Here is a 55,149-nt window from a genome sequence, read left to right as displayed (position 1 = left end):
GTAAATAAATCCGTAGATTATGCTAACTTTACGTGTAATGTTCAACCAAGCTTATCCATTCTATTGAATTATAAAAAATAAAAGGTGAGAATAAAATAAAGGAAAATTATTACAAATAATTAAAAGAAATTAAAACTATTTATAAAATAAATAAAATTTTTAAATAAGATAAAAGAGTTTGATGAATTTTATTATTTTATAAATTAATTTTAAAATTACAAAATATAGCAAAAATTTTAAGGAGACTATAAAGAATTTGATAAAAATATTTACTCTTCCTAAAAAAATCAACGTTTTAATAAATTTTGTTTTTTTTAGAATAACTTTTAATTATATAAATATATAAATAAAAGTGGGTCCCAGAGGGGAGAAATAGAGGGAAAGAAAAACGTGTGAATTAAAAAAGGGGTAGTGGAGGGGTGGGACCGAATTTCACTTGTCCACGTCACACATACCGTACAGTCCACATCATCGGCCACCAATGCAACAGTTAGTCCACGTGGAGGGCTGTCTTTGGGTGTCTACTTCCTCATGTTATCTCAATTGGGAGCCGTCCATTTTACCCTCGACCTTTATCTCACGAGACCTTTAAGTACTTTCACTATGGTTTTTGTTTTCATTTTTGTCACCGGCCAACGAACACGACAATCTTTGTTTTTCTACAGTAATGTATAAAAGAATTTGAATCACTTATTTCTCGATTGTGTATTTGTATTTTCGTTGAAGTATATATGTCCACTTTGATATTATTATCATATTGTGGATGTACTTTCACATTCGTTTTTGGTTGTATTTGATACAATTCAAAATTAGTATTAACGTATTTTTTTCACCTTATTTATAGGAAATAACTATGAGTATAGAGTTCAAATTATCTTATATTCTAGAGTACTAGTTTCTTTTTTTTTTTTTGAAGACTTTAGGTGAAAATAAAAAAGTTGAATGTAAAAGGTTTGGAGTTGTTTTAATCTCCATAAAATGTATGAAAAAGTTTAATACAATATTACATTTTAATAAATGATATTTTTGTTCGGAATAGACAGGTACACTTAAAAAGGGGTAGGCTAACTCAGTCAATAAAGTGTGGCGTGAGAATTTACTAACAATAAAAGGATAAAATATGTATATAAAAATTATCCCCCTTATAACCCTCTTTATAGAAAAAACTAAGGAATAAATTATTATCGTAATGTCCTAGGAATACTTCAAAATGCTATCCATATTTATCATTCTTCCCCTTTCTACCAAGAATAAAATCTAAATAAAAATTATTCTAAAAAAATATAATCAAAATATATCATCTTCTCTCCAACACATACTCGACCCAAGTCACGAAAATTCGACTAATTAACCCAAGTGAAAAATTTACTACCGTTGTACAAAATTGTAAAGGTAAAAGGAAAAATAGAAAATATGGCTTATTCTCCATTTTAATACTTTATAGCATATACCATATAGATTGCTTCATTTGATTAAGTAGTTGATATTTGTGGAAAATCAACCTTGTCAAAGGCCAATATGATGATGATGCCCACATTGATTCATAAGCCCAAGAGCATCCAAGCAAAAAAGGCCCGAGCCCAATTGGGGAGAGAGTTTTTTTTTCTTTCTTTCTTTTTAATTATTTTTATAAAGATTTGAATTATATTGCCAATTATATAGGAAGTTTTGTATAAAATCCTTTCATAATAAAAATTGTGAGAAAAGGACTGAAATTTAAAGACGTTTTTTAAAAAATAGAACAATTTTCAAACTATTTATATTTGATTTTTTTTTGTATGAAAGAGTAAATATTTCATGAAAAATAGAATAATTTTTTTTTAAAAGAATAGATACCATTTTCCTTCCTAACAATAGCAAAACAAAAAAAATTATATTATTAAGAAATATTAAACATATTCCAAAATTATACTATAAATATAGTTCCATTAATTTATGCTTTAAATAACACATTCTTTTTGTTTCATTTTTGTTTTTTAAAATATTCAAATTCGATCCATGACATTGATTAAAACAATATGGATTCGAGTGAAATGAACTTTACTTTCTGGTGAAGTTGAGTTATTTTAATATCAATTTATAAAGTTGGTGGACCAAACACTCTTTAAATGAAAAAAGAGGCTGATAAGAAAACTTTAGGTAATTTGATTCAATAACTTTTAAGATACATTTGAGATAAGTAATGAAATTAATTAGTACGAGGAGTTGTTTAGTAATAGAGCCTCCAATAAATTTAAACATACATTGGGCTAGTAGAAGAGTGAACTTAACGACACTCGTCTTTTTCCAACTCATACTTCTTAGTCATTGGGGAAAACACGCCTTTGAAGATATGTAAACTTCTAAATTGCATATGGTAAATCTGGAAATAAAAACGATTACACTAGAAGAAAGAATATAGAAATTAATTTACCTTGAAGATCAATGTCAAAAGTAACAAAAAACTGTGTTCATACTCAATTCTCGTATCACTCCATACCAAGTAAAACTCAAGATGTATAGTTAAGTTCATTTATTGCTACTTAAGTTCATTTGATGTAGTTTTACTTCAAATTGAATGACACTGTAGTTTAAAGCAAGATTGATCATAATTGAAGTTTAAGTGCAATTAATACAACCCTAAGATATTTTCTAACATAAACAAATGAATAATGTACTTCATAAACTCTGTCTTAGCTAGCTTATCGTGTCTAATTAATCTTCTTGGTCTTAGTTCACGAATAACATTAATACGAGACTGTCAAGTTTAACAAATTTCAAGTAAATGTTGAATGATATTTTGCGAAAAGATAAGAGAATAACTACTTAATGCTTTCATGCAAAATAAATTGCACATATGGTAGTGCTTGCCTAAACAACTCTAATTCTCAAGCAATTTTCATGCCAAGTATTAATAAGTACGTGTGGCACTTCTCATTTTATGTTTAAACGAGTTGCTTTGATTTTATAACAATCTAGGTATCAACGTACGTATTGACCACTTCAACTATCCAATACTAGCTTATTGTCAACTCGTTAATGATATTTGAGGTTCCACAAAATTAGTACCGTGATTACTAATATCGTTGTGACTTTAAAAGTTGAGTTGACATTGAGAGTGTCATCCACTGTGATTTGGTATGAGGAACATCTAGTTTGTCTCACCAGTTGGCATAACGATTATGATCTAGGTTAAAAATATAATATTGGAGTTAATATAAGAAGTAAAATAAAAGTTGAACGTGTTCTCGATTATAGTTTCACTAAATTGAAGTTGATTAGTAAAAGGAATAGAACGAGTCTTAAAACTCTATGCAGTATCGATATATATAACTATCAATCTAACTATATACTCAAACATCGTTAATCTCATTAAAGCAAATTCATGAAAAGAAAAAGTTAAAAGGAAAAAAGAAAAGGTAAGAAACCCTTTTATAGTATTCAAAGTATATTCAAATTAACTTTTAAAGATGGAGTAGAAGCAAAGAAGTTGTAACCATTGATGGAGAGATATTTTGAACAATGTGACCTAATTTTTTTTAAAAATCGATTCTTCAAAATGACGAAAGTACCCTTATGTAGTGCTCAAAGCTTGGACTCATCCTGGCAGTTCTTTGAAGAAACATAGAAGGTTGTTTTGGTCAATTCGGTTAAGAATTTTCTTTCGAATTAAAAAACCAAAGGAAGCGATTTCTGGAGTTTCAGTCCGATCTTCTTCTTCTTGACCGATCTTCGTCTTCAATTTCCCAAAGGTGGTGTTCGTTCAAGCACACCCCCTTGGGGATTTTTCTCTTCGTTTCCCTTTCCAATGGCGTTCGACAGCTTTTCCGACAAGAACCTCGTCTTTAGAAAACTCAAAGCCAAGTCCGATAACAAGGTATTATTCGAATTCCATTCAATTTCATCTTGATATTGTGTTTCCTCTTTCCGATCTGTGTGTTTCATGTCGAGATCTTCAATCCCCTGTTGAAATGGAACAGACCCACTTCGTTGGTTGTGGTTATTATTGTTGTTTTTGTTTTTTTTTTCAGATGTGCTTTGATTGCAATGCCAAGAATCCGACTTGGGCTTCTGTTACATATGGGATCTTCCTCTGTATTGATTGTTCTGCTGTGCATCGCAGCCTTGGTGTCCATGTTAGCTTTGTCAGGTGATTTTTCTATTTGGGTTTTTGATTTTGATGCCTGCTGGTTTTGATTTGTGGCTCTAATTTGACCTTCATTGAGTTCTTTCTTATATGTTTCTTTTCCTGATTGGGTATGTGTAGTTTTTGGAAGTGCATTGTGTTGATAGTGTCTTATTCTCACGCCTCTTCTATATGTTTAGTTATTTATGTTAAACCCCGTCCTCCTACTTGTTAGCCATGTTTTGCGCTCTAACATGCACTTATGTTTGATGGGTTCATGTAAATTCTTTTAACCTTGTATCTCAGTATGTCTGGGTCGTAGTTTGTAGATGCTTATAGATTATTTTCTAGAATCCTCAAACTAGACTCATGAAAAGTGATGTAAATTATTTGAAAATCAAGTAAACGTGCATTTGTAAATACAATAGTAGTGTAGACCTTGTTTAATGACGGGTTTTTGTTTTTTTGAGTTTTGAAAATTAAGCTTACAAATACTACTTCCAGTTATGGAGTTTCTTTCTTTTGCTATCTACTTCCATCATTTTTTTTTTCTTTAAAATCTAAGCCAAGTTTTCAAAACTTAAAAATGTAGATTTTTCTTTTTGGTAATAGTTTTTATTTTTGGAACTAGTGTTTTAAAAAATCCTCCTGGGTGTGCGCCTAGGCTGAAAGTGCAGGCCTTGTGCTTCGTCTTGAAAAGGAGAGGCTCACAAATTAAGGCACGCCTGAAGCTCAAAGGCCTGTGCCATGGGTTTTTATTTTAAATATAAATAATTAGTGTTTTTCCTTTATTAACTAAAAAAATCAAATTTACTAAGCACAAATGAAAATTTTCTTGTGTTTAAACGTCTGTTTTTACATATTTTCACTTCAACCATGCTTCTTTTTCTTAATATAGTACTTTTATATATAGTGCGTCTCACAATGCGCCTTGCGCTTAAGCTTCAGAAGACTAATGCGCTTTATTGTGCAATAACACTTTTTTGGAACTTAAACTAAGAACTCAAATGTTTCTTATAAGAGCGGAAACCATTGTAAATAAATTGTGAGGAAGAAAACATAGTTTTCATAAATAGAAAGGTAAGTTCGAATCATTATCAAAAGGTTATTGATGTTAATAACCAATTTTTACCATGCACTTGAGCTTTTAGTAGTTTCTTTTCAGTCAGAAGAATGGAAGTCTGGTGTGTCGTCTTTACAATCTTAGTCGAGAAGATTAAAAAAGTGTAATTATAAAATATCACAAAGAACTACATTTTTAGATCTGTTAGTCATTGTGATAGTGTACATGCACACATATCTGTATGTATGAGAACGAGGTTTGGCTTGCACTGCACTGATTATTTATCTATACAGGAAAGTTATGCAGTATACAATTTCTTTTTCTTCTTTTCTTTTCTTTTCTTAATGAAAGATAGAGACTTTGGATAAGTATCTTGTGCTCTCCCCAACCTGAGGCTGTGAATGATCCTCTGTCCTTCTGCCTTATGTATAACGTGATGTTTCTGTAGATCTAGTTATTTCCATTAAAATAAAAAAAACAGTGAAAGTTTTACCCAAAGGGTTCTAATAAAAGGTTTTTTCTTTTATAGTAAAGTAAAGGTTCAATGTTTTCTAGAACTATAGTGAATAGTTTATGATTAAATTAAATGAAGCAAATATCAGTGAGAAGTAGTTGTACTCAAGTGGAATTTGAAAAGACTAGTTACATCATTGCATGAACGGAGGGAATCAAAGCATTCTTTTTTGGGCATTTAAAGTAATCTTGGTGTAAATTATTAAATGACATTTTTTACTTCTATACTCACCAATGAGGTAAAATCTGTGGCCTTAGAGAAAGGACTACATATATGTACCTAACTGTTAGTTGCCTTCTGGAAAATTCTCAGGGCACTTTATCTCTTATTTCTTTGCTTGTCCTGTTGGTTTGCTTAACATGCTAGTTAGAATTTCAAATCGATCAAAGGTTATGACCTGTAATTATTTTGAGAAGTCTCTTAAGGTACAATTCCCCTTATGATGGTTAGTATTGAATGTTCTTATGTTTTTTCAATTTACGTAGGTCCACAAATTTAGATTCTTGGAGTGTGGAGCAGCTTAAAACAATGAGCTTTGGAGGGAATAACCGAGCACAGGTTTTCTTTAAGCAGCATGGATGGACGGATGGAGGCAAAATTGAGGCCAAATATACATCTAGAGCTGCTGAGTTGTATAGGCAATTACTTTCGAAAGAAGTTGCTAAAAGTATGGCAGAAGAGCCGGCATTGCCATCTTCCCCAGTTACTTCTCAGTCAGACCTAGTAACAAATGGACCTCCTGATATCAAAACTAATGAAACTGCAAAGGACCATGTCTCAGGAAAGCAAGAGGCTCCAGAAATTTCTGCTTCACCAAAAGCTTCTCAGACGGTATTCTCAAGTACTGTTAAGAAGCCCATTGGTGGGAAGAAACCAGGGAAGACTGGGGGACTTGGTGCTCGAAAGCTTACTACAAAGGTAATAATAATAATGCATTCTACCAATGTGAAGTGGCCTTATATTGCTCATGTATTAGTGTTCGAAATTTCTCTTGACCTCAATTAAATATAGATTTTGAAATACATTTTCCATGACTTTATAATTTGCATTACTCCATGCAGCCAAGTGAAAATCTATATGATCAGAAACCTGAAGAACCTACAGTTCCAGTTTCATCTTCAACAGCACCCAAAACTGCTGCAACTGGTTCATCTTTTGCATCTCGCTTTGAATATGTAGAAAATGTCCAATCATCTGATGTGAATTCTAGTGGCTCTCATGTACTTAGCCATGTAGCTCCCCCAAAGGCATCGGGCTTCTTTGCTGAATTTGGAATGGATGGTGGTTTTCCAAAGAAGGGCAGTTCCAGTTCCTCAAAAGTGCAGGTTAGACATTGTACTTCTGATTTTTCAATGATTTTGGCATGCTTCTCTGAATCAGCCTTGAAAAGAAATGTGAGGAATTGTCTAATGTAGGCTGTAAATCCGAAGCTCATTGCTTTTGTCACCCGAACGTTGATTTTATGGAATTAATCTATATTTCATTCATTACTTAATAGAGATACAAGCCTATATATAACCATAGAGAAATACACTTAAGGAAATAATATCAAATAATATCTCCAGAATAATATCTCCTAAGAATAATCTAATTATATTAATACCCTCCCTCAAATTCAAGGTTGAAATCACAAACTTGAGTTTGCTAAGAACTAAGAAAAGAAACAATATATCTAGAATAGAATAAAAAACCCGAAGAACAAACAGACAAAGAACTTCTAGGTTAAAACAAACCCACGAAAAACTTCCGGGATAGAAACATAGATCCTCGTATAGAGATCTATAACAGAACCTAGGAAGAACGAAACAAGAACTTCGGGGGGCAAAATGAAAGAGCAAAACTGAAGCAAAGTAGAATCAAAGCTGGACGAAAACAGGGTCGGAATTGGACAGAAGTGTTTTGTCGGATCAAAGTGGAACAGAACGAACTAAACTAGAGCAAGTCAGAATCAGATTAAACGGGAAATCTGGGGAGAACAGAACGGGAGCTGAACTGAATGGAGCAGAGAGGCTTAGCGGATCTGAACAAAAACAGAAACGAGGCGTCGTTGGATCTGGGCTTCGATCTAAACTTTGAAGGCAGACATGAAGGATGGGTCTGAACGAAATTAGACAGATCTGGAACAGATTGGAGGCAGACGTGAGGATATGAGGACATGGGGTTTCATGGGGTTTCATGGTTTTGTTGGGACAGCGTAAGGAGATGGAGCAACGGCAACGAAACGCAGCGGCGAGCGGAGCTTCTTGGACGACGGAAAAAACTGAAACTCTTCGGCTGGGCGTTCGGCTTCAACTGACAGAGGTTCAATCGGTTGCTTGGCTAACGGAAAAACAAGAGGTCGGACGAAGAACTATGAAGGAGATGGCCGCCGCAGACGCTAGTGAAAAACGAATGGGGTTTCTGGGGTTTGGATGGTGGCAGATTTGAACAGCAATGAGTGACAAAGGGAAGGTGCAACGACAACGGCAAATTTGCAGATCTAAGGGGCGGCTTCAGCTAATGGGAGATGATTCTGCCTCCGTTGATGAATGATCAACGGAGGCAGAGATCAAACGGGATGTGGAGGCTAGAATTCAATAAGGCGAAAACCCTAGAGCTCTGATACCATGTTGATTTTATGGAATTAATCTATATTTCATTCATTACTTAATAGAGATACAAGCCTATATATAACCATAGAGAAATACACTTAAGGAAATAATATCAAATAATATCTCCAGAATAATATCTCCAGAATAATATCTCCTAAGAATAATCTAATTATATTAATATTTGTCACCCGACCATTGTTCCATAACGATGATTATCCTTAGTCTTAGATAATTATTTGGTATGTCTTTATACATCAGTAAATAGCTTTTTGCATCTTTTGGTTTATTTAAATGTAATTGGGCGGTTTGGTGTCTGAGTATGAAGTGTTCTTGATTGAGTATACTTTTGGTACTCAAAAAATGAATTACTCTAAACAAGTATTGTAGAAATGGGTTTTCTGGGGAAGTTTCTTGCTTTGAATAAATTTTGTGAACATCCCTTTGCAATTTTACGTAGCAGTGGATGGTGTTCTTCTATGTTCTACTCTGGTGCTACTTGTAGTTTCTGTATTTTTTCTATCATTTTCTACATTTTATTCTCTTTTGTATACACGAGGGTCACAAACCTGCACATATCTGAAAAGAACCCATCAAAATTCCTATAAATAAAAATCTTATTTCTTAAGTAATGGCAAGCATAAAGAGTATTTTTGCTGGTTGCGCACATGGGTCCATCATATCAATGTCTCTACCTCTTTTGATCTCTGTTCTAACAACATGATTGATGTTAGATTGAAGAAAGTGACGAAGCAAGGAAGAAATTTTCCAATGCCAAATCTATATCATCAGCCCAATACTTTGGTGATCAGAACAGAGCTGATGCTGATGCTCAGGCCTCCCTCCAAAAATTCTCGGTTTGTACCTTTGCCTTTATCGTTAATTAAGTGGAAATTGTTGTCCATACTTTTCTAGTTATGCTATTTATACAGACCTCTTACCATTTGACTATTCAATCCTTCATGATAGAGCAGGAACTCTTTTATGTGTTATATTCTGATTTGGTCTTTGATTAGATATCACGTGTTTCTTTGGGCTTCGGTTTCGAAGAACTTTTGTAAATATTCTATAGACAAACATTTTATTTAGTTGGTCCCTCTTTCTTTAATGGGGTGGTTTTGTGGCCTGGTTTTTTTTGTGCCCTTGTATTCTTTTATTGTTTCTCAATGAAAGTTGTCGTTTTCATTTAAAAAAAGGAAGTTCTATATTCTGATTCTTTCCTTATCAAGGATTTATAGTTTACGCTATATATAATTTCCTGACATGTTAAGTATGTGTTTTGGACACATTTGGTACATGTTACGAGAAAAAACCCTCTCTAGATGAAGGTAAGTAAAAGCTCAATCAAAAAAGAACCATAAACCATAAAATGTATTAAAGAAAAAAGGGAAAAACACTGTGTTCGGTCCGTTTCTGTTTTTATGATGAGGCTTTGGGACTGCATTTTCAACTTTTGGTACTGAATGATAAGCGCTATATTAGTTAATACTTTCCACAGATTGGATGGAAACCGTTCTTTATATTGCTGATATGTCTGACTGTTTAAATTAAATCATAGTGCTTTCATTCCCCTTACTTGCCATCCTTCTATTCGCAGGGCTCAGCTTCCATCTCTAGTGCCGATCTATTTGGTAACCAGCGAGATAATCCTTCTGCCGATCTTACTGCAACTGAGTTTATTAACCGGCTTTCTATTCAGGTTCTATACTAATCCTTGTTAAACTGTGCAATTGTGCTTGGGTTCATGATTTCCTTAGCATTGTATTACATATATGTGATACATTCATTTACTTTTGTCCAGGCACAGCAGGATCTTTCTTCTCTCAAGAACATTGCAGGAGAAACAGGGAAGAAGCTAAGCTCCTTGGCATCTACATTAATTACAGATCTTCAAGACAGAATCATTTGATTATTTTCAAGTGTTCCTTTTCATTGTAGAATTTGGCTCGAACTCGATACGTTTTTTTTTATTACCAGCGGATTTTATTACTGAGGAATGTAAAGAAATTTCAGTATAAAGATTCTTTCAAAAAGCAACCCTTTTACACAGGACTTGAACATTCGCTGGTGGTTCTTTTGTTTTTCTAGCTGCTGCAGTGAACATGTGCTTTAGTTCTACTTTTTTTTTTTTTTTTTTGTAGCAAACAAAACAATACATACCGTATTTTCTCCACCAAAATTTGGCATTCCTATCTCACAAGAGCTTAGGACCTGAATTTGTATTGAGTTTTGGTTATAGTTGTGAGGTTATTGTATGTGTTTCAGTAATAATTTGAGTGCTATATTTAAAGAACTAATACATAATTCTCTTATGTTACTTCTTTTTCATTGAATTTTTGAATTTAGCCTATGCATTCTATGGTTGGTTAATTTTATATAAACACATTTATTTAGTCTATGGAGTTTAGAAAATGGTTTTAAACAAAGTTAATTTGTTGATTCATGAAGTCTGAATAATATCAAGTCTTGAAATTAGAGGTTTGATTCTTCATTATAGGCAAAATGTTAGGAGAAACAACAAAATTTTCTACTAAACCACTAAATCATCACATTTTTCAATTTAATGCCTGCAACGTTTGAAGTTAAATTTAAGTCAATGCTTAAATTAATTTAGTTTAAAAAATAGAATTATATGAGTTGAAATGTAATAAATATAAGTAAAATAGAAACCCTAATTTTGAATATTTAAAATAAAAATAAAAATCGAAAGCTGTTGGGAGTGAGTGAATTTAAACCCTAAATAGAATGAGTTTTGGAGTGAAATTAAGAAAGTGTTTAAAAAGGAATTAAAAAACGAAAATGAAACAGTCACCATTATCGTCTTCCGCGTCTCTTTCTTCTCTTTCCCTCTCATTTTTTTTTCGTTTTCCCCTTTTTTGTTCTGAAGCGGAAAGGACCAATTTTTGGGAGTTTTTGAGTTTTCCCTCCCTTTTCAAATCCATATATTAAAACCCTTTTCCGATTCTTTTTCGTTTTCCCTCTCTCTTTTCCAATTCCCCCTCTTCAATTTCATCCAAAAACCTTCTTCCCCCTTTCTTTTCTATCTGCTTCTCCAATACCCACCTCTGTTTTTCTCTTCTTTTCACTCTAATTATCTTGTTTTATTCTCTCTAATGGCTACCCATTTGGTTGATTCTCAAGAACTTGATCCATTTTTGGTTCCTCCGTTGGGAATTGAAGCCGGGTCTTGGCACTCGACTACTACCGAAGATGCCCTAACTCAACAATCTCTACTTCATTCTTCCTCTTGCCGTAACGGCAATTTTTCTTTTTCGCCTATGGATGCCTCTGCTAATCAGTCTTGGGGTTCTTCTTCGATAAACCCTACTGGGTCTTCGCCATTCTCAACTTATTCGTCTGATTCTGATGGACTCGACGCATTGCCTCCTCTGCCGGGATCGTCTTTGGAGTGGTCTACTTCAGAGGAAGCTTTCCCAGAAAATTCCGTGTCTGCTCAAGAAACCGAATCTCTATCTGCGGTGAGCTTAATTTTCAATTAGTTCTTTATACTTGGTTGCAATTGATATATTATTTTCCATTTATTTATCTTTTTGGGGTTTGGTTTTGGTTATGTTCTGAATTCGTAGGGTGCGGGACTTGCAAATTTGGGGAATACTTGTTTTATTAACGCAATCTTGCAGTGCCTCACTCATACTGCTCCATTTGTGGAGGGTCTTCGATCTGCTAATCATGATATGCCTTGTAACAGTAAGATCACTGTCACTACCAATACGTTCTCTCTGTTTCTAGGTTCTAATGACTCAGTAGTTGATGAAGAATTACGAATTTGCATCCACAGGTGAAGGTTTTTGTGTCTTTTGTGCAATTCGAGATCATATCGAGCTCTCCTTAACTTCTCTGGGTGGGATTATCTCACCAGTGAAACTTGTTGATAACTTGAACTGTATCCTTTTCTATATTTCATTTTCCACCATATTTTTTTTTCTTAAAAATTCTTTTAATTAGTGCCTTTTGTACCTTGTATGATGTGATGATAACTTGTTAGGAATTTTGTATTTGCTTCAAAGAAGCTGCATCTCGATCTGAGCAAATCTGAGATTAAGATAACCACAGTGTGTTAGGTTTTGTTTGGACTGACTTTCTAAGTGATTGTAAACATTTATTTTATACTTTTATTTAAACACTTAGAAAGTCAATCCAAACATGCTTTTAGTTGGTTTTCTTTAATGGTACTTGGATACAAATGGTCTTGCGTGTTACGGAGGTTGCAGTTGTTTTTGTACTTTGTTTTATTATTTGATCTTTTGAGAACTTTGCTGTACTGTTGTTATTCTTAAGTTAGCATTAGACTTCTCATCCTTTTTCTGGAGATACCAGCAGGAAGATGCCCATGAGTTCATGCAGTGCTTCTTGGATAAACTTGAAAGATGCATGGTTTCAGAAGGAAAGGATCGAGTTTCTTCAGAGGATGATGATCTAGTGAATAAGGTGTTTGGTGGTCGTCTCATAAGCAATGTAAGAAAATGATCTTTACTGTTTTGTTTTTAAGTATTGAGCTTCAGTGTCTTGTTTTTTACAATTTGTGTCATATTCAGCTTTGCTGCTGTAATTGTGGCCATTGTTCCGAAACCCATGAGCCTTTGGTTGACTTGAGTTTGGAGATTGAGAATGTGGACTCCCTTTCCAGTGCTCTGGAATCTTTCACCAAGGTGGAGAGAATTGGCGATCCAGAAACAAAATTTAAGTGTGAAAACTGCAAAGAGGAGGTGTGGGTGGAGAAGCAGCTTAAGCTGGAAAAAATCCCTTTGGTTACTACATTCCACTTAAAGAGATTCAAGGCTGATAGTTCTTTTGTTGAGAAAATCGAAAAGCACTTGGAGTTTCCATTAGAGTTAGATTTGAAGCCGTACACCCTGGGAGGCAAGGATGCAGAGGTAATATCTAACTTTTCTTACCTCATGGTGTAAAGTTTGTACAAGAATTGTCATCAGTATCTTGAAAATGTAGAATATTTGAGCTCTGTAATATTTTTTGTTTTTGGCTTTGCCCTACAATTGGTTTAGGTTCATTACTGAGGTTCTCTCTCTTTTCCCTTTGACGATAACAGGTGGAACTCAAATATGAATTGTATGCCATTGTGGAACACACAGGGTTTTCCTCTACTTCTGGGCACTACTTCAGCTTTGTTCGTTCCTCTCCTGATACATGGCACAGAATGGACGACTCATTGGTATAACATTTATGAAGTATTTTTCAATTTTGTTTAGTTTTTCAACTTACTGCTGGGATTTAGCAGCGTGCTAGATATATGGCGACGACTAAATTAGTGATCATATTCTCCTTCCCAGTTGTAATTTGTTTCACGTTTTCTTCTTTCCCTGCATTTGGCCCCTTGCTTTTGGTTGTATATCAGTAGAACCTTTTGGTATCTCATATCACCATTTCTGAAATTATAGTAGCAATTACTTATTTTTGAGTTACTATATTGATCTGATGTGTTGTTGCACTCGTTTTGGTCTTGAGGATAATTAATCCTCAAGAGGGTGCTGATATAACTTAACTGGAATTCTGTTATGTGCTTTTTCTATTGATGGAGCTGCTGATTCTCCATTGATTTAGTGAAGTGCGGTAAGCTTTTACTGAAGCAAAAAAACTTTCTGGTTTTGATGTTATTCAGGTTACTTCAGTCACTGAAGAGTATGTGCTGTCACGTGAGGCCTACATTTTGTTATATAAGAGGAAGGGGACTTCATGGTTCTCAAGTTTAATTCAACGATCGGATCCTTGCTTGAATTCAGATTCCTCAAATCCATCTCCCAAGTCGGTTTTGCAAAATATCGGTACTGGTTGCTCTTCATTTGCTGCTGAGTCTAAAGTCAATCACGAATCTGCAAATGCACCTGCGGATACTTTGCAACCAAGTCCTGCTCGGTTTTCCTGTGAAATGGAGAATCAAGATACTGGTGTCAGTGATTTGGAAAATGCTACTTCTGCTAACTTGAATATAGTTGAGAGTGCAACAATGAAGTCTTCTCCCATTGTAACTAAGGATCTCTGTTTGAATGATGAAGATGAAAGTATTGATGGTTTTCATCCTCTATCGCCAGTGAGATCTCCCAGCCCCGATAATGTCTTCCGTACTCCAGGTAAAATCTTGTTTTAATCTCTATATGTTTTCTGTTTAATATTTGGCTGGTTGGACTATATTTAATATTTGGAATTTTTTGTACTTTGTTTAGAACCACAATACCGAATCCCAGTTGATCATCTGAAGACAGAAAAGTGCTCAACATCTGGAAGCCCATTGAATAAGGGTGTGGAAGATTCTGAAAGAAAAGCAGCCATGAGGTACGTTAAGAAGAACATGCCAGGTTCGAGAGGGTCGAAAATGATTGCTGCTATATTGGGATCTCAGAGTGAAGGCTCCTCTTTGAACAAGAAGAAGAGACTAAGGTCATTACCATGTAAAAGGTCAAGCCCGCCTAACACTCGTCGCAAAACAAGTATAGTTCTGTGATGCGTTTCATGGCAGCCGAAACCGTAGCAAGCCAAGTTGATAGATTTTTGCTTTTTAGTTTCCCTTGCTTTTTACCCTCCCTCTCTAAAGTTGTTTAGGCTATTTTTTTAGAGGTAAATATGTGGTGATGGAAGACCTTTAAATTTATTTCTAGCTATCATAAGAGTCCAGGTTTTGTATTCGACCTCAGTCGATCAACGCTTTTTCAATCTGTATAGAGAACATTTTCAACTCTGATGCTTGACATGTTATATAATCAAATTCATATCTGATGACGATCTGTTTCAATTTGTTTTAAAGCAATTTCTTTAGTAACTTGACTGATATTTAGAGATGATAACTATGATCAATAGCATAAGGATCACATCACTTTGGAGCTTTGAGTGTAGGAAGAGTTTGATTTTGACAGAATCGATGGAAGATATTGATTGTTAGAGATGTTTGTTGGTTTGTTGAGCAGATTACAATGCATATTCTTGTAAGTATCGAACCTTGTTATTTAATATGCTCAAGACAGCTAAACAAGAATTATATAGAAAACATTATTAAGTAGTCTTCCATCAACACTGTTTTTCCTTATTTTCATTTTTTGTGCCATGGCAGGGGCTGGAAACGAAGACATGGAGGATGATACGCCAACCCCAACCCCAACTCAAACTCCAACTCCAACACCAACACCAACACCGACTTTGAGCTCAACATCAGAGGCTGCAAGTAGACATGTAGTGGTCGTCATGGATGGAATGGAAGAGTTCACAACGGACCCACTTAAGTGGGCATTGGACAACGTCATTAAGCCTGGTTGCATCGTTACTCTTGTTGGTGCAATGCCGTGGCTCAATATTCCTCGTGAGTTTTTTTACCTGTTTTTCTTAACATCGAACTGTATGATTGTTCTAGCGTTTTCTTAATATCATTACATAAATGAATTTTTGTAGTTTCATCAAAAACTTGGTTGGATATTTGGCCAATAAATTTGGAGGAGATGTCCTTTGAGGGAGTGGAAAGAGAGTATATTAGTGAAGCCAAATATGCAAAACTTGAAGCTGTGGTATCACTCTGTAGGAAATATGGGGTATATACATTTTTGGTTAATATTTTCAAAGCATATTTTATTAATGAATCAGTGTATTATTATTACCTTTTTCTTTTTTCTTTTTGTTTCTCAGGTTGTGCCACAAAAGAAAGTAGTAATGGGTCATCCACTTAGATTGCTTATTGTTGAGCAAATCTCAAGCCTTCATGCAACATGGGTTGTATTTGATAAGTAAGTTAATTTATTTTATTATATTATCATTATTGTTCTTCTTCTTCTTATTATTATAAAATACTTTTTCAAAAACACTTCAAAACATTTTGTCTCTCATGTCTCAACCATTCGTTTCTCTATTTTCTTCAACTAAAACAGTTATATAGTCTTGTCCAAAGATTCGATTCTTAAGCAATTTCTAATCTTGTCGCTATGAATTTGCTCTAAACTAGTTGATTCTCGAGCCATCTATCTATTTTCTTAAACGTTAGCTAAAGTTTTGAACTATTGTTAAAAAGTGAGAAAGTAAAAAAAGAAAAAAAGAAAAAAAGAAAAAAACAAAGATGAGTGAGTGATGATATCAAAGTTGAATAAATCTAATTTATTATTATATATATTTTTTCATTGCCATCCTTAGCTTTTGAGTAAAGATAACAAAATTGGTTTTATTAGTTCTTGAAATTTATGTTTGTTTCATTTGTCTGTAAAAAACATTTTTTTTTTAAAGAAAGTCATATTCTTAGTATATTTCACAATTTTTGAAGGCAGCAGTAAAGTCTAGTGATTTATTTGATATTGAGAAAAAAAGGAATTATTATATATTTGTATGAACTGACAAAAACAAGAACACAAATGGGCAGGCATCAAAGAGGTAATAGAGCGTTTTATGCCAAGAAAATAAAATCAAATATGGTGATGCTTAGAGAAGATGGAAGTGTTGATATGATCAATAGAGAGCCTGAATTCCCAAGTGGTTCCACTTTAGATTCAAGACAATCTTTTTATTCATAAATTAGTTAAAATTTAATCCTTTTTTCTAATTGTTTTTAAACTAATAAAAGTTTGAGTATCGAACCTTTTGTTTTTGTTTTAATTTGTACTGCACTTTTATTTGGTTCATAGGTCTTTTCAAAATATTATTTGATTCCTATATACGTTTAATGTTATTAATGGAATCTTATCTCATATCATGCTTGTTAGTGATCTACTTTGTTGTAAATTTTATCGGGTTAATAATGGTGATTGGATTGAAATAGAATCAAAATTTAAAGACATGAATGATTAAGAATTCTTAAACGTTCAGTGAATTTAATATGTATCTTATGTTAAAACAATTTTTTTTTTTTTTTTGTAAAAATAGTTATAATTAAATAGTTTAGCCAAAAAAAAATATTCTGAAATTCAACTACGCCAAACTCACTATTAAACTAAAATAATAATACTTTTATGATATTATATGATGTTTATGAATTAATTAAATCATATTATTATTATTATTTTGAGTTTAGTGGTGCGTAAGAGAAAGAGTTAAGATTGTGAGGGTATTCTATTAAGCTATGTTTTGATTGACTTAAGCGATTCTATCGTATTTTAAATCTTTATATCAAATATATACATAATAAATTACCAAAAATAAACGGTTTTAATTGATTGAAAAATATGATTGATCTACAAATATTGTTAACTAGGTATAGAGATATCGAAACTCATTTTAAACTTCATAGATATAAGTTGGTGCAATATTTTTTTAGTTCAACAATATGCAAATGTGAAATTTAAAACTCGGTAAAAATAACGATTGAATTTGTATGTTGGATGAATGAATATAGTGATCATCAATCTCATGTTTACATACATTTAGATGGAGCACAAATGAATGGAAAAGTTGTAAATCACAATTACAATTAATTGCATATTTAGAATTGAAAATCACATGACACAAAATACAAATACAGATTAGGGAAAGATGATCAAAAGGAAGGGTTTCCAAATGAAATAAGAGTCCCTAATTTCCCATTCTTCAATCACTATCATCCCTATAGTAAACTTCATTTATTAAGAACATAAAATGTAATCAATAGTACTCTTCTTTATAACCTTTCTTCTTCTTCTTAAATTATTTTCCTTTTTGTTGAGATAATAAAATAGAATCAAGGTGCATATCCACCACCCCCTCCTCCACTCCCTCCCCCACCTCCGTACCCTCCTCCTTGTGCACCTCCACCACCACCATAGCCACCGCCGGAGCCACCTCCTCCGCCACCTCCATGTCCTCCTGCTCCACTCCCTGAGCCTCCTCCTTCTCCTCCGCCACTTCCATATCCACCACCATTTCCTCCACTACCATACCCACCTCCCCAACCGCCTCCTCCGCCGCCTCCATGCCCTCCCCCTCCGCTCCCTGAGCCTCCTCCTTGTCCTCCACCACTTCCATATCCTCCTCCGCTCGCTTCTCCTGCACCATAACCACCACTACCACCTCCATTTCCACCACCGCCACCACCTCCACCACCTCCATAACCCGATCCCCCGCCTCCATAACCACCACCAGAACCACCTCCTTCTCCACTTCCATAACCACCGACCGGGCCATATCTGACACCACTTCCACCACCACCACCACCACCACTTCCTCCCCCTCCCCCACCACCACCATTGCCATAACCACGTTCTTCTCCACCTCCATATCCAGCGCCACTTCCTTCACCTCCACCATTTCCATATCCAACACCACCATTTGTAGAACCACCCCCACCACCACGTCCTCCTCCTCCACCACCGCCATATCCAACGCTAACTCCATATCCACTACCAGCTCCTTCTCCACCACCATATCCAACAGAAGTATGCCCTAACACAGGGGCATGGACATCGCCATCATAAGCAATAAGAGTTCTGGCGGCCGAAGCTAACCCTAAACCCAATAAAGCAAACAAAGCAAGGAATTGTACTCTATGATTCTCCATAGGAACTCAAAACACGAGGCCTATGCTTACAATGCATCTTCTGATCCCTTTATATAGGAATTGGTGGAGTAAGTATCAACTTCTAAGTGGGCTATAAGCACATGCAAAAAGAGAAGGAAAAAAGGCCCAACTTCCATTAGTGTGCCTCTTGCTGTTTCCCATACCTCAATGAGTGTTTTCTACCAAACAACCAACTTGAACTATTGATGCTCCATAACCCCTTTGTTTAGCTTCCATGTGATGAATTGGAAATTGAAGGTTAAAAATTACCAAGACAATATTATCTCTTTTGGTTAGGATGTGACAGATAGTAGTAAGGGTTTGTTAACTTAGTTGATATATTTCCAATTCAACATATGCTCTTTCTTATGATTATTTTAAAAAAAAAATTACCAAGACAATTTATTAAGTAAAAAAAATTAGAAGGAAATAAAAAACTTTTAACCTAATTCACTTTCAATAATTTAAATATAAGAAAACATACCTGACTTTCATATGATAATAACACAAAATTTTTAATTTAGGAAAGAGAGGACATGCTTGGTGATAATAACACCAAAAATCAAATATCATGGAGTTTATACACAATTTTCTTGTCCTGATACCACATAAATAACTGTTTTCAACCCAAAAGCTAAAGTTTATAAGTTATGACTAATATAGTTACATACCAATCTTTTAACCGATTTTTGTCACTTTTAAGTTTGAAAATGTTTAGAACACCCATACAAATAAAAAAAAAATTATCGTCCGAAGAAATAAAATAAATATATATAACAAATTTTTTCATCACTTGTTTAACTTAATGTTTTTATGTTATTTTCTTAGTTAGATATGGATTGATGGGACATTCAACAAATAGTTGAATACATAGTAGTTCATTTACCTAGCTACTACTCATCATTAAATTAATGAACTAACATTCATTCTATATCTATCTCTAGTTGATATGATTATAGTAAGAAATTAGGTCACCGACTTTATAAATAATGTTGAGAATAATTAAACTATTCCAAGTTTTTTCACATTGTGAAAAACTAACAAAAAGTTTATCATGAGAGTAGGCAGCTAGTTTGATAATATTTAGAGTTATGTATTAATTGAATTTGAACTTGATTTCAAATTACACACTCTCTTATAAATCTTTTACTTTATTTTATTGTTATCTTTGTTTTCTATTATTGAAAACCCATTCTTCTTAAAAGGGCTGTCACAGTAGAAGAGTAAATTTTGTAACTTGAAAATGGTTGAAGTTTTAGATGTGAGGTGCTTTTTTGTTATGAGTGGAAAAAGGCAGACACCAACTTGAGTTTGTGAAGTAGGATAGAGAAGTGTTTGGGGGATAACACTTTTGTGAGGATTTCAATGGGTTACTGATTTAGTGGGGATAGAACGATCTTGCTTGGGAGATGATGATGGACAAAGTGACAATCAATTTTATTGTGCTTGGTATGTTTCTAGAAGAAACCACACAATTTGCAATCTAAAAAAGCACTACGATGGTCACACAAATATAACTAGTAGACTACTGAGGAACACTCCAAGAAACCAATATGAAAACTGAGAAATAATATTACCAAGTGCGAGATACTGTAGTTTGTTTTTTTATATCTACACCAAATGAGAACACCGATCCTCACCAACAAAATTAGCATTGAAGCAACCAAATAATAATCTGAGCAATATATGCAATATTTGATCAACCCACAACGAGATAAATAAGACTACTAGTATGTTGTCAATATAGAGTTGCATTTTCGAGAAGAGCACTATCAAAAGGAGTTAAAAAGAGTTCTAGTAGTCTTTGATGACGTGATCAACAAAGGTCTCAGTAATATACTAGAATGAGCTAGGAGATCAAAAGTATATTTATAATTTACTTAGGGATGAGAATTAGTATATTTTGCTTGAGATGAATACCCCATTAGAGGGGGATGAAACTTTCAAAGGCCAAGGAAATAGTGGAGTGGTCCTAATTAGAGAATCATTTAAGGCAACATTGCATATTCGATATAGCTTAAGGATCATCATCTATACTAATCATATGATCAGCATATAGGAGGAACGATATTTCTTGAAGAGTTTAACTCATAGAAAGTGTTGTATCGTGAGAATTAGAAGTAAACTCAAGTTAGGTGAAACTAGACCTGCGTGAAACTTGTTTTAGGACCATACAAGACGTGTGTTAAAGAAGACACATTTTATAAGGGGAAAGAAAAGCTGCCACAATGGTGATTTCATATACACCCCTCTTTAGATAGAGTGCCATTGAAAAATACATTTTTAACAACCGTTGCTAAAGAAAGAGCCACTATTTGATAGCTCTAACGGTTAAAAGAGACTACGAAGAAATGCTATATAGGAGCGTGTGGAGCAAATATCTCTCCCATGATCAGTAAAATATCAAAGGTATGATACAAATAAAATGTCAATAGAGACTAAATTAGCACAAGATTTTGATAATATAACAGTAACGTTTGGAGGTAGACTCGGAGGTTCGTAGTGTTATATGTTTTAACCTAAGTTAGGTGACATATAATTGGGTAAGTTTGGAGAAAGAAGGGTTTGTGTGAACTATGAAGTAGAAAAGCAGCAGCAAAAGAGAAAGTATAATGGACATATTTATGAATTTCCCACATGCAAATCCCCAAATCTCTTTGTCTTTAGTGTTTTGAATCATAACAACGTGTGGGGTCGATCCATTATCTCATATTGCTTCCCTCTAGTGGATCTCTCCTTTTGTTCCACACTTAGCTTCAACAACCTTTACATTTCTTCTTCTTCTTCTTCTCTTCATATACTAACATATATACATTAGCAATCTGATTATACACTTTAACTGGATATATACAATTACAATACACTTCTCATATTCAAACTCAAATTAGATAAGCAATACATAATCGCAAGGGCTATAAGCTGAAATAACCTCCATCTTATACAAATTTACAGAACTGTGTAGAAATTGATCAAAAGATAGTCGAGATATATACTTCTAGTCACAAATTTATAAAAAGTCGACAAGTGAATTAAATCAAATATTATGGAGTTTGTACATAAAATTCTCTCGTCCTAACAGCATGTAAATCAGATTGACGTCGTCTTGAGTTTACTTTCTAGAATAATACTAAATTGTGAGACCTATAACACAACTAAAGTGAGGTAGAAAACATAGAAAAATCGAGATGAATATGTACACTATTGGGCTTTGTTAGAGAGCTAATCAAGGCCCAATACTAATGAACTGATGGGTTTGAAAGTGAGATGAAACAGATCGTTGTGAGATCATTACATGCAAATCAATTTAAAAAACTTTGATTTTGCATTGCGACTACCAACATTATATTACGTCTTAGAGTATTCTAAATATATATGTTATTTAATTTATCTTTATATATATATATCTCTCTCTCTCTCTCTATATATATATATATATATAAAGGTTTATGGAATGATATCTCTTTTAGTCTTTGCATTATATAAACACAATCAATCTAAGAGGTTGTGGTTGATGTTCATATTCTTACACTTTGAAATGTTCAACCACAATAAATACGATCCTATATTTTACATTTGGATTAGGATATGATGCTTGTAATGAATTGTAGTGATGTGTATAAGAACTATAGTCGAGAAAACTTCAATCTTCGACCCACAAGAAAAAGGAAATCCAATAGGAATATTAATCCTGGAGAGATTTGCTTAGAATAATGCATCATCCATGAATATCTCCTTAAAAAAGGACATTTCATCTTCATAGAGAGGTTGAAGAGGCAGCCCTATTGTGTAGGGGAACACAATATAATTTTGGTGTGAGAAGATTAGGGCCAAAAGTAGATTTGAACTAATTTCATATCAATTATTTAAGTTAGCCTTTTGATCTAAATCCTTCCACTTGCTTGAAAGATCTACCAAGATTTGGGGCAAATAAAAAACTTTTAAGTGTAGGTGTAATAATTAAATATATTTATTATTAAAATTAATAATGCATATAATTAAAAACCTACCAAGGTAAAAATATTAAAGAACACACGCACATATATATATTATACATTTATTAGGTTTAATTATTACTATTTTTCTCTTTGTTTATGTCATTTAGATCATTGAGATGAAGAAATGGGTTTTCTCAAACTACTTTGCATTTACAATGCTAAATATATAATTAATTCCCACCTTGAGACATAATCTATTCCATTTGATATCATAATACTATAATTAATAATGGAGGGAAAATGATCACGTTTTATAGAGAGATATATAAATCTCAAAGTGCTTATGCACCATGTCCAATATATATATATGATATGCACATATATGTAAAATTATAGTTAAAAATGAAAAATCACAAAAAAATAGGAGAGTATGATAATAGCAAAGGAAGTGCAAATTTGGCTATTGCATGAATTTTGTTTTCTAAACCTCTTCTGCATAATTTATATTTTCACGATTATATGAATTTAAAAAAATCTAAAGGAGTTTCCAATTACTAAAATAGATTTTCTAAACCGATTTAAGATTATAGCATTGTCATATTAGAAAAGGTAAAATTTTAAAACTAATCAACTCTGGGATCCATCTCGTCATGACAAAAACTATTTAAATGAGTATTAGAAAAGGATATTAGTCTTGTGAAGTAAATGTCAAGTTATTTTAAAACTATGTAAAAAGAAAATAAAAAAGGAATTCATCAAAGTTTGAGTGTGGGGTGAGCACCACACTCTGTATACCTTTCTCTTCCCACATCTTCATGTATATTGCATCATTATTAACCCAAGTTTTAAAATTAGTCATAAATAAAAAAGTTTAATTATTGCTTGTGTTACTCAAATCAAAGTTAATAAGAATAGAAGTGTATATGGTCCAATCACTTGGTTCATACAAAATGTAATCCAAATTTTGTTTATATCATTAATTACATTCATTACAAGAGCAACTCAAACATAGATTTAGATAACAATATTCTTGATCCCTTACCCCATATTTTTATTTTAGCTGGCATAGTATAATAAGAAAAAGAAGCCAAGGGTTTCTCAATTTCCCTTTGAGATGGAGTTCTTAACAGCATATCCACCATCATAACCTCCTTCTTCTCCACTTCCTTTGCTATTATCATACTCTCCTCCATGCACTCCTCCATTACCATAGCCACCAGTAACTCCTCCACCACTCCCATATCCACTGTCACGTCCTCCATGTCCATGAGAATCTCCATAGCTATTGTCACGTGCACCATTTCCACGAGAATGATCGTCATAGCCATTGCCACTTCCTTTTCCTCCACTTCCATATCCTGAACCTCCAAGAGAAGGTCCATAACGATCTCCATAGCTTCCACCACCATTGTTACCATAACCATCACCATGTCCTCCTACACCTCCATATCCACCACCATAATTACCATATCCAACCCCACGATCATTATGTCGATCTCCATATCCATAATCGTGTCTTCCACCACCTTCGTATCCAGAACCTCCAAGAGCAGAGTCTCCAATTCCATGTCCTCTACTAGAGCTTCCACCGTATGCCTTATCATAGGATTCATCCCCATGGCCAGGATCATACCCTACTCTTGGACTAGGACGATCATAGCCATATTGAAGTGTACGTGGATCATAATCAAGAAGAGTTCTAGTAGCCGAAGCTAAACCTAACCGTACAAAGAGAAGAAAGGCAAGGCACAGTGCTCTAAGGATAGCCATGGAGAGAATTAGAGAATGAGTAGAATGCCAAGAAAATGCATGCATTGATCTCTTTATATAGGAAATGGGTGGAGGGTCTCTTCAACTTCTCTATGGTGTCCTTCACGGTAAAGAGGGTGTCATATGTTTAAAAAAAGTGGTGGGTTCATCAACTTCTCCATGGATGTCCATGAGGCAAAATACTACGTAGTGAGGCCTTTTGTCATATTAGGTACTAACTAAAGTTCGATTTTGGTACTAAAACACATCGATATTTTATGTAAGGCTTCAATTGATTATTACGATTATTCCATTGTCCACTTACACGATCTTGCAATATTTGGTAAGATTTAGAGAAGAGTAAAGAAAAACTATATAAAGTTCAGGTGAAATTCATTAATATCCATATTTGTCAGCTAAGTTTGATTACTCTCTCATCTATTTTTCTACCTTCTTGTGTTATCTAAGACACTGTTTTTTTAATTAGACCAAACTGTATTTATGCATGTTCTCTTGTAACATATCTAGTGTTTCCATTCTTGTTGAGATCAGTCATTTTAGTTGCTTATGTGTTACTGTACTACGATTGGCGGATTTTGTTACAAGCAAAACTTGAGCAACTTGTTTTGTAACATTTTCTGTCAAAATCTATATTTCTCCTTCGAATTTTGTATCAAGATTTTTTTCTTAATCTATTGAACCGTGTAGGGAAAATTAAACCTGCTGATTTAATTTGTTTTTCTATTCTTTTTGATAATCTTTTTTCCTATCTGCTCAAGATCAGCTTCCATATATATTATGAGTTTTGTTTATTTTTAGGGTTAATTAGCTCTGTTAAAAATACTGTGTGTGCATGTTTTGAGAGATTGTTTAACCTTAATCCTTACGCACTGTTTGTGAAATTAAATGTACGTCACTGTTGAGGATGTTACTAGTAGTCAAGTAAACTAGGCTGGCTCTTTATTAGTTTAATACATCAGTAGTTGATGTTCTTTTGAGAGGATCTTATTCAAAGGTTGTGAGAAGCTTTTGTGTGAAAACGTGAGGAGCTCAAATTTAGAAAGCCAAAGTTGAAAATCAGTAGGCTTTATGCAACACCACCTTACTTCACTTGTTTGTACTTTTTGTGATAAATTCACCTTAATATTTTAGCTAATTAGTTTTGGCTCCAACTTATTTTTTTATAGTTAAGTTTAGGCATTCTCTTATAATTAACACACTTAATTTTGAGAAGTTTGTTTATTAATTTTTGTCTATGGTGCAGATATTTCCAAAATATATAATTTCACATTGAAATTTGATTATCAACTTTTACAACTTAACACTTACATAATTTGGAAATTTCATTTTATGACACAATGAAATTTATTGTAAGTACATTTGTTTTTTTGATTATTTCCTTAGATATCGACCATAGAAAAACGTTATACACGAAAATGAAAACTATCCTAATTGTTCTGTTATAATGATAGTTTAACACCAAAACAAATATATTAAGCAACTAAAGAAAGTTATGTAGTCAAAGTGAATTAATTGGCTCACTAATGCTCTTTTCAAGAGTTAAAAGTTCAATCCAAAGTAAGAGTTATACGTAAAAAGAGAAGCTAATGTAATTGTTCTTTATTAATAATATTTATATAGAAAAAATATTTTTAAATTAAGTGAAAAAATTAATTAAAAAAATATTTATAAATATATAGTAAAACTTAATGTGATATTTTGTTATATTGTTCATTATATATATATACACGTGTTAAAAAACATCATAAATTTTTTAAAATACAAAAATTTCAATTTTATTGAGCTAAAATTTTCTTCTATCATTAAAGATTGAGGAAAAAAAAAAAAAAAAAAAAGAGGATTGACGAAGCATGATAATTTGTCTTGAGAGTCTTCTTTTTTTCTCTTTTAGAAGATATTTATATTACGATTAATTTACAATGGTTACCAAGAAACAAAGAACATATATTTTATTAGGCCTATTTTTTTTCCTTTTTCTCAACTTGATGAGAGCCACCATGCATGAGATAATTGAGAGGATGAATAATGGGCTTCTGAAACGACATTGCATTACTATAATTATCGTAACTTTATATTTATGCATGTGTTTCCTAATTCCCACTTGAAGCTTACACTATATATATAATTTCCCATTTCTCTATACAATAATCATGGGACAAAAATATCACATTTTAATGAAATAAAACATATTAGTGTTTTCTCTCCCAACAAACAAAAAAATTCATCATAGTTGTGTTGAACAATTGAGTGTTGTGCACCATCACCATGACCGACGGATTTAGTATAGGTCTAGGGGACTCGAACTCCCCTTAACTTTATTGTCTTCATATAATATTTAATATTTGTAGACAGTTTAGGAGTAACTATACTTGTCAGCCCCTTTCAATTAGAGTTGAAGTCTTACTTATGTATGGTTGAGTAATATTCTTTACTCCAAATTTGTTTATCATTCAAACATGGATTGAAATTTGACATTAATTAATGTACTTAGATTTAGATCACAACCTTCTCTCTAACCTAATTTCTTTATTTTATGTTGACATGTGGTACTAAAACATATTAAATTAAAGTAAGGCTAAGTTGATTCCATCTTTCCCCTTACATGATCTCGCAAGATTTGATAAAGTTTAGAGGAGCATGCAATCAAAAACGACTTTAAAAGTTTAGGTGACATGAATAAATATCTAAGTTTAAATTACTCTTCTTTATTTTCATGTTGAGTTTAGCCACCTTAGTTTGCTTAGTTTTGTAGTTCCAAACAATTTTTATAGTTAAGTTTAGGCATTCTTCCTATTAACCTTAATATTGGAGTGTTTTGTTAATTGTTGTACAACTTTTTTAGGGCCAAGGAAAAGCTTTTTTGTTCAAAGGTATTGATATTTGAATGCCTATGCTAATCTCTCATGTCTTGTATGAATATTTTTAAAATAAAGACGAAGTAATATGATAATTAATAAAAATGTAAGAATTATAGCTTCTCAAGTAAAGGTTCTACTGTTTCTTTCCCACCAAATAGATCAAAGGATTGTGCTCACAACCGATAATATTACTCCAAAATGATTTTTCAGTCAATTGGATTCTGCCGTTCACACATGATGTTTTATTATTAATTTATCTATGAAGATATTTGTAAGAAAATCATTTCATAACTTACCACTATTACAATTTGGAAATTTCTTGGCAATGAAAAATTGTTACACGTAGTATATCATGAGCCATATGAGAGGAAATTAATAATAGATATGTATGATTGACGTTATAAAGATGCATGACATGGTGTGAGGTCCCTCAATTATAGTTTTTGAATGCATGGTGTGAGGGACTTATAAAGATGCATGGTGTGAGGTTTCCTTGATATGTCCTTTTGGGATCCGTGCTTCTTTCGATTATTTACTATTTTTACATCGAATTTTCGAACAACCGACATCATATATTAGATAACATGAGCTTTACATCTTAAAACCAATATAAAATATAAGAGAAGAAACATATACATCTTATATATAAACATAAAAGGTCCCTCAATTATTCTAGCATGATAAGATCCTTGGCTAGTATACACACCATTGATAAATGATGTCTCTCTTTGGGTTCATCATTCTTGAATTGGACTCCAATATTTATTTTTTTGATCTGAATGTTCGTTTATGTTTTCGCGAGTTACGATATAATATTAGATAACTTGACGTTTCATCTCAAAATCAAGTAATTGTGGGATGAGTAACTTATCAATCAATCTAGCTTATTAAACATTAGCCATATCAATTTTTTAATTTCTCATCATCGATTTACATTTTGGTAATTTTTTTTTTGAAGTCTTTTGGATTAGAGCCATGCATAAAAAAAACTTTATATCTGATATTAAGGATAAATTATCGTTGTATGTGTATATATATATTTGACAGTTAAAGTTAAAAGAAGCATATTAAGAACAACTAATGAAAGTTATACCATAAAAGAAGAGGGTCTTCAAAGAAGAAGAGAAAAGTGATGATTTCTAGGGATTTTCCCTTTATTTTAAAACGAAATTAAATATATTGAAAAAAAATAGTATTTATTTAATTTTCTCGATACAAATATGACAGAAGATTAAAATAAAATAAAGCTGTTTTTGGTGAAAAAAAAAGAAAAGTATCTTTACTACAACCATTTAATCAAAATTTGTTTATGAGGTTGAAAAAAGTGTAAAATATTAGAAAATATGAAATTCTCCATTTTTAAGCCTGAATTCTCTTCATCAACAAGGATTAAGAAAAAGAAAAAGAAAAAGAAGCATTGAAATATATTTTTTCTTGAGAACCCATCTTTCCTTTTAGGAAGATATTTAATTTATATGGCTATTTCAAACTAATTAAAGAGCATTAATTTTTTTTTAAGAAAAAGGACTAAAGAGCATATATTATATTAGAGCTTTTTTTCCCCTCTTTTTTCCTTAACTCTTCAAATGGTTTCTGAAACGACATAGCATTACTATAGTTTTTTTACATATTTAATTATGCATTTTGTTTCCCTAATTCTTCCCACTTTATAGATACATTATTAAATAATTTATTTCCCATTTGCTAATACAATAATGGTTGGAAAAATTATCACATTTTAGTGATATAAAAACTCATAGTATCTTCACTCACCAAAATAATAGTAAAGAAAACTCACTTATAGTTATTTACTTTGGGCTATTTTGTGTAAATAAATCAGTAATTAGGAATGTTGAAATTTTCATTTAAATTAGAAATGGAAGCATATTGTGTTATCCATTACTTTGAATTTCAAAAGAAATATGATCTAAATATAAGAAAGTAAAATTTGATTTGTGTTCTCTTTTATCCATAGTAATTAAAACACAGGGTTTGAAGATGTAAGGATTTAGGGTTGTGCCTATTTGGCTTTTAGAGAGAGTTGAAAAATGTCAAAGAAATTGAGTGAGAATAGAGTTTGTTTCTGTAGAGCTCTAATGATTTATTTGTAGAATTAAATAAACCTAGTTAATTAGTTAGGTTATGTCCGAATAGAGTTTTGGAGGTACGATACGATAACCTTTTCAACTCACTTAGGTTGAGGCATGTGAAGGGCAAGTTCTGTTTAATATTCTGCTAGGATTGGTCTCGACCTATCAAGCTCAAACTCCCTTCTCTATATGTTTATTTTAGTCTTAATTAAAGTGATGCATTTTGACAAGGGTATGCCCAACTAGACATTTTGTTAGGCTCAACTTGAGGTTGAGTCTTGTCGAGGTTAAATGCATTGGCTTGAGTAACACCCTCTTCTCCTAGACACAATTATTTGTCTTACATTGTACATACTATTTTTCCTTTTACTCTTATCATTTTCTTGGCTATGTGGTTTTACTCTTATTTGGCATAGATTATTATGTCATTCGATTCGGTCCAAAATCAATCCATATTAATATGGATATATAGAAAAATGTATAGAGAAACAAAACAAAAAGAAAGGTGGAATCAATTTGTAACAACAAACATAATCCAAACATAATTCATTGATTCAAATTTAGCATTCATTTGAAGTAAATTCAACATACATTTAGAACACAACATTATTCATTCTTACCCAATTTCCTTATTTTTCTTTAACATAATATGATATTGGGTTCATTGCTTAAAAGAGAGTTCTCAATTCTTGTTTGAGATGGAATTTTTGAAAGCATATCCACCATCACTACCCCCTTCTTCTCCACTTCCTTTGCTATTATCATGCTCCCCTCCATGAACTCCTCCATTGCCATAGCCTCCGCTAACTCCTCCACCACTTCCATATCCACTGTCACGTCCTTCATGTCCGTGAGAATCTCCATAGTTATTGTCACGTGCTCCATTTCCACGAGAATGATCATCATAGCCATTGCCACTTCCTTTTCCTCCACTTCCATATCCCGAACCTCCAAGAGAAGGGCCATAACGATCTCCATAGCTTCCACCACCATTGTTACCATAACCATCACCATGTCCTCCTACACTTCCATATCCACCACCATTACCATATCCAACCCCACGATCATCATTTCGACCTCCATATCCAGCACCATGATCATCATTTCGACTTCCATATCCAGCACCGTGATCATCATTTCGACCTCCATATCCAGCACCACGATCATCATTTCGACCTCCATATCCAGCACCACGATCATCATTTCGACCTCCATATCCAGCACTGCGATCATCATTTCGACTTCCGTATCCAGCACCACGACCATCATTTCGACCTTCATATCCCACACCATGATCATCATTTCGACCTCCATATCCGGAATCACGTCCTCCACCACCTTCATATCGTCCAGAACCTCCAAGAGCAGAGTCTCCAACTCCATATCCTTTACTAGAACTTCCACTGTATGCACTATCATAGGATTGATCACGATGACTTGGGTCGTACCCTACTCTTGGAGTAGGATGATCGTAATCATAGCGACGTGTACGTGGATCATAATCAAGAAGAGTTCGGGCAGCCGAAGCTAACCCTAAACCCACAAAAAGAAGAAAGCCAATGCACAACACTTTAGGAATAGCCATGGATAGGAATGTATGCTTAGAATGCATGGATCCATCTCCTTATATAGAAAACAAGGATTCATTAGCTCTTCTCTATAGTGTGGTACCTTAGAGGCCATTAAAGAGGAGACACGTGCTAAAAAATCATTATTAATTTTGGATATATAGCTCAAAGGAAGTTCAAGAGGCAAAACACTAAAGTGTAGGCTTTTTCCTATGTCTCATTAAACTAAAAAAATAAGTTATAATTGGAACGAAATCATATCAATACTCTCCTTTTGATCCCATTTTCCCACTTGCACCACTTTGTAATATTTTACAACTTTACACGATAACCTAAAATTCAATAACGATATTTATTTGTATTAGATCACAATAAACCAAGATAAAACACATGTTTAACATGTTAAAATTTACACCATCATCTAAATACAGTGTCGTTTTGTCAACCTAAACATAACAAACCTATTTTCGTAAATCATCTAAACTTAAACAAACTTAATACAAACCAAATGATATATCATTTCGTTCATGTAAATTTAATTTGATAATTCACTCTTTTAAGATTGAAAATTTCTCATATGCTTCATATATGGGACCTCCCAACCTAAAATTTTCATTCATCATTAGAATAATTCTTCCTACCATATTTTACACGGTTGATTAATTAATAATGCTAAATAAAATTCCACCAATTAAAGGACACATATTATATTAGGGCCCTTTTTCCCTTTTTCTCATTTTGTGTACTTAAGATGCCATGAGACAGAGAGATATGAAGTGCCTTATGAAACGATTTTGCATCACTATAATATAAGATCTAGTTACATATTATATAGATATATGCTTCTTTGCCTAATTCTTGCTTCAAACAAACATTAAATAATTTGCCATTTGCTATCAAATATGGTGGGAAAATGCGTATTTATGCACATCGCATAAATTATACAAAATATTTGTTGGGATTGGTTTTGATTAATTTGAGTTTTAAATTTGTGGAAGGTTATTTTTAAGTATAGCAAAATGAAACAAAATATATTTACAAAAATATTTTAGAATATGTTAATGATAGATGCTAATAGACTTTCATAAGTTACATCCTCCATCGATTTTAGAGTTTTATTTTAGTTATATTTATAAATATTTTCAATAATTTTATTATTTAATTTATTGAAAATATATATATTTTTTAAAATGGATAGGATGATTATTTAAGATGATTCTTGTTTGAGAAGTAATATTTCTTTTTCGTAATTTTTGTATATATATATATTTTTTTAAGAATAGTAGTTGATAACTAAAAAATTGATTGAATCAAAATTAATTTTTAATAGCAAAATAATAAAGAAATGTGGGCAAAGTTCCAATTTTCTTTTAATGACGTGAAAGGGTTGATGTTGACTGTCATTAAATGTTTTTTTAAAACTTTTCTTGATAAATTAATCAACCATTGAAGTATGATTATTTGTTGCGATTACACTCTCAATCTCTGTTACAAAATTTTAGCTCTTAAAATTTTACAAGTATTAATTAGATCTCTTTGAACATTATGACTCTAAGTTTCTCCCCAACTCCCCTTTTGTACAATCTTTTGTTATAATACAATGGCTCTTGATCTTGGATGTAGTGAAAATATATGTATCTTTGAAATATAAATATTTTATCATAGGACAAGGCATTTGTTAGTCTTGGTTTAGACTAAGCAATTGACGTATAGGCCCCCTCTCCCTTAATTATGCTTATTTTGGATGGATGTTTGATATGCTATTCTTTTTTCTCTTTTTAAATGAAAATTTAGTTATTTTCTTGGTTTTTTCGTTTTTGTTTTTGTCTGAGAGTTACACTTTGATTACAAAAATAACCTAGAACATTAGGTGGAGAATGTTGATAATTCTGCATATAAAAAATTGAAGAGATCAACATTATTGTTTATAAGATATACATATTACTATTCACGTAATTATCAATTAATTTTAAAATAAAACCATCTAATTTAATAAAAAATATTATTAAAAAAGTAAAATAATGTGTATATGGTTGGATTCAATTTGTTCTAATACAAATGCATACTTAATCCAAATTATTTACTTTCACCAAAAAGTAAACTAATGACATATAAGATTTATAAAACAACGTTGTCTCTTACCCAATTTCTTTATTTTTGTTGCCCAATTAATATGAATATTGGGTTCATTGCTTAAAAAAAAGTTTCCAATTCTCTTTTGATTAGATGAAATTAATTTTGAGTGCATATCTACCATTAGAACCTCCTTCTTCCCCATTTCCTTTCCGATTATCATATTCTCCTTTATGAACACCTCTCTATTACCATAACCACCTTTTTCGCTGCCACCACCAACTCCTCCACCACTCCCATATCCGTTGTCACGCGCTTCATATCCACGAGAATGATCATCGTAGTCTAATTCTCTTTCATCAACATGTTTCTTTTTTTTCCTAAAAACTATCATGGTTTGGAAGAGAAGAGTGCAACCAATGCTTTTTAAGTATAATTGAGGGTAGAAAGATTTTGAACCACATAAACCTAAATGAATGAATGTATGTATATATATAATATAATAATATATATATATTATTCTCTTGCAACAAGATCGTACATAATTATTCAACAAATTAAAGGATGTAATCATAATAAGAAAATCTCAAGAAAATGGTGAAGTTTTTTCAATTTTGTTAAAAAAACTTGAAACATTGAATTTAAAATATTCAAACTAAATCTTGAAAATTTTTATAAGTTACGTGTAGCAGACAATTGGAATGATGGGTTTGACCTATTAATTAGTTTGGACTTGATTAGCCCACCATGTATGATAAATAATTTGTGTTTAGAAGGTGTTAAAAGATTGTTTCAAAGTTTAACTTTGAAAATCATAAAATATAGCACGTTTGGAATGGTGTACATTTTATTAGTTAGAGTATTTTATGCATCTTTTGTCCATCCTTGGAATCCCATGAAACAACTTATTTTTATAATATCACACATTCATTGAAAAAGTTACTAAGAATTATAAGGTGTTAACAAATAAACTTTTAGACAATATTTTTTTCTCTTTGTTTATGTCATTTGATTCAGTTCAAAATCACCCGTATTAATATGGATATATATAAAAAAATCTATAGAGAAATATAACAAAATAGGGTACAGTCAATTTGTCACAACAAACATAATCCAAATTTGATTATCATTGTACCTATTGATTCGAATTATTCAAAGAAAATTCAACATAAATTTAAAACACAACATTCTCTCACCCAATTTCTTTATTTCTCGTTAACATAATATGATATTGGGTTCATTACTTGAAAAAGAGGAATTCTCAATTCTCCTTTGAGATAGAATTTTTGACAGCATATCCACCATCATTACCCCCTTCTTCTCCACTTCCTTTGCTATTATCATACTCTCCTCCATGTACTCCTCCATTACCATAGCCACCACTAACTCCTCCACCGCTTCCATTTCCACTCTCACGTCCTTCATGTCCATGTGAATCTCCATAGCCACTGTCACGTCCTCCATTTCCACGAGAATGATCGTTATAGCCATTGTTACTTCCTTTTCCTGAACCTCCAAGAGAAGGGCCATAACGATCTCCATAGCTTCCACCACCATTGTTACCATAACCATCACCATGTCCTCCTACACTTCCATATCTACCACCATTACCATATCCAACTCCACGATCATCATTTCGACCTCCATATCCAACACCGCGATCATCATTTCGACCTCCATATCCAACACCGCGATCATCATTTCGACCTCCGTATCCAGCACCGCGGTCATCATTTCGACCTCCATATCCATCACTGCGGTCATCATTTCGACCTCCATATCCAGTACTGCGATCATCATTTCGACCTCCATATCCGGAATCATGTCCTTTGCCACCTCCATATCGTCCAGAACCTCCAAGAGTAGAGTCTCCAATTCCATATCCTTTACTAGAACTTCCACTGTATGCATTATCATATGATTGATCACGATGACTTGGATCGTACCCTACTCTTGGAGTAGGATGATCGTAATCATAACGACGTGCACGTGGATCATAATCAAGAAGAGTTCGGGTAGCCGAAGCTAACCCTAAACCTACAAAAAGAAGAAAGCCAATGCACAACACTCTAGAGATAGCCATGGATAGGAATGTATGCTTAGAATGCATTCATCCATCTCCTTATATAGAAAACAAGGACTCATTAGCTCTTCTCTATAGTGTAGTACCTTAGTGGCAATTAAAGAGGAGGCATGTGGTCAACAACATTATTAATTTTTTATATATAACTTAAGTAAAGTTCAAGAGGCAAAATACTAAAGTGTTGGCTTTTTCGTATGTCTCATTAAACTATAAAAATAAATTATAATTGGAACGAAATCATATCAATACTTGTTCCACTTTGTAATGTTTTATAACTTTACACAATAACCTAAAATGCAATGATTATGAGGTTTAAATTTATTTGTGATCACAAATGACTAAAATAAAAAATGGACATTGAACCCGACGTGAATCGAACACGCAACCTTCTGATCTGGAGTCAGACGCGCTACCATTGCGCCACGGATCCACTTTGCACAATTGACCAAGATAAAACACATATTCAATTTAACATGTATGTGTTTAGTTAACCTAAACATAACAAACCTACTTTCATAAATTATCTAAACTTACAAAAATTTAATATGAAACGAAATGATATATCATTTAGTTCTTGTAAATTTAATATCATTCAATAACTTTGTTGAGAATAAATATTCTTGGTGATTGATGAATTAATAATGCTAAATAAAAATCCACCAATTAAAGAACACATATTATATTAGGTCTCTTTTTCCCTTTTTCTCTTTTTGTGTACTTAAGATGCCATGAAACAGAGAGAGATGAAGTGGCTTATGAAACGATTTTGCATCACTATAATATAAATTTTAATTACATTATATGTATATATATACATGCTTCTTTGCCTAATTCTTGCTTCAAAGAAACTTTAAATTATTTGCCATTTGCTATAAAATATTGTGGAAAAATTTATCACATTTTAAACACGTTTCTCAAAATATGTTTGAGTCATATTAGTGCGATTCATCCCTTAAGTTACACCAAATATTTGTTTGGATAGGTTTTGATTTGGATTATAATTTTAATTAAGTTTGTGAAAGGGTAAACATACTAAAATATTTATAAAATATTACCGTTTTTTAGAATATATTCGGTAGACGCTGATATACGTTTATTAGTTACATCAACGGTAGATTCTAAAATTTTAGTTTGTCTATATTTATAAATATTTTTAATAATTTTATAATTTCAACATTATTTACAATGATTTTGGTTGAAGCAACTTTTTTTTTTTAATCAAAGGCTTTAAAACTTATTCCAAAAGGTACCATATTCCAAATTCCAAATTTTATTTTAAAATTTTTTTGGACGAAAATTGACAATTTTTTATTTTTGTATATTTGATTTTTTTTTAAAGAATGGTAGTTGATAGCTAGAAAATTGATTGAATCAAAATTAGGGAAATAATAAAAAAAATAGTAAAGTGGATAAAATATTTATAACGTTGGAGAAAGTTTCAATTTTCTTTTAGTAACATGGAATGTTTGACAATAATTGTATGTACGTCATGGATCATTTTGATCGTCATTAAATATTTTTTTCTTGAAAATTTAATAAAAAAAGGTAAATTGCAAAAATCAACACGATTGGTTAATTAGTCGCAATTACACATTTAAATTCTCAAATATAAAAATTTATCTCTTAAAATTTTAAGAGTATTAATTAATTGGATCTCTCTCAACATTATTATAACTCTAATTTTCTCCCAAACTTCCCTTTTGTATTTTATTTTTGTGATAACACATCGACTCTTGTTCTTAGATGCGGTGAAGATGCTACATATCATATGTATCAATCTACTTAAGATATTTTATCGTAGGATCATCATTCATTTGTTAGCCTTGGTTTAGACTATGCAATTTGACTTATAGACTCCCTCTCCCCTAGTTAAGCTTATTTTGCATGGCTATTTGATATTTGATATGCTATTCTCTTTTTTCTTTTTAAATGAAAATTTAGTTATTTTCTTGGTTGTCAATTTTGTATTTTTTTGGAGGATTACACTTTGGTTACAAAAATAATAACCGAGAACAATACATGGAGAATGTTGATAATTTCACATGAAAAATTCAAGAGATCATCATTATTGTTTATAAAATTGACGTATTACTATTCACGTATTTGTTGATTGATTTTGAGATAAAATCCTCTTATATAATAAATATCATTGGAAAAACAAAATAACGTATATGTGGTTGATTCAATTTGTCACAGTATAAATGCACACTTACTCCAAATTTGCTTATCATTAAAAAATTGATTTGATATTTACATTCACGAACATGCAAACCTTCCACCCATAAGATTTAGAAAACAACGTTCTCTCTTACCCAATTTCTTTATTTTTTGTTGTGCAATTAATATGAATATTGGGTTCATTACTTACAAAAAAAAAAAAAAAGTTTCTCAATTCTCTTTTGATCAGATGGAATTAATTTTGAGTGCATATCCACCCTCACAACCTCCTTCTTCTCCATTTCCTTTGCCATTATCATATTCTCCTCCATGAACACCTCTCTATTTACCATAACCATCTCTTCAATTTGCTACCACCACCATAGCCACCCCTAACTCCTCCACCTCCCATACCCGTTGTCACGCGCTCCATATCCACGACAATGAGCATCGTAGCCTAATTTTCTTTCATAAACATGTCTCTTTTTTCTTTTCCTAAAAACTATTATGGTTTGGAAGAGATAAGTGCAACAAATGTTTTTCTGTAAGTATAATTGAGGGTAGAAATATTTTGAACATCTGCAAATGATCGTTGCGTAAATATAATTCTCTTGAAACCAAGATTGTTTATAATTATTCAATAAATTAAAGGATGTAATCATAAAAAAAAATCTCAAAATAATGGTGAAGTTTTTCAATTTTGTTAAAACAACTTGGAACATCGAATTTAATATATTCGAACTAAATCTTAAAATTTTCTACAAGTTATGTAGGAGACATTTGGAATGATGAGTTTGATCTATTAAGTTTGGACTTGATTAGCCCATGATTTATGTTAAATAATTTGTGTTTAGAACGTATTAAAAGATTGTTTCAAAGTTTAACTTTGAAATCCATAAAATAGCACGTTTGGAATGGCGTACGTTGTATTAGCTAGAGTATTTGGTGCATGCTTGTTTGCCTTTAGAACTTCATGAAATGACTAGATTTTATAATATCACAACTTCATTGAAAAAGTTACTAAAATTCAAAGAGAAACATAACATTCTTACCTAAATTCTTTTACTTTTTGCTAACAAACATTGATATTAGGTAAGAATTATATGATTTTAACGAAAAACTTTTAGATGATGTTTTTTTCTTCGGTCCAAAACCACCCATATTAATATGGATATATAGAAAAAATATATATAGAGAAACAAAACAAATAAGAGTGCAATAAATTTATCACAATAAACATAACCTAAATTTGATTATCATTGTACCCATTGATTCGAATTTGACATTCGTTGGTAACAAATTCAACATAAATTTAGAAAACAACATTCTCTTATACCCAATTCTTTATTTTTTTTGTTAACATAATATGATATTGGGTTCATTACTTGAAAAAGAGTTCTCAATTCTCCTTTGAGATGGAATTTTTGAAAGCATATCCACCGTCCCTACCCCCTTCTTCTCCACTTCCTTTGCTATTATCATGCTCCCCTCCATGAACTCCTCCATTGCCATAGCCTCCACTAACTCCTCCACCACTTCCATATCCACTGTCACGTCCTTCATGTCCATGAGAATCTCCATAGCTATTGTCACGCGCACCATTTCCACGAGAATGATCGTCATAGCCATTGCCACTTCCTTTTCCTCCACTTCCATATCCTGAACCTCCAAGAGAAGGGCCATAACGATCTCCATAGCTTCCACCACCATTGTTACCATAACCATCACCATGTCCTCCTACACCTCCATATCCACCACCATTACCATATCCAACTCCACGATCATCATTTCGGCCTCCATATCCAACACTACGATCATCATTTCGACTTCCATATCCAACACCACGATCATCATTTCGACTTCCATATCCAACACCACGATCATCATTTCGACTTCCATATCCAGCACCATGATCATCATTTCTACCTCCATATTCAGCACCACGATCATCATTTCGACCTCCATATCCAACACCACGATCATCATTTCGGCCTCCATGTCCGTAATCACGTCCTCCACCACCTTCATATCGTCCCGAACCTCCAAGAGCAGAGTCTCCAGCTCCATATCCTCTGCTAGAGCTTCCACCATATACATTATCATAGGATTGATCACGATGGCTTGGATCGTATCCTACTCTTGGAGTAGGACGATCGTAATCATAACGACGTGCACGTGGATCATAATCAAGAAGAGTTCGGGCAGCCGAAGCTAACCCTAACCCCACAAAAAGAAGAAAGCCAATGCACAACACTCTAGAAATAGCCATGGATAGGAGTATATGCTTAGAATGCATTGATCCATCTCCTTATATAGAAAACAAGGATTCATTAGCTCTTCTCTATAGTGTGGTACCTTAGTGGCAATTAAAGAGAAGGCACGTGCTCAAAAACATTATTAATTATGGATTATAGCTTAAGGGAAGTTCAAGAGGCAAAACACTAAAGTGTTGTAACTAAATCATTAAACTATAACCTTAAATTATAATTGGAACTAAATCATATCCATACTTGATTTGGATCCCATCTTCCCACTTGCACCATTTTGCAATATTTTAGAACTTTAAACGATAACCTAAAATCCTAAATTTGCAATATCCTGTGATCTCATAGATTTGAGTCTTGATCTAAATAAAATTTAAGCTTTATGCTAATTGAGTTGTGTACTTATTAACACGTTTTGTATACTCTTTTAACATTAAACTATTTTTTTCTTAAGAGGATAAAACTTCTGTTACAATAGAGTAATTAGATGTTCTTTTTTTTGGATGGTTTGAATGTTAAAATGAATTTTCATTTTGATAACAATTTTATTTTTAGTTCTTAATTTTTGATTAAATTTATGTAATTAATACAATATCATTCTATTTTCTTTAATTTATGTTTAGGGTGTCTTTTCTCCTCTTAAAAATGATGAAACTTAATTTTTAGAAAAATTATTTTAATTTATAAAACTTCTAAAAATATTTTTAAATATTAAAAAGTATCATAATATATTTGTATTAGACGACATTAGACTAAGATAAAACACATGTTTAACAACTTAAAGTTTACACTATCGTCTAAATACAATGTTGTTTAATAAACCTAAACATAACAAACCAACTTTCATATACCATCTAAACTTAAACGAACTTAATACGAACAAAATGATATCGTTTGGTTTGTATAAATTTAATTTGGTAATGCAATAATGTTTTTAAGTATACAGGAACACCCAACCTAAAATTTTGATTCATCATGCAATGAATTATCTTAAGAACAAATATTCTTTGTAGGATATTTACATGATTGATTAATTAATAATGCTAATTAAAAATCCACCAATTAAAGAACACATATTTTATTAGGTCTCTTTTTCCCTTTTTCCCTTTTTGTTTACTTGATGCCATGAAATAGAGAGAGATGAAGTGGCTTATGAAACGATTTTGCATAACTATAATATAAAATTTAATTACATATTATATATATATTATATATATATATATATATATATATATATATATATATATGCTTCTTTGCCTAATTCTTGCTTCAAAGAAACATTAAATTATCTGCCATTTGCTATAAAATATGGTGGGAAAAGTATCACATTTTAAACACATTTTAACAATATTAGTGCGATTCATCACTTAAATTATACAAAATATTTGTTCAAATATGTTTTTAATTTGAATTATAGTTTGTGTGGGAATGAGTTGTTAAATATAACCAAATGAATTAAAATATAATAAAATATTAGAATTGATATATGTTGATAGACTTTTCTTAATTATATCAATAATAGATTCAAAAATTCTAATTTAATTATATTTTTAATAATTTTGTTATTTAAAAAATTTTCTTTAAAAAAGTAACTTTTGTTTAATTTAGCTATGTTTTAGCAACTTTTAAATTTCCTTAATTAAAGACAAACCTTATTCCAAAAGATACGAGACAAATTTAAAATTTTACTTTTTTAAATATTTTGTGAATGAAAATTAACCATTTTTTTTCGTATATATATATTTTTTAACAATTGTAGTTGATAGCAAAAAAAATTGGTCGAATCAAAATTACTTAAGTTTTTAAAAGAGTAACAATAATATATATATAGTAAAGTTGACAAAATATTTACGTTTCTTAGAAAAATGTGAGCAAAGTTCCAATTTTTTTTAGTGTCGTGAAATGTTATTGAAAATTATTATATGGACGCCAGGGATTATTTTGACCGTCATTAAACTTTTTTTTCTTGATAATTTAATAATAGAAAAGGAAATTTTCAAAAATTATCCCTGAAGTATGATGGTCAATTGCAATTACTAGACCTCAAACGTTGGATTATAAAAATTTAGCTCTTAAAATTTTACAAATATTAATTGAACTTCTAAAACTTTTAATGGTTCTCTTAACGTTGACTCCAAGTTTTTCCCTAACTTCCCTTTTGTACTTTCTTTTCATGATAATATATCGACTCTTGATCTTGGATGCTGTGAAGATGCTACATATCATATGTATCAATCTAAACTAGATGTTTCGTTATAAAAGTCATTAGACATTTTGGTAGTCTTGGTCTAATAACCCTAAACCCTAAACCCCTCGCCCTTATTTTGGCTTATAGGATGTGCTATTTTTTTTCCCTCTTTTATTTAAGTGAAAATTTTGTTATTTTCTTGGTTTTGTCACTTTTGTTTTTGTTTGAGGTTGATTACACTGGTTAAAAAAATAACCTAGAACAATATGCGGAGAATGTTGATAATTCCATACATGGAAAATTCAAGAGATCAACATTGTTTATAAGATAGAAGTATTACTACTTTTGTAATTGTGTATTGATTTTGAAAGATGAAACCATCTTATTTCATAAATATGATTAGGAAAGCAAAATAACGTGAATGTGGTTGAATAATTTTGTCACATTACACATGCATACTTAATCCAAATTTGCTTATCATTGAATAATTGGTTCGAATTTCATGGCCAAGAAGCAAACCTCGACATAGATTATTTAGAAAACAATGTTCTCTTTTTACCCCTATTTCCTTACTTTTGTTGCCCAATTAATATGAATATTGGGTTTGTTACTTGAAAAGTATGTTTCTCAATTCTCTTTTGAGATGAAATTTTTGAGTGCATATCCACCATCCCAACCTCCTTCTCAATTTTGTTAAGAAAACTTCGTAACATTAGAATTTAACATACTCGAACTAAGTCTCAAAATTTTTCTACAAGTCATTTTGGAATGATGAATTTGACCTATTAAGTTTTAACTTGATTAACTGATCTTGACGTCTGTGAAATAATTTGTGTTTAGAAGGTGTTAAAGGATTATTTAGTCCTTAGTTCAAAGTCAACTTTGGAATCCATAAAATAGCACGTTTGGAATGGCGTACGTTGTATTAACTCAGTATTTCATGCATGTTTGTTGGTCTTTAGAACCCCATGAAACAGCTAGTTTTTATAATATCACATTCATTGAAGTTACTAAAATTCAAAAGAGGAACATAACATTCTTACCTAAATTCTTTATTTTTGCTAACAAACATTGATATTTAGGTAAGTATTATCGTTTTAACGATAAGCTTTTAGATGATGTTTTAGCCCCTTTTATTTAAGGTGCATATCCACCATCATATCCTCCTTCTTCACCACTTCCGCCATAGCCACTTCCACTTCCAGCTCCACCACCACTTCCATATCCACTTCCACTTGCTCCACCGCTATAACCAGCTCCCCCACCGACGCCACTTCCACCTCCATATCCTTTGGAACCACCATAAACTACATCATCATGGCCTACTACTCGGCCATGGTCTCCTCTACCTCCATATCCATTTCCTCCAACACCACCGCGACCGTAGCCTTTTCCACGTCCTCCTAAATCACCATTTCCACTTCCACTTGCTCCGCCATTACCGCTTCCATATCCGCTACCACCAAGGTCAGAGCCAACACCAGCTCCATATCCACCACTTCCACCATTGCTATAACCAACCCCATGATCTACGTTTCCATATCCAGAGCCTCCAAGAGAGGAGCCAGCTCCAACTCCATATCCTCCACCAGCACTACCACCATAAGATCGATCATGATCACGTTCGTATCCATCATGATGGTCATGTTCGTATCCTACACCTCCATATCCAGAGCCAGCTCCGGCTCCATATCCTCCACTAGCACCAACACCACCACCATAAGGTTGATCATGATGGTCACGTCCGTAACCTACTTTAGTGTTATGATCATCATATACAGAGTGATGTGGTGGATCATAGGTGAGAAGACTTCTGGTCGCAGAAGCTAAGCCTAAACTCACCAACAAAAGAAAACCGAAAGAGAAAGTTCTAAAGATAGCCATTTGGAGAAGGGATGCCTTAGAATGCATGTAGTGATCTCCTTTATATAGTGAATGATACGGTGGGTTTAGGGTTCATGATCAGCTTCTCCACTACTTGCTCAAAAGTTAGATAAGAAACTATTCAAGTATACTAATAATACACATGTCAGAATTCTATCTCATCTTCCACTAATACGATCTTGTAAGATTGTTTGAATGATGCAAGGGATTTTCTTTTATAAAAAAGTTGTGTTTTAAATAAGGTCATTTTCAAACAAGAATGAGCCATTCAAGATAGCAATAGACTATATATCTTCACAGTTATAGTCTATCACATGCCTAAAATTTATTGGTACTTCCCAAACCTATCTTACATTTATCATTCTAGATTAATCTATTTTTCTCGTATGTATTCTAAATTAAACTTTCATAAAAGAAATTTGGATCTTAAACAAGATCACTTACCTTTCAAATTACCTATAAGTTTTTTTTTTCACAAATAGAAAATTTGACAAAATATTTACGCTCCATATAACAAAACCTCAAAATTGATTACACAACAAATTTTTCTACGAAGATATTTTGTCAAATGTTATGTTTTACAATTTTCCTTTTATTTATTATATGGTTCCAAATAATTATATTATAATATAAATCATAAATATAAAAATTAAGACTTTCTCGTAGAGGATTGTAAGAGAAATTTACAAGAAAACAGATAGTATTTACATCCTATAGCAAAAAATAATAATAATAATAAAATAAAAAATAGATACTTTGGATTTGTATTAAAATTTTGGTATGAGTTGTAAATAGTTAGCCAATTCTTCTATTTTTAAAAATATTCAATTTTTCTAATTTAAAACTTGAATTTACCGATCAATATTTTACTTCATAAACCAACCTAGTGTAAATACTTTTATAAAAGAACTACCCTCAAATATTTTGAGGATCCATCTTAGATTGAATTAAGAAAAAAATATTTTTCAAGAAATTGATTGTTCTAAAAATTGTTTAAAATACTTTAGTTTTTTCAAAATAACTTATTTTCTAAAAGAAACACATGAAAATGTAATCAAACACATCAAAAGTCTCGTAAAATATAACCGTACTTAATTTTATCTCGGACTATATCTATGTTTTTGTAGTCCACCTAACCAATTGCAGTGATTAATATATGAATGATATATACCTAAAAAGTGTAGGAAGGAGAGAACATATTTTAATGAAGTTAGTTTTGTCCTTTTGTATCAGTCGCCATGAGACTGAGATAATATTATGGGATATGAGACGACTTGCATTACCATAATTGTTTTTTAAAATATCAAACCACAATGAGATGTTTTCCCATTTGCTATGTAATAGTGGTGGAAAAATGATCACATTTTATTCATATCTAAATCACATAGTGCTTGGTAATGAGATTATCATTTGGATAAATTAATTAATAAACCTACTATGTACTATGTACTCTGTCCAATATACTAACTTTCCATCTCACTTTTCTCCTATATGTTTCTTCACATCAGTGCATCACTTTTGAAACAGCAACCTGATGAGAAATGTTTAAAAACGACGTGTTAACCAAGTTGAGATATTCATATATGCTTCCTAATCCCTTAAACTCTAGTGGTATTTGTTTTGTTGATAACCTGGCTAGTTTAGAATTTAGAGAAAAAATAATAACATATGAAAATTTTTCTTAAAAGTTTATAATTGATTTTTTTACCACAAAATACATTAGAACGTAAAAGCATAGTAGATGTAGGGAGAGATCTCAAACTAAGTTTTCACCTCTGCACCACCATCATCATATATATAACTTATAAGTTGATAACAATAAGTTGTTTTAATTTTTATTCGAACAAAATTCATCCAACATGTGCTTAATTGATCTTATCTTCCATGTATGTTTGAGATTTTTAATTTAAGAGATGATTAATTTGCTAAAATAAAACTCAATAATAACTTCAAACTTTTAAATAACAATTTTATTTGTTAAGTAACATTGCGGTTTAGGGGTTTAAAGCACTAATTTCTTCATGCTTTCTAATTGTTTGTACTTGTTTTGGGCTTGTCTCTAGTTCTTTGTTTTTTGTTTGGGTTGTTCTCTTTACTTCTCGTGTATTCAATTCGATTTTTTATATTAATGAAACGGAGATAATGAGGGTGCTAAGGGGTGTCCATCTAGTGGAGATATCCGAGTGTACCTACTGACCCATTATATACGAGCTAAACTTTATTTGTTCACATTTAAATAATAATTATTAGTGAATAAAAACCTAATTTTTAATTACTTATTGAGAAATTTGTTTTCAATTGAAAACCATTTGAAAATATTTAGATGATGGGCTTGGATATAGATACATAAGTATCTATCACCATATATATAAATAATAGATGCCTATCTAAGTTTACCATGATCTATTGCGAATATGAAGTAGAATTTTATGGTTTCTTTTTCAAATATAGCAAAATGAATCAAAATATTTTTAAATCTACCAAAATATCATTTAGAGATATAATTGATTTATTAAGTAAACTAATTAATACTATTAGTATTTTAAATAACTTATTACACATATTTTTTATGGGAAATTATAAAAAATAGAACACCTGACCAAAATATTCACAAAAAAATCTATTTTATTTATTTTATTTTATTTTAATGCAAAGATAATTATTTATTTTTGTTTCAACTAATTTTTTTTACAAGGAATTCAAACTATTTGATGACTAATAGTCTAACACATTTGTAGTGTGAGCAAAAACTACCATTTAAATTATTTATAATGCCAAGACCAAAACGAACATAAAAGTGATTAACATTGAACATCTTCCATAACATTGTCTTCCATATCGATCTGGTGATCTATATTGTACTCCTATATATTAGTTTTTGACCGACATCAAAGATTAAATTTATTGTAATGTATAAAAACTCAGGGTTGATAGTTTAAATAACTCCTATTTAATGAATTTTTTCGAAAGTATTGCTTGAAACGACTAATTTTAATTGGTTGATCAACCTATAGCACACTAAGATTCATCACTTACTAATTTTTTATTCTTTTAACCAAATACTAAAGAATAGAGGGGTCAATGTTACTCTTAGTATAAGAATAATTAATCAAGAATATACTTAGATGTTCATTTACAACAAACAAATATTTATACGTCAAATTGAGTTTTTTATCGACACTAACTAGTATGTACGATCAATTAGAGATCAATTAGAAAAAGTATATTATGATTAATGGATTGTACAAGTTTTATACCGATTAAATAGTTATGCTCTATCGTTTTGGCAATTTTTGTTTATCAATTGTCTTTAATAACCCAAGTGAATTTGATTGTACACTTATTTTGAACAAGTCACAACTAGAGGGACAAGCCAAAACACATACCCCAAATCCAACCATAAAACATCATACCATTTTAGTATTTATTTTTACTAAATTTTAAGAGAAAGGACTGATTAAATATTAAAGATTTCTTTTATTAACAACATCAAGTTACCTTGAAAACCATATAATAGTATTTAAGTAATCAATATATTAATCATAATGCTTCCAAAATAGTTTTGAACTTAATTAAAGCATATAGATCATAGTGATTTAGTCTTAAGACATTACATATGAAAAATATTTGAATATCCCGACGTTGCTATCTTGGAATAATAATGAGAGCCCACATAATAACCACAAGTTTAAGATGATCATGATGACAAAGGGAGAAAATATACTTCATGTTGGTTCACTTTGGAACACATGGATTAGCTTTTTTTATATATATATTATATTACATTCAAATTACTTAAAAGCTCAAAGATAATTAATATAACATTTCTTACCCAAATTCTTTTATTTTTTTTTTTTGCTAACACACACACACATTGATGATATTAGGGTAAGCATTCTCATTTTAGCCATAAAACTTTGAGCTTTTTCTTTTCTTTTCTTTGTTTACGGTGCATATCCACCATCATATCCTCCTTCTTCACCACTTCCAGCTCCACCACCACTTCCATATCCACTTCCATGTGCTCCACCACCATAACCGGCTCCCCCACCGCCGCCGCTTCCACCTCCATATCCTTTGGAACCACCATAACCACTACCAGCCCCACCTCCTCCTCCACTCCCATAACCTACACCATGGTCTACCACTCCTGCACCACCACCTACTCCACTTCCATATCCTCCACCTCCACCACTTCCATAACCAACTCCATGGTCTCCTCTACCTCCATATCCACTTCCTCCACCTCCACCGCTACCGTACCCTTTTCCACGTCCTCCTAAATCACCGTATCCTCCTCCACTGCCTCCACCACCACCGCTTCCGTATCCGCTACCACCAAGGTCAGAGCCAACTCCAGCTCCATATCCACCCCCTCCACCACTACCATAACCAACCTCGTGGTTTCCTACACCTCCATATCCAGAACCACCACCTCCTCCACTTCCATATCCAGAGCCTCCAAGAGATGAGCCAGCTCCAGCTCCAGCTCCATATCCTCCACCAGCACCACCACCATAAGGTGCATCATGATGGTCACGGTCATGGTAGTATCCATCACGACGGTCATGTTCGTATCCTACTTTAGGGTTAACTACAGGATGATCATAATTATCGTATCCAGATCGATGAGGAGGAATATCGTAAGAAAGAAGAGATCGGGCCGCCGAAGCTAAGCCCAAACTCACCAGCAAAAGGAAACCAAAAGATAAAGTTTTAGAGATAGCCATTGGAAAAGGGATGCCTTAGAATGTATCCATTGATCTCCTTATATAGAGACAGGGAGTGTGTTGTTCTTAGTGGTTAAGATGGTGCACATGCAAAAAAGTGAAGTTAGATATACACTGCTTTGTATCTCCATTAGTTTGTTTGCTAGTTGTTTATTTATTATCATTGTTTTAAGATTTAGACCATTTCATTTCATTTCATTCGAAGTAGTGATTCTAGAGATTAAAAAAATAATTCGAGTGTAAATTTGATTTTTAATTTTTTTTAAGATAATTGCAATAAGTGCACTTTAGAACTAACACTTAATAATACTTTTTTCTTTCTAAATTTTTTGTTTATTAAAGACAAAAATAAATCTTTTTTTTTTTCATTTTCAATTTTCCTTTCTAAACCAATTACCAAACACAGCGTTTGTTTTTTAAAAATCAATTAAAAAAAACCAAATAAATTACCAAACATGCCCTAAATTACACATCTAATCCTAAATAGTATAAGGTTAATTAACTCAACAAATATAGGTCCTTGTAGTCTGCTTTATCTTGGACTTAACTTTTCTAGTCTTTTACTAGCAATTTTAACCTATTTTATCATATGCAAATTCAAAAATGATTATATTAACAAGTGGATTAAAGTTTAAATTTTATTTTATTTTGTTTTTCCAATGAGATCATTCACACTAATATTATATTTCTAACAATATCGCCATTTATGCATGTTCTTCTAATTGATCTCTTTTGAGACACAAACAATATTTAAGTTCCCCATTTTCTATGTAATGGTGGGAAAATGATCACATTTTAAAGATAAGCACCCCATAATGGTTTATGCTATGACTAGTGCCAACCTTAGAGAAATTTCAACTTGGTTACATAATTATTATTTAAAAAACTAAGTGGATTAGTTAGTGAATGCACCTAAATGGTTAATTAATAATAATTCTAGCTTATTAATTTTGTTTGTGAAGTGAACTAGAGACTAAGATCATGTATAAAGTAAAATAAGGAGAGAAACTAAGTGGGTTGGTGATATGATCACTCTAGAAAAGAGGATAAAGAGGATTTGATCTCCCTCCATTATTATGATCTTTGCATTGGTTTTATAATATTTTTCAATAATCCAAAAAAGTTAGGCTCAATTGTATTGGACTATTGGTATGATTAAGATCGAAGAGTTCAATTATCTACACAATTGTGTACTAATTAAAATATTTAATGGCTAAAAGTACAAAAAAATCAATTAAAGTTTAACATAATTTAACCTCTAAACTATAATAATGAAAACATTCTCAAGTATCCAACATTTTAAATATAAATTATATTCATAAATAAATTAACAATAATTTTTTGTCAACTAAATCTTAGTAGATAAGTAAGACTAGTTTTATGATTTAAAAAATATATAATATGAAACACATCTAAACCTTCTTTTAAAATTAGAATCCAAATTTGAATATTCTACCAAATGTATATCTTGAAAACATAAAATACAACTTTGTTTTTATAAATTTATTGTGTTCAAATTTTTGTTTCCAAATTCTCTACCAAACATGTCCGAAGTCTTCCATCTAACTCGAGAAGCATTGGCTCTAAAAGAAATTCTAAAAAGTTGTTTTCAAAATTATTTTTTATATTTTGTTCTTGCTTTCCAACTAGATTCACAGTCATATTTATGGATATATCTTAAGTTCTCAACTTTTAATTAGTTACATATCCAGAGAGTACTAATTAATAGATTATTGTAATGAGTTTAAAAATCTTAATCTTTTATTGTAGTGGTAAATAATACTTTATTAGACTTTAATTTTTATACATCAATAGCATATATAATACATTTATTTTAGAACTTTTGACGATTTTCATTAAAAAAAAAAAGTGATTAATTTTTACATGAAAGTATTATTTTGGGTCATATATTTCATAAATGTCTTTGAATAAAAAATTAATTTTTTTAGGTTAATTTTGGACATTTTAAACTCTTTTTTGTATTTGTTTATATCCAATTTTAATATATTTTTTTATTTACAAAACTTTCATTTAATGATGGAAAGAGAGTTTATTTATTATGAAAAAAATACATTTAATATGGGTTTTGTGAATTTTGAATTGGAGTGAGAAAATAAGATTTAATACGTTTTATTTTTATTTTCTAATTAGACTTTGATTTTCAAAAAGGCAAATCAAAGGTTGGGCTTAGGGTATGTGGCCCAAACCCATTTTAGAAAATTAAAGACGAAATTGGTGTCCAAAGATGTCAAATATATTTTTTACACTTTTTTTTCTTTTTTAATAAAAATGCATTATTTCCTCACTTTTTTCAATATTTTGATTTTGATTTTTTCTTTTTAATATTCAAAAGAGCGGACTTTTTTGATACTTCGCTCGATATTCGACAACAATAACATACACACAAGTCAAAGCAAGATTGATGATTCAACAAAATAATTAATGTATAGAATGTCGTAATATGGACATAAGGATTGGTAATCCAGCTCGGTGTAAAGTCATCTACTCTGAGACCTAGAGAGGTCGTTGCATACGAGGTGAAAAGAAATTGATTCACTCACTGCGGCCTACTCTTCGGTTTTAACTTAAGCTCTACTAAGTTCGAACTTCTCTCACATCCACAATAAAGTTAGGGTAACTTCCTCAACATTTGAGTAACACAAAAATTATAAACCATACATACAAACATATATTTCTTGAACACATGCTCTAAAACCTTAACACATACTCATTTCTTACATTCAATTGGCTACCCTAAAAACAAACAAAATCCGCAACAAAAATGCCTCAACCTTTGGAAGATCTTCAAAGGAAGAAAAAAAAAAAAAACTATTCTCTCTACACAAAAAGAAAAAAAAATTCTTGAGATAGAATAATCAACATGGCAAGAAACAAGTTGCTTGACATGATACAAAACATGTTAAACAAAATGTTGATAATTTTAAAGACAAGGTCAACTTCTTACGTGTATATAACTAAATTTTACTTTTACATGCACGGATGTTATTTCGAAAATAAGTTTACTTTATTCTTTCTTTTTGTTATCTTTGTAATTATTTTTTTTTTCTCTTTGATTTCCTAATAATGAAAAAGAAATGAGTGATGATAAAGAACCAAAAGAAAGAAAAGGAAATAATTGAATAATACAAAGCAACCAAAAAGGTTGAAAGAGAAGAATCTATAGAAAAAGTTAATTAGAAGTTATAATTAGATGAATGTTGATATCTATATATCTTTATCCACATGAACCCTATAAAGCTTTGAACTTGACCATATTTTTTTTCCCTCTTCACCTCTTTCAAATTCACAAATGCATTTCCCAATGATATTGACCCAAGTAGCCAATTGGTAGACCACAAGTACTTTAAAGTGAGAGAGAAGAAGCAATTTTTGCTATCATTTGTGGTGGGGAAATTAGTGCATATATATATATGATAGGAACTTAGAAATATTTTTTCTTCTAAAGCAAACGAAAAAAAAAAGTGAAGGTTTAAGAGATGATTTACTTTTCCATGATTGAAAAAGCACACATGAATTATTATTTTTGGGCTTTCACTATTTTTCTACTTGGTGTTCATTGAAGATATTCTTTTCTTTCCTTATTAATATAATTTTAATTTTAAATTAAAATAACATGTTGATTGTTTGTTTAATTTTTTTTTCTAAAATATTCAACTTTAGTCTATGTAATTTTGTTAAATCTTAAATTTAATGTATGAACTACCAAGAAAATGAAGAATGGGAGAAAAATGTAGATAAAAGTCAACTAGAATGTGATGTTATATACTTTTAAGAAAATATCGACAATGTGATCATAAACTTAATTTTGATAAATTCAAAACTTTTACTATCGTGTTTGCTTTAGTAGCATTGATTGTGATATTTCATAGAAAAATAAAGTCGAATGACATTAAAAGTCTTACACATTTGTATAAAAGTGAAAAATGGGAGGGATAAAGTTGAATTGAGACGTTTTTAACGTGTGGTTCAATTTTTCCTAACTCACGTCCACAAAATTAGATTTAATGTTTTTTTTTTTAAAGAAAACATATCTAAAACAAAAGTTTTTTTGAAATTTCCCCTTTCCCCATATTGTGAAAACATATTTGTGTTTTATCTCAAATTTATTTGTCCATAAATAAACAGCAAAACATTTCTATTTTATTTAAACTATATTTGAGAAGGGTTTTACAATGACTATACCCTTAGCAAAATGAATGGTTTGTTAAAAAAAAAAAGGATATTTTATCTCAATTACTTGGAAAACCATTATCAAAGCAAAAAAAATTCATACACATTCTATATGTGAGATCTTCACCTGCTAAAAAAATGTTTTTGGTATATTATCGAGTAGAATAACGTAATAAATTGATTAAGTATACATTTAAAGTTTTTGAATCGATGAAGATTTTGAAGAAGAACGAGATAAATAATAATATTTTGGAAGAAGTTAATATTAAAAGTTGTTTTGGATGAAACCCAATAATCTAGAAGGGAAAGAAGATAACATTATATTGGTGTATTATTGTAGTTTGAAAAGGCCAAATCCAATGGATTTATAATACAAATAATATATACATATAGAGTTGCCGTTTTCACCAGGTTGGCTTTGCTTTTCTTGTCCCAAGAACCCTTTCTTTTGCCCTTTCCTTTCTTCCATGAAAAAAGGGAAAGAAAAAAAAAACATACAACTTTTCCTATTTTTTCTTATTATTTCTTTATAAGAAAAAAAAATATATATTCTCTTTCAAAATTATATCTTTTTTTTATCACTTTGTAATTTCCAATCAAAAGTCAAAGCATATAATATTATTTTCCAAGTAAGATGAATGTCCTAAATCTCATTTTGATGTGAATTTTGAGGGGGGAAAAGCCTAAAAATTAATAATAAAAGAAATTATTATAATTCATAGTATAGCTTGTGTTTTAATTTTAAGATTAATTTTGAAAAGGTGGAAATAAAAATTTAAGATTTGTTTTATTAACTATCATATTCATCCTAATTAACTATATATATACATTTCATCCTAAACCCTAAATTTTAATTAAATTTTAAATACGAAACAATGTGAAGTGAAAAGATGAAATCTCTAACCTCAACATTACGATATAAGCAATATCTATCTTTCATATTTTTTTTATTCAAACTTTTAAAGCATGAGTGTGTAATTATAGCTCATGCTTACACATATTTGAATTCTTAGTTAAATGTCACTTAATGTTTTTTATTTTACTAATTTCTAAACTTTTGTTTAAATTTTAAAAAACAACAAAAATAATTAAGAAAACACGTCGTGGAATTATATTAGTGTTATAAACTAAAGCAGAATATATATATATATATATATATATATATATATATATATATATATGATACCAAAATGAAATGTTGATTATTTTATATTTCTCTTATGATAATTTTAATTTTTTTTTCAAAAAATGTGGTATATATGATAAATTTGAATATGGAGAAAGTAATTTTATGAAACCGTATAACCTAAGATATAGAAACATTAGGACAAGTCTGACATCATTCACATTCTTTGATTGTTTTTAATTGAATAAATAAATGAATAGAGAACATAATAAAACACAAATGCTAAACAATTCGTATATTGTTGAGAGGTTGAAGTGAGACCAGGAAATTGTTCCCCCCATCCTCATCAAAACCTCCTCCTCACCACATTCAAACATAAATACATCACCACATCACATACATTTTCAGTCTGTCTCCCTCTCTCCCTCTCTTTCTCTCTCTCTCTCTCTCTCTCTCTCTCTATGTATAATCATTCTTTTTACAAGTGTATTCATTTGTATTGATATGATAAGAAGTCTTAAACACGTAGCCACAGTGGATTAACTCCATAATCTTAATACTTAACCATCTATCAAAGTTTCTCCATGCCCTCCTGTGAGGCCCTTGTACACAACTAATGGTCCCAAGCATCCATTATAACTCAACTACATTTGTGTTTGCTTGTTTTGAATACTTGTGAAATTTGTTTGCACAAAATCATAGATGAGTACACTAAATATAGATGATGATATTTTGTTATATTTTATAAAGATTGTGAAGCATCAACAATATTATATAGATAGAGTTTGTTTTATTTAAAAAGAGAAGGCAAAGAGAGAGTGAAACAGGGACCAAGAAAAAGCTGTTTGGGTGTAAGAGGAAGCAAATACTAAACCTCTCCCTCCCATGTCTTCCAAAACCCTCTTTATTATAATTTAGGAGGTGGGAAGAAAAAGATGGAAAAGGCGTCTCCGTGTGCGTATGTCTGTCCACATCCCAAAAAGCCCTCAATATGCAATGTCCCACCTAAATTCTTTCTTTTCTTTCTTTTTTCTTTCTTCCTTTGATCTCTTTTTAATACATATTTGCACCATAAGATAAGACTAATATGCCCTTCCTCTTCTAAAATAAACACTTCCCATTTCCATTCAATCCCAACTTGGAATTTTGAGAGTGTGGATGTAAGTTTGTCACCTGTAACTTGGCCCCCACTCCCACATGGATCTGTTTCCCTCTCTCTCTCGGTCCCATTCCCACTTCATCCACCGCCTCCCTTTCTCCACTTGGAACCTCCTCAATATTATGCATTCCTCTAACTACATATATGTATATGTACACGTGTACCTTGCATCCCCCGACACATCTCTATGCTTCCATCTCCATATTTTTATAACTTAGACGTGTGAATCGATATTTTCATTATATTATAAAAAAAAGAGTTTTTAACAAGTTATTATTGTGAAAATAATATAATAGACATTTCTCTCCCTATTGAATTCTCCCAATTTC

At 31.6% G+C, this 55,149-nt stretch overlaps 9 protein-coding genes and 1 non-coding gene across 11 annotated transcripts; 3 read left to right on the top strand and 7 right to left on the bottom strand.

Annotated features, from left to right (window-relative positions):
- The first annotated feature begins 3,624 nt into the window (after nt 1-3,624).
- LOC101205608 (probable ADP-ribosylation factor GTPase-activating protein AGD8) lies at nt 3,625-10,567 on the top strand. The gene is made up of 7 exons (XM_004148692.3): nt 3,625-3,856; nt 4,011-4,129; nt 6,168-6,600; nt 6,744-7,007; nt 9,005-9,127; nt 9,868-9,969; nt 10,072-10,567. Exons 1-7 carry the CDS (start codon nt 3,788-3,790, stop codon nt 10,177-10,179), a joined length of 1,218 nt encoding a protein of 405 aa, XP_004148740.1. The 5' UTR covers nt 3,625-3,787; the 3' UTR covers nt 10,180-10,567.
- Nucleotides 10,568-11,129: 562 nt separating this feature from the next.
- On the top strand, nt 11,130-15,020 carry LOC101210383 (ubiquitin carboxyl-terminal hydrolase 20). Its single transcript, XM_011652041.2, has 8 exons — nt 11,130-11,749; nt 11,858-11,978; nt 12,070-12,174; nt 12,580-12,746; nt 12,827-13,165; nt 13,339-13,461; nt 13,909-14,377; nt 14,471-15,020. Exons 1-8 carry the CDS (start codon nt 11,384-11,386, stop codon nt 14,746-14,748), a joined length of 1,968 nt encoding a protein of 655 aa, XP_011650343.1. The 5' UTR covers nt 11,130-11,383; the 3' UTR covers nt 14,749-15,020.
- Nucleotides 15,021-15,139: 119 nt separating this feature from the next.
- LOC105435060 (uncharacterized protein DDB_G0290685) lies at nt 15,140-16,985 on the top strand. 2 transcript variants are annotated; one of them, XM_031883122.1, is made up of 5 exons: nt 15,140-15,226; nt 15,352-15,597; nt 15,687-15,823; nt 15,918-16,015; nt 16,639-16,983. In XM_031883122.1, the coding sequence occupies exons 2-5, from the start codon at nt 15,369-15,371 to the stop codon at nt 16,787-16,789; spliced, it is 615 nt and encodes a 204-aa protein (XP_031738982.1). In that variant the 5' UTR covers nt 15,140-15,226; nt 15,352-15,368; the 3' UTR covers nt 16,790-16,983. The 2 variants fall into 2 exon arrangements, with proteins under 2 accessions (XP_031738982.1, XP_011652714.1); XM_011654412.2 differs by lacking the exon at nt 15,140-15,226 and having other exon boundaries at nt 15,270-15,597; nt 16,639-16,985.
- Nucleotides 16,986-17,928: 943 nt separating this feature from the next.
- On the bottom strand, nt 17,929-18,744 carry LOC105435059 (glycine-rich cell wall structural protein 2). Its single transcript, XM_011654411.1, has one exon. It carries the CDS (start codon nt 18,742-18,744, stop codon nt 17,929-17,931), a length of 816 nt encoding a protein of 271 aa, XP_011652713.1.
- A 5,033-nt stretch (nt 18,745-23,777) lies between these two features.
- Nucleotides 23,778-24,458, bottom strand: LOC105435058 (glycine-rich cell wall structural protein 2). Its single transcript, XM_011654410.2, has one exon. It carries the CDS (start codon nt 24,447-24,449, stop codon nt 23,778-23,780), a length of 672 nt encoding a protein of 223 aa, XP_011652712.1. The 5' UTR covers nt 24,450-24,458.
- Nucleotides 24,459-30,079: 5,621 nt separating this feature from the next.
- Nucleotides 30,080-30,982, bottom strand: LOC116402742 (glycine-rich cell wall structural protein 1.8-like). The gene has a single exon (XM_031882772.1). The coding sequence runs from the start codon at nt 30,980-30,982 to the stop codon at nt 30,080-30,082; it is 903 nt and encodes a 300-aa protein (XP_031738632.1).
- A 3,140-nt stretch (nt 30,983-34,122) lies between these two features.
- LOC105435057 (glycine-rich cell wall structural protein 1.8) lies at nt 34,123-39,557 on the bottom strand. The gene is made up of 2 exons (XM_031883494.1): nt 38,944-39,557; nt 34,123-34,550 (listed from the first exon to the last, which is right to left on the bottom strand). Exons 1-2 carry the CDS (start codon nt 39,545-39,547, stop codon nt 34,300-34,302), a joined length of 855 nt encoding a protein of 284 aa, XP_031739354.1. The 5' UTR covers nt 39,548-39,557; the 3' UTR covers nt 34,123-34,299.
- Nucleotides 35,480-35,551, bottom strand: TRNAW-CCA. The gene has a single exon. It is a non-coding gene; the product is annotated as a tRNA-Trp (tRNA).
- Nucleotides 39,558-42,634: 3,077 nt separating the features above from the next.
- LOC105435056 (glycine-rich cell wall structural protein 2) lies at nt 42,635-43,639 on the bottom strand. Its single transcript, XM_011654408.2, has one exon. The coding sequence runs from the start codon at nt 43,612-43,614 to the stop codon at nt 42,868-42,870; it is 747 nt and encodes a 248-aa protein (XP_011652710.2). The 5' UTR covers nt 43,615-43,639; the 3' UTR covers nt 42,635-42,867.
- Nucleotides 43,640-47,314: 3,675 nt separating this feature from the next.
- On the bottom strand, nt 47,315-48,373 carry LOC101205843 (glycine-rich cell wall structural protein 2). Its single transcript, XM_011652040.2, has one exon. The coding sequence runs from the start codon at nt 48,342-48,344 to the stop codon at nt 47,559-47,561; it is 786 nt and encodes a 261-aa protein (XP_011650342.1). The 5' UTR covers nt 48,345-48,373; the 3' UTR covers nt 47,315-47,558.
- Nucleotides 48,374-55,149: the final 6,776 nt, after the last annotated feature.

Source organism: Cucumis sativus, chromosome 3, assembly GCF_000004075.3.
Source record: "Cucumis sativus cultivar 9930 chromosome 3, Cucumber_9930_V3, whole genome shotgun sequence".
NCBI lineage: Eukaryota > Viridiplantae > Streptophyta > Magnoliopsida > Cucurbitales > Cucurbitaceae > Cucumis > Cucumis sativus.
The sequence above is the reverse complement of the archived record's forward strand: the minus strand, read 5'-3'. Positions and strand labels throughout refer to the sequence as shown.

Coding starts and splice junctions, on each gene's coding strand:
- LOC101205843 (XM_011652040.2), bottom strand. CDS start 48,344: ATGGCTATCTCTAAAACTTTATCTTTTGGTTTCCTTTTGCTGGTGAGT.
- LOC105435058 (XM_011654410.2), bottom strand. CDS start 24,449: ATGGCTATCCTTAGAGCACTGTGCCTTGCCTTTCTTCTCTTTGTACGG.
- LOC105435060 (XM_011654412.2), top strand. CDS start 15,345: ATGGCAGGGGCTGGAAACGAAGACATGGAGGATGATACGCCAACCCCA. Junction 15,598..15,686: donor GCCGTGGCTCAATATTCCTC/GTGAGTTTTTTT, acceptor GAATTTTTGTAG/TTTCATCAAAAACTTGGTTG. Junction 15,824..15,917: donor CACTCTGTAGGAAATATGGG/GTATATACATTT, acceptor TTTGTTTCTCAG/GTTGTGCCACAAAAGAAAGT.
- LOC105435057 (XM_031883494.1), bottom strand. CDS start 39,547: ATGGCTATTTCTAGAGTGTTGTGCATTGGCTTTCTTCTTTTTGTGGGG. Junction 34,551..38,943: donor TTATGGCCCTTCTCTTGGAG/GTTCAGGATATG, acceptor CTTCTCTTGGAG/GTTCAGGAAAAGGAAGTAAC.
- LOC105435059 (XM_011654411.1), bottom strand. CDS start 18,744: ATGGAGAATCATAGAGTACAATTCCTTGCTTTGTTTGCTTTATTGGGT.
- LOC101210383 (XM_011652041.2), top strand. CDS start 11,384: ATGGCTACCCATTTGGTTGATTCTCAAGAACTTGATCCATTTTTGGTT. Junction 12,747..12,826: donor GTGGTCGTCTCATAAGCAAT/GTAAGAAAATGA, acceptor TGTCATATTCAG/CTTTGCTGCTGTAATTGTGG. Junction 13,462..13,908: donor ACAGAATGGACGACTCATTG/GTATAACATTTA, acceptor GATGTTATTCAG/GTTACTTCAGTCACTGAAGA.
- LOC101205608 (XM_004148692.3), top strand. CDS start 3,788: ATGGCGTTCGACAGCTTTTCCGACAAGAACCTCGTCTTTAGAAAACTC. Junction 7,008..9,004: donor CCAGTTCCTCAAAAGTGCAG/GTTAGACATTGT, acceptor GATTGATGTTAG/ATTGAAGAAAGTGACGAAGC. Junction 9,128..9,867: donor CCTCCCTCCAAAAATTCTCG/GTTTGTACCTTT, acceptor TTCTATTCGCAG/GGCTCAGCTTCCATCTCTAG.
- LOC116402742 (XM_031882772.1), bottom strand. CDS start 30,982: ATGGCTATTCCTAAAGTGTTGTGCATTGGCTTTCTTCTTTTTGTGGGT.
- LOC105435056 (XM_011654408.2), bottom strand. CDS start 43,614: ATGGCTATCTTTAGAACTTTCTCTTTCGGTTTTCTTTTGTTGGTGAGT.